We start from the raw sequence: 61,661 nt of genomic DNA, 5'->3' as shown, positions 1-61,661 counted from the left end.
TTTTGGCCCACTCCTCCATATAGGTCTTCTCCAGATCTTTCAGGTTTTGGGGCTGTCGCTGGGCAACACAGAGTTTCAGCTCCCTCCATAGATTTTCTATTGGGTTCAGGTCTGGAGACTGGCTAGGCCACTCCAGGACCTTGAAATGCTTCTTACAGAGCCACTCCTTAGTTGCCCTTGCTGTGTGTTTGGAGTCATTGTCATGGTGGAAGACCCAGCCACGACCCATCTTCAATGCTCTTACTGAGGGAAGGAGGTTGTTGCCCAAAATCTCGCGATACATGGCCCCATCCATCCTCCCCTCAATACGGTGCAGTCATCCTGTCCCCTTTGCAGAAAAGCACCCCAAAAGCATGATGTTTCCACCCTCATGCTTCATGGTTGGGATGGTGTTCTTGGGATTGTACTCATCCTTCTTCCTCCAAACACAGCGAGTGGAGTTTATACCAAAAAGTTCTATTTAGTCTCATCTGACCACATGACCTTCTCTCATACCTCCTCTGGATCATCCAGATGGTCTTTGGCAAACTTCAGACGGGCCTGGACATGTGCTGGCTTGAGCAGGGGGACCTTGCGCGCACTGCAGGATTTTAATCCATGACGGTGTAGTGTCCCTCACCTTTCTCAGGATCATTGATGCTCCACGAGGCAGGATCTTGCATGGAGCCCCAGTCCGAGGGAGATTGACAGTCATCTTGAATTTCTTCCATTTTCTAATAATTGCACCAACAGTTGTTGCCTTCTCACCAAGCTGTTTGCCTATTGTCCTGTAGCCCATCCCAGCCTTGTGCAGGTCTACAGTTTTGTCCCTAGTGTCCTTAGACAGCTCTTTGGTCTTGCCCATAGTGAAGAGGTTGGAGTCTGAACAGGTTTGATTGAGTGTGTGAACAGGTGTCTTTTATACAGGTAACGAGTTCAAACAGGTGCAATTAATACAGGTAATGAGTGGAGGATAGGAGGGCTTCTTAAAGACAAACTAACAGGTCTGTGAGAGCCAGAACTCTTGCTGGTTGGTAGGTGATCAAATACTTATCTCATGCAATAAAACGGAAGTTAATTATTTAAAAATCATACAATGTGATTTTCTGGATTTTTTTTTTTTAGATTCTTTCTCTCACAGTTGAGGTGTACCTACAATGAAAATTACAGATCTCTCCCTTCTTTGCAAGTGGGAAAACTTGAAAAATCGTCAGTGTATCAAATACTTATTTGCCCCACTGTAGGTGTTATTTAATCTGGACATAATGCATTCATCTTTATGTCACTGTTATGTTACCTACAAACGCTGATCCATTTCATGTCTTCCACTAGAAATCCGCTGCAGTGCTGATATATAAATACACCAATTCACCCTATTCAGAGCAAATCATCCTGCAGTCAAACTAAAATCATTGAAACTTTTTACACTTTTACAAAAAATTCAACAAAGTCTGTGACAAGAAGAATATTTGTTTATTAAACCCATTGCTTGTTTTTCCTCATAAAAAGTGCATGCATAATCCCTCCAGATCAAACAAATGGTGCCATCTACTGGGGAAAAAAAATGGCATCGCAAAATTCCCAAAACCCCTGTAAATTCAAAACAATTGGGGAAATTCAAAATTTAACTGAATAAAATGTTAAAATGATGCACTTTTATTTCTATTCTTTTACCAGGACAACCATAGTGTACATCCAGAATAGAAAAATAATATGCACTTGGCTGCCTTGGGCTTTTTTATCAGGTTTGGCTCTTTTCCACTCAGCAGAATGTAATCATTCTCATCTTTAGTGGGCCAACAACAGGAAAAACATAAAAAACAAAAGAATTCACTGCCTTCCAAACAAACTACTGAAACACACACTATCCACAACTCACACATTACAATCACTCTGATATGAAGTACCCAGGACTCTGAATGGACACGACCTCAGTCAGGTCAAGCCTGTGCATCTTTAACAGGGTAACTGCCTTGGTTTTGTTTGAAATGACAAAGAACACGGCCCCATTCACACAAAGCTACCCTGGTAGGATTACACAAAACAACACATCAAGATTAAATCAAATAAAAAAATTAAGTCTGCAAGAATATTATTCAGGAATCAAGCTGATATGCATGCGCTAATTTAGTTACATGCTCAGATGTGACCAAAACAAACAAAAGACATCAAAACGTGTTTTTTGATCACTGTTTGTCATGGAACAATGAAAGATATCAGAAAGCAGCTTCACATAGGTCCTAATAAAATCCTAATTGCGGTTTCTAACATTTGATTTAAACATAAATAACACTTTTATTGCTAAATAAACTCTGCTAATAAGTCACGTACTGGCACAAGTCATGTATTATTTCAACAATGAAGTATGCTGATATAGCAACACATGTTAAAATTACTAGCAACTTCTGAAAATAAAAAAACAACAAAAAAGCTTAAATGGATTAACAACCAAAAACTTTTACACAAATCTAACAATTTATTTAAACTTGAACTTGTTAAGTGTAATAATTTGATTCTGAAGAATTATTTTTCTAAATCAAATAATTATTTTCAAATATAGAATTATGAGGAAAAGAGAGTTTACTGTCCACTGTCATTAAAACTTTGTACACAGAAACACAAAAAAAGATCAAAATAAAATTAGCTTTAGAATTGTGTTAGCTTTAAGCTTATTTACACATTTGAAGGGAGATTAGATGTGAATGAGCTTGGAGAGGGACGTTCACTCATCTGAGCCATTAGCTTGAGTTTTTTGGTCACCGTCATCTGAAGGGTCACCCTGCATTAAAAACAAAACGCTTGTTATACACTATTTATTTAAACCATACTCTACAGTCCTGGTCACACAGCGATGAAACAAATAAAGGTTCATACGTGTGATAAAACGCCCTGTAGCTCCTTCATGATGGTGTCGAGGCTGGACACGGTGCTGTGGAGCTGTTGTTCATAGCTGCCTTTCTGCTGGTCTGAGGCTCTCAGGTTGTTCTCGGTCTCTCTGAGATCATTCTTCACCTCCTCCAGCTCCTTCTGAAGGCTGCGTTTTGCTGCTTCTAGCTCGGCTATATGCTTTGAGTCCTCCTCTACAAAACAGAAAGGTTTGATTAGCAATTTAATTGTATTGAGGGTAGAAAAATGTATGCTGATGAATTGTAAAAGTTAATTTTTGATACTGAGCTGAATCAACAAAATCACTGAAATTCAAATATATAATGAAAACGAGACAAATGAGGTTGTTACCCATTTTAATGTCCTGCTGCATGAGCTTCTGCTCAATTTCCTCTCTTGTTTTCTCACTCTTCTCCAGCTTCTGCATCATGCTTCCTACATCCACCATGGCTCCCTTGTAGACGATTAGGCTGGACGACTCGCCGCTGTCCTCCGATTCCCGCTTGATCTTCAGACTGGGCAGCAAGCTTTGGTTACCTGTGGGGCACACAGAGTGATTCAGTCCACTGTAACGTCATGGACTGTACTCTAGTGTTACGAATAAGCCTCTCAATTCCAGCCATCACTCTCTTTGCGCACCTAAAAGGTTGTCTATCAGAGCATCAGAGGTCAACGTGGGGCTGGGCTCGTCCTTAGGTCTGTCCGTTAGCTTTCGATAATGGCAGGACTCTCTAACCAATGGTTTGTTTAACAATTTCTTCACCTGAAAAAAAAAACAAAAAAGATATGCTAGTCTGTTAGAATAGCTTGCAAATTACAGTTAACACATTGTGTCCTGCTCAAGCAAGATGCAGCTAAAAGGTCAAGCAACAAACATAAATGCTTATATTTTCTCATCTTATCAATTAATATGAATTATTATTATTGACCAATTATATATATTTTTAATTTAATAAAGAAAATAATATAATAACAGTAATATATATTTCATATAAACATATTCTTATTGTAATAACAATAATAGTTATAATATATAATAACATTAATACATATATTTACAGATTTTAGTTTTAAAACAATAGCAAATTAATAATAATAAAAATATATATATCATCACAAAAATATATATTCATATTATATTTATTTCATTTTTAATTCAAATAAATTATTAAGTGGTATAATTGTATATTGTATATATAAAATATTATTTTACATCCAAAATAATAATAATAATAATTGGTAGTAGTAGTTGTTGTCTAGTAATTTTATTATTAATTCATATAATTGTTATTTTATATAATTTTATATCATTTAAATGTATTATTATTATTAACTAATAACATATATACTGTATATATTATTACAACTTTAAATGTATTATTAACTAATATAACATTAAATCAGATAGTAAATTATTATTAAAATATATAATTATTATAATACATTTATATTATAATTTATCATTATTATTATAATATATAATAGTTCAATTGAATTTTTTAAAACAAGGAGAAAAAAGAAAAGAAAAAAAAAGAGGAAATTTTTTCCTAATATATTAGCATCATGAGTAAATTCATGGTACTTAAAGCCTCCTTAAACCTTCCCAAGTAACAACTAAACACACAACACTGCACAGAAGCAGCACCTGAGCTCTGGAGAGATGCAAGCCCAGCGTGTACATGATCTCCTCCAAGTCCTTCTCCAGCAGGTAGCCACAGTGACTCTGGTCGAAGTACACAAAGGCCATCAGCAGATCCTTGTTAAATGTCACCATCTGCTTTTTCTTCTCATCCTACAGACAGATCGAAATAATAAAGCATTCCACCCCTCTCACTATTAGAAACGTTTTGTGTTGCAAAAGAAGATCTGTTGTTGACTCACTTTATCTTTAGATGACCTCTCTTTGGACTTCCGTTCATCTCGCCGGTCGTCTCTTCTGTCCCTGCCATTTGAGTCTTCATCATCTTTATCTGAGGAGCACAAAGGATCAGTTTCTGGATCAAAGAACCAAAACTGATCAAAAGTGTGCTTGAGGATCCAGGTGCAAACAGTATGAGCCCTACCATCGTCATCATAGTCGTCTGCGTCTTCTGCCTCCAGCGGGTCATATTCATCAGCGTTATTGTTGCTGCTGCCATCTTCATTTTCATCATCATCTTTGGATTCTTCTCTCTTAATACCTCTCTCTTTCTCCTCGTCCTTTACCCAGGAGATATTAAAATAGCCATATTAATAAAAAGCTTAAAAAAATGCATTAATTTGAACAAATCACAGACATGAATTTAACAGACATAAATCAAAGAATCAATCCAAACACGGACCCCACACTTTCTGACCAATCAGTGTGATTCTTCAATGACTTTTCCAGTTGTTCATGATGCCAAATAAACATTTTCATGAAAAAAAACAAGTTTTAAACCAGGTGTAACTACAATCACTGATCAATATTTGCTATGGAAATGTCCAGGACTTTTTAAGCTTTTAATCATTTCCGTGACTCTTCCAGGACACAGGTTTTAAAATGTCCTGATTAGTGCTGTCAAAATTAGTGCGTTAATGCAGGCGATTCATTTTTTTCAGTTTAACGCGTTAAAAATATTTAACGCAGGGGCAGGGCTAGGGTTGGCCACCCCACTCACAACTGCTGATCTGGTCTGTTTTCTTGACAAAAATATGTGTGTAAGTCAGTTAAGAACATGTCTTTGAAATGCAGTAGTTTTCCAAACTATCCTGGAGCCCAGCACTGTCTTCATCTAACACACCCGATTCAACTTGTCAGCTCATTATTGAGATTTTCAGACCTGAAGTAGGTCAGAAAATGTAAAGAGTTAACGAGAAAATAAGATCAGTGTCAGATCCACGTCACATTCAGCAGCTCTTAAAGTAATAGCAGCCAAAAACTAAATAACCCAGCTGCTGTGATGTCTGTTAATCAAAGAACAAATGAAAAAAAGAGGAAATCAATAACTTTTGTAGATTTAAGGATTCATCTACAGTATATTTAATTTATAATTTTGTATTTGATAACTTTATTCAATTTATGTATATTTAAGTAGTCTAATAAATGTTAAAATTGATATCTCTCAATTATACTGTAATTTTGAATAGTCAATGGGTAAATATTAGGGGGAAAAAAACAATTTCCTAGAGACATCAGCTGTATTGTTATCAGTGATACTGACCTTCAGTCATAAAAATGATTATACAAATATACTATCTTTATATTGTTTGAATGTGAAATTATTGCAATGAAAAAAATTATAAAAATTTTAATGTTAGATGGAATTAATCACGATTAATTTCAGAAAAAAATGTGCGATTAATTCGTTAATTTTTTTTAATCGATTGACAGCGCTAATCCTGATATTTCCAGGTTTTTCATGGTCATAGAAACTCTTTTGAAGTATTTCCCCCACCTTCCTCTTCTCATCCTCCTCTCTCATTCTCTTTGTAGCCGGCTCTCCATTTTCTTCTTCCTTCTCCTTCTTTACGTCCCTCCTTTCTGCCTCTTTTTTAGCTTTCTCTCTTTTATCTTTCCTCTCATCCTTGCTTGGAAGAGAAGCCAGTGCTTTGTAGATCCTGTAGCCGAAGTCTCGTTGAAGCATCTCATTGAATAATTCAGCAAACAAAGACACCTGAAACAGACACCAAAAACCAGTGTTATTTAGCATCACTGGAAAAATGCTATAAGTTTTATTAATATTTATAAATTTTTGATTTAGTATTGATTTTTGTTTTTGTATTTAAAGCTACAGTCTGTAACTTTTTGTGTGTTCAAAATTTACAAAATGAATATAATAAGCGAGTACATCATGAATCCATTTTCCAAACCGTGTTTTTGGCTTATCCTGAATTCACTACGGTACACCTATAAGAAGTTTTATTTTAGACTGGTTCGGGTAGGTCCCGCTGCAGAGTGGCCCAGTACCTGCGTGATTCGTCACAGACATAAACAGAGAGAAGTAGCTCCGGCTGCAATGTTCTTCCGCAAGACGCACGCAGTTCTGTTTATTAACCGCTAGAGTGCCAAAAGTTACAGACTGCAGCTTAAATATTTTTAATCTTCAAGTTAAAGGTTTAGAAATTTTGTGGGTTTGTTTTTTACTCATTTTTATTTCAGTTTTATTTTTTAGTTATTTTAGTATAGTTAAACTAAATGAAAATGAGAAATACTGACATAGCAACTGTTTTTCTTTAATATTTTAAATTAATAAAAATATTTTGTGAATGAATATTATTTGAACGTCAAGTATCTGACATGAGGAATATTGTAATTGTATCAGGTGAAGTCAAGCAAAGTATCCCAAAACTTTGTAGTTTATAGGTGAATTATTTTAATATGCAAAAACATCCTCACCTCAAAGGAGTGCTCTTTATTATCCTCCAGTCTGTAGTCCAGCAGCACACTCAAGGACATGATGCTGCAGTCAAATTTGCCGTTCTTGGCAGCCCAGTTGGGATGGACAATAATAGTGGGCTCATCTGGGAGAACATAACGTCTCTCCCTGCGCTGGCGTTCCTGCTCCTCCTGCCGCTTTCGCTCCTCTTCCTGAGGGAATATTTTTTCCACGTTTGTATGCGATTGATCAGACAGACTCTCTAAAGAAGCAGGGTTTTCTCACCTCTCGGTCATCCTCCAGTCTGCAGGACTCATCCTCCTCCACACAAGGAGGTTCAGGCTTCTCTGGCTCCTTGGACTCCTCCACCTGCTCCTCCACCTTCAGCTGTTTGGTGAGGCGAGCGATCAGCTGTGACTTCAGCCCTTTAGAGCTCAGTGAACGGCTCTCCAACTCCTTACGCAAGTCATTGACCTGTGTGCAAATTCGTTTCATCAGCCCTTTGAGCGCTCCATGATACCACATGTATGTCTGCTAGCTTGTTGTGTTGTTTTCCTACACATTTCTATGGCTTTTCCAGTTGATTAAAAGTGTTTTTATTAAACTATTTTATACAGATCACTGGAGCAGTTTTCTATTTCTAAGCCAGGTTCAACTCTTTAAAACTATGATTATACTTAACAGTGCACAAATGTCCTAAATAACTATTAATGGACAGATTGATGATATAAACGGTCTGCGAGCAAGGTTTCCTCTAGACAAGCACAAAAATTATTTAAATAAAAGAAAAACGTTAAAAAAAAAATTGCATTGTTTAATGATTTTTACAGTCCTGGAGAGGAGTATTTTAAAATTCTTGTTAACATGTACCAAAAATATCAAATCCAATATCAAATGGTTGCTTTCAATCAAATACATTACCGCTCATTTAAAAAAAAAAAAAGTTTTTGATTTAAATTGCTTTCTTTTATGCTCATGCTTAAGGCTGCATTTATTTAAACAAATTACAGTAAAAACTGTGATATTGTGAAATATTATCACAATTTAAAAATTTGATGATTTAATGTAAGAAACATTGCTTATCATCAATGTCAAAAAGTTGTTCTTCTTAATATTTTTTTGTGTAAACTGTGATTCTTTTTTTTTTTTTCAGGATTGTTTGCTGAGTTCAAATGAGCAATATTTAGTTTAATTAGTTGTAATAATGTAAAAGTCACATTTGATTTGCTTGGTAATAAATTATAATTTAATTCCAAAAACGACTACTAAATGGTGGTCTATATTGTTCAAAGGGTATATATTTTTGTCCAAAAAATTGCTCAACCATCAAGTGTCTATAAAAAAAAATGTCCAAAATAAAGTTCTGAGGGACTGTGACTAAACTAAAAACTATTGGTTATTTTAAAAGGACAAGCTTTTCTATACCTTAGCATTTAATAGGTCTATAAAGAATATAGACCCCATCAAATGGAATATAGGCCTAGAGAATATTGATGTAAAATAAAATAACAGTTCAGCCTGTAGCAGATAAGCTGGTTGTGGGAATCTCACCTTCATGGATTTCGGATCAAGCTTAGTCCAGTGAGTCGGCGTAGTGACTTCCTTTGAATCACCTTCGTCCTTATCCTCCTCCTCCTATGCACGTTATTTAAAAGAGAGAGGAAGAGAAAAAAGAAAACAGCATGTTAACACACCACTCTCAGACTGAAAGAAGTTTTCTGAAACAAAAGTTGATCCGTGCAAGAAGCAAGGTCACAACTGTCTCTCATTGTCTCCTCCTACTGAGCTCTCGACTGGGTAAAAAAAAAAATCCAACGCTAGGATACACAGAAGCTCTCTAGCTTTCAGAAACAGATCCATATCCCACTCATCAGCCAATCAACCAGTTCTGTGGAATACAAAAAGATAATCAATGACAGTGGGTTCAAGAGATGGACATGGGACAGATGCACTCAGAGGTGGTCTCCAAACCCTACGTCTACATTTACTGCTGCCTTTTTTTTGGCCCACGTATACTCTTTTTAGCTTGTTTTCTTTAACGCCTAGCCAGAACTGTCCTCCCTGGAAAAATCACATCCACAAAGGGTCTAGGCACAGTCCAATCAGAGAACAGCGTAAATAAAACAAAAATCAAAAAAAGAGACAGACAAGAGACAGAACTCAGAGAGAGTTCGGCAGATATTGAACAGGAAAACAAAACGATCTAAAAAAAACACACACACAAACATCATAAACAACTGGCTCTCCAGATTCCAGCATTCATTTCCCAAATTGGTCTCATTGGTCTATTCGTCAATTTTAAATTTGGATTTTTTTGGAATTAAACGGGAAATTTAGAGTTATCTCAATCACGGCCGTCAATGGTGCAATCGGCAGAGCTGGAAGCTGTTTTACCAGTTGACAGGTGTCATAAAGTAGGACCTAAGCTCTTCCGCTGTGTGTGAGACTGCGTGACAGAGGGAGAGCAGGAGGAAATGGGGTGGAGGGTCAGGGATGAGACAGGGATGAGAGGAAGGGATGGTAAAAGTGGGTTCTGTATGATGCCTGTGATACTTGTCTGTTTCTTTCTGTGTTTTCTGAGTGTTTTGTTTGTCTATTCCTGTGCCTGTGAGAAGCGGAAATGAGAAGAGAGGGATTAGCGTTCAGTGCCTGTTCTCCATCAGCCTCCTTCCGTTCAGCCAAGAGTTTCTCTGCCAGCTGCTCCTTGAGTCCACGGGACAGGCCCTCCCACTCTGAGCGGGTAGGAAGACAATGCCAAACATCCGGGAGAAATAAAACCACTGTCTCCACATGTGCGGGGACTGTCCGCCCTTTGTGAGTCTCCTCAGGGCGGTGATAGCGTATCTCTGCAAAACGATACCTGTCGCAAAGGAAGAAGCGCGTTGGAAAGAAACATTCTGTGAGACATCACCCATTTCCCCCAACACACACACACACACAAAGCTCAGATCCCCTCGACCCCCCAAATGTATGTATGAGAAAATACAGTCTGCGGAACTCCACAGGGGTTTCTCAGGATGAACGGCAGCCACGCATCAGGGAGGTCGACAGACAGTATCAAAAACGACGAAGACCCCGCCCCCCTGCGCCCGTCAATCTGAACCGGTTGCTCGTGAAAGATAGCTTACGAACCCCCGGGGGTGTGAGAGAAGGACAGATTCAGACACAGTGAAAGCAAGTTAAATATGTAAGATATTTAACACAAGGCAAAGGTCAGAGAGAACAGAAAGTAACGATGGCGGTGGCGGCGACTCCTCTGGCTCTGCTCTCGGAGCAAAAGAATCAATGCATTCACCACATAGATATAGAGGCAGGACTGCCACACACATCAGCGTAAACATTGCAAAACAAAATTTGAGAAATCAAAAGTATGAACACAAAAGCATCGAACATGTCAGGAGATACTCTGCTGTGTCAATACCATGCAGCGGGTCACAGACTTTTAGATGTTGTCTGCCTGTCGGCCTTTTTTATTTATTTATTTTTTTAAATCGTAAAAGATGCACACATGGAGATGCATCGGCACAGACCGAGAAAGGAGCTGTACTTACCACTGGGTACATAAACTCAGATCAATGCCTGTCAGAGCCTTACAACAACGTATGGCTGTCTTTATAAGGACCGAGGCATCGTTTTCCGGGTCGGCCCCATCCAAAGCGGGAGACCAGTGACCCCCGATGGCCATGGCCTCGTCCTTGCCCCGCATCCCCACCAGGAACTGGAAACAGAGGAGTTCAAATGGGTTACGAGATGCTGGGAAGCCGCTGAGCACTCTGAAGGAGGCGTATGCGGCGGACACAGGGAGAGACAACATCAGATGAGCGTATTCCACACAGCAAAGCATTCAGCAATGGAATAGGACAGAGACACATCACAGTCAACTCCCCAACACCGACAGAAACTCCCAACATCAAACACAGGAGTGGACAAACATCTTTCAGTGTGCAGGGGAACAAGGAAACATTATTTTTGAGGGTCCTTAAAGTTAAATCCCATTCAACGTTTGAACTTCAAATAGTTGGTAAATGATGGTAAACACTACCCGTTTAAAAATATGGGGTCAGTCAGATTTTTTTTTTTATTAATACATTTATACAGCAAGAATGACAGTAAAGATATTTATGAAGTTACAAAAGATTTATTTTAAATAAATACTGTTCTTATTTTGATTCAAAGAATCCTAAAAAAAATCCACAAAAATATTAATACAACTGCTTTCATTGATAATACATTTACAATACATTGATAATAATCCGAAATGTTTCTTGAGCATAAAAATCAGCATATCAGAATGAAGGAACGTGACACTGAAGACTGGAGTAATGATGCTGAAAATTCAGCTTTGCCATCGTGGGAATAAAATGTTTAAACATATTACAACAGAAAACAGTTATTTTAAATTGTAATAATAATATTTCACAGTATTACAGCTTTTACTGTATTTTTAACGTAAAAAAACAACAACAAAAAAAACACTTTCAAAAAAAATCTTCAAGGACGTATAATTATTTTAATATTGCATTACATTGTTTTATTCTATTATTTATAATTATTAGCCTTATTAATAATATAATGATTATATATATGAACTTTAATTCTAACTAATAAATTCAAATAATTAAAAGGAGTGTTAAAAAGCAAGTTAGCTTTTGCTGTATTATTAAAATAAGCACTGAAACTACAAATGTTTTGGTATCAAGACAATTTTGTATTTATATCTTTTTCAGTTCCCACCAAGACTGGAAGCTTTACTGCTAGCAAAAAGTGAAGACATGTCTTACCTTGTGTACCAGCAGGCCTATCTGCATACATAGTTTCCCTTCTCTTTTGTTCAGCACTTTGAGATGCTTTATTTGCAAAGCAATATCCTACATTGAAATTATTATATTATGTATTTCATCATTCTCGTGCTGCTCCAAATGATAGGAAATGGTTAAATGATTAGTATCTTCGGGCAAACTTAGTCACTATTCTTCATCATCAGTGCAAAAAAGGTCAAATGAATAAATTGTACAGTATTCATAACTTGAAGTTTTACCATAATTTTTATAAGCTGTCAGAAGCTAGATGACATTTTCTGGTACAGATACAAACACAACCCCCCTCCCCCTAAATCAAAATCAAGTGTATCAAATACTTAATTAGCATTATGTAAAGCAAAATGTGTTTTATTTCGAATAAAATGTTATAATGATATGATTCATCTCAGAGCTGTTTGGTTCAGCTCAGTTCAAGGCACAGAACTATTTATTTTTGAATGACCTATGGAGAAAATGAATGGGACAAACTTCAAGAACCAGACCCACCAAAAGGATCAGCTGTCACTGTTGTTCTATAAGCTCGCTGATTAATAGTTTGCTGGATTACAAAGGACCCTTTTCACTTTTCTGGCATTCTCAGTAGAAGTCATCATAGTTCTTTTTTGAAATCCATTTGATCAGATATCAGATATCACAAAATGTGTCAAATTTGCCATCACGTCATTGTGTTAAAAACACTCACACAGTGGCGTTAACTTGTTTTCTGAAATGTAATACCTAGATAAGTATAGTCTTATAAATGAATATTAAATAAAATATGTATGACGTTATTAACTGTGGAAATTTATCATCACAGCTTTTGAAAAGGATTCATAGTAGTAACAGCTACGGTCCCCGACACAGTAATGTTGTCCATCCCTGTGAAATACTACAGCATAAGTGCAAAACAATTTTCGTAAAATAGCACACAAGTTAGTGATTACATAACAAGCTTATTACACAAACCCAGTGTAATTCAGTGTAATTCAGAGAGCTGTACCTTGATGAGGCGGGCAGGGTGCTGGAAGGAGTCTCTCAGCTCTTGTGGATCATCTGCCAGAGCACAGGACTTATGATACAGCTCATCTAGACTAGGGTTGGCCAGCAGCATCACCTATAACAACCATCAACATTAATCATGACTGTCAAAAACCACTCAATGAAATCTGGTAAGAAGCATTATTCTGAAGAAAAAATTAAAAAAAAATTATGACCATATCTGGGGGCGTTACCTTTGCGCTGTAGGTGTGATTAGCATCAGGTGGGTCCAGCACAGCCGTGTTCTTCACCAGAGAGTCCACCTCTCTATGCATGATGTGGAAGTTACAGTAGTTTCCAAAGGTGAAAGGTCGTGTTAAGGGAAAGGCGTCTACCCAGGTAAACACAGCGTCAAAAAAGTCACTGGGGATGTAGAGGCTTTGATACCTCCGCCGCAACTCCATCATATCACAGTTGCAACTGATGAGAATAGAGAAAGTAATATACCAAACATACATCTAAACCAGTGGTTTTCAAACCGGTCCCGTGAGCACCCGCAACACTGCATATTTTCTGTCTCCCTCATCTATCTCACCTGATTCAACTCATCAGCTCATTAGTAGAGACAGCAAGACCTGAAATGGGTGTCTCAGATATGAGAGACCTTCAAAATGTGCAGTGTTGGGGGTGCTCGCAGGACTGGTTTGAAAACCACTGATCTAAACAACACTAAAAAGTGCATCATAATAAAGTAGCTAACTTGTACATGCATATTCCAATATCTCTGTGTCTTTTGATTCTGTGGTGCTCTTAATGCAAGTTTAGTGTCCGTGAAGGTCAGATTTAATTACTTTTCAGATGAATGTATATATCCAATTAATAAATCCAATCCAGTGATGCCTAATTTTTTTCATGAAACGGAAGTTGTGATTGTCTATTCCTTCCTATTGACATATATCCAGCTTCTCAAAGAAGAAAAAAGTGAAGGGAGGCATTTAAATTGGTTCACTGTTAATTGACTGGATCATTAACATTTGCTATGGTTGCAATCTCATGGTAATAACAGGCTGCTGGAGGGGAGTGGATACCATCCCACCCTCGCGCCTGTGAACATGTCACAGAAGAGATGTGCACATGAGTTTAAATAATTAAAATAATTCCATAATTTTTTATAATTTAATTTCATTATAAAATAAGAACTGTCAAGTTTGATTTAATGGCAACTTTGATATAAATGACTGAACGCAACAATAACAACAGTTTCAATAGGCAGATAAGTGAATAAATTGAAAAGTTATAAATTGATTTGCATTTTAATGAGTGAAATAAGTATTTGACCCCTTCGCAAAACATGACTTAGTACTTGGTGGCAAAACCCTTGTTGGCAATCACAGAGGTCTGCCATTTCTTGTAGTTGGTCACCAGGTTTGCACACATCTCAGGAGGGATTTTGTCCCACTCCTCTTTGCTGATCCTCTCTCTAAGTCATTAAGGTTTCGAGGCTGACGTTTGGAAACTCGAACCTTCAGCTTCCTCCACAGATTTTCTATGGGATTGAGGTCTGGAGACTGGCTAGGCCACTCCAGGACCTTAATGTGCTTCTTCTTGAGCCACTCCTTTGTTGCCTTGGCCATGTGTTTTGGGTCATTGTCATGCTGGAAGACCCATCCACGACCAATTTTCAATGCCCTGGCCCTGACGGTACATGGCCCCGTCCATCGTCCCCATGATGTGGTGCAGTTGTCCTGTCCCCTTATCAGAAAAACCCCCACAGAGCATAATGTTTCCACCTCCATGTTTGACGGTGAGGATGGTGTTCTTGGGGTCATAGGCAGCATTCCTCCTCCTCCAAACACGGCAAGTTGAGTTGATGACAAAGAGCTGGATTTGTGTCTCATCTGACCACAACACTTTCACCCAGTTCTCCTCTGAATCATTGGCAAACTTCAGACGGGCTGTACATGTGCTTTCTTGAGCAGGGGGACCTTGAGGGTGCTGCAGGATTTCAGTCCTTCTCGGCGTAGTGTTACCAATTGTTTTCTTGGTGACTATGGTCCCAGCTGCCTTGAGATCATTGACAAGATCCTCCCGTGTAGTTCTGGGCTGATTCCTCACCATTCTCATGATCATTGAAACATTGCATGGAGCCCCAGTCCGAGGGAGATTGACAGTTATTTTGTGTTTCTTCCATTTGCGAATAATCGCACCAACTGTTGTCACCTTCTCACCAAGCTGCTTGGCGATGGTCTTGTAGTCCATTCCAGCCTTGTGTAGGTCTACAATCTTGTCCCTGACATCCTTGGACAGCTCTTTGGTCTTGGCCATGGTGGAGAGTTTGGAATCTGACTGATTGATTGCTTCTGTGGACAGGTGTCTTTTATACAGTTAACAAGCTGAGATTACTCCCTTTAAGAGAGTGCTCCTAATCTCAGCTCCTTACCTGTATAAAAGACACCTTGGAGCCAGAAATCTTGCTGATTGATAGGGGATCAAATACTTATTTCACTCATTAAAATGCAAATCAATTTATAACTTTTTTGAAATGCATTTTTCTAGATTGTTTTGTTGTTATTCTGTCTCTCAATGTTCAAATAAACCTACCATTAAAATTATAGACCGATCATTTCTTTGTCAGTGGGCAAACGTACAAAATCAGCAGGGGATCAAATAATTTTTTTCCCCACTGTATGTCTAGGATGAATGACAATAAACTTATACAATAAACCCCAAAAAAAGTCTGTCAAATTTGCAACAAGACATCAAGATTCTTCCTTTACAACAATTAACTTACCCATCGAGAGAGAATTTGGAGAACTGCACAGTATATCTTGGGACGACTCTGCGTGGCCGTCTTGGAGAACGTTCTCTGCGTGGAGACCGGTCTCTAGAACGCTTCCGTGTGGGTGAACGTTCTCTTGATCTCCTTCGCTCTCTATCTCTTTCCCGACTACACAAACACAGGCAAAATAGAGCATGAGCAAGTACAGCAGATAAAGATTCACAATATCCAATATTTTCAGACCAAACTACTGAAGCAATTCTGCTTGATTGTATGCATGACCTGCGGTCATCCTTCCTCAGGATGAGTTCTGGTCGGTCACTGCGGCTGGGGAAGCGGGGTGAGGGGTCCACACGCCTCACTTGTTGCGGCTGAGGCATCATCCGCACCGGGGGCTGCAGCAAACCCCCTGAGAACACAGAGTCTACACATGGCATAGAGAGAGAGATGGGAGATCAGATCTGATTCTGTAAAAGCGCGACTCTGTGAAAGGTGGAGGGGTTTGATGAACCTTTAGGGGAGGCTGGGGTAGCAGGGGCTGCGGGGGATTCTGCAGCAGTGGGGCCAGAGAAGCAGCTGAGAGCTGGGCCTGCAGAAGAGATGGAGGAGGTCCCTGGGCCGGGACGCTGAACGTGGTGGGCGGGGGTAGAGACTGCAGCATGGTGGGACCTGGTTTCATCATGTTTGGGCCTGGCGGCTGACTCTGAAAAGGCAAAGGAGATGGAACAAAAGAGTTGGGTTTGCTAGTATTTACAAACGCCATTTTTATTGTGCAAAATCACAACATAATTTTGATTATGTAGTGCTTAAAGCTAGAGCTGGGCTATATATTTAAAACTATACAGATGTTCTAACATAGATGATCAGATGTCTGTTAAAGATCTCAAAATTCATGTGTTCAGCCTAAAATATCTCAAAAGACAAAGGTAAATAAAGGTAGTACATTTCAACCAATCTAACACTGTTGTTGTCGTTTTATTTATTTTTATTTTTTAACTAATTGAATTGACTATACTACTATTTTTAAATAAATTAATTCTTATTTTTTGCAAGCAGGCATTAAATTGATAAAAAATTACATTTATAATGTTTCAAAAAAATTCTGTTCTTTTAACAGAATTTATTTGAACTTTCTATTCATCAAAGAATCCTGACAATTCAACTTTTCCATCACAGGAATAAATTACATTTTAAAATATATTAAAATAGAAAACTTTATTACTGCCTTTACTGTAATTTTATTCAAATAAATGCAGCTTTGGTGAGCATAAGAGACATTTTTTAAAACCATTTAAAAAATTGTACCGACCACAAACCTTTGAACAGTACTGTATATATATATATTATATATATTTAAATACGAAAATATACCAAATACAAGATAAAAATGACATATTCAGTTAACATCGTCTAGCTCTGCAGACACCAAGCCAACATCTATTGTCTAAACACAAACACATTACTGCACATTGATTCAATTCATCAAAAAGATTACGACAGCTTTCAGCTAGGGGCTATAAAAAAACAAGACTTTAAATAAATAACATTAATCCAGTACAATGTTTAGACAACCTGTTTTATAGGATGGGTGTGAAATGTGCCTAAATGAGTAATCAAGGAGCACTAAACCCAGTGAAAAGAAAATAAATGGTTAGAAATAGCTGGAGACAGAGGAAGCAGAAGCACTGCTATTACCATTTGCTGGTTTTGGCCCCTGTTAAGAGACAAAATAGATTTTTCAAGTCTTGCTTTGGGAAAAAAAGCACAAAAGGCACTTTCTCTCAAGAAAAAATTAAAAAGCAAAAAGGCAAACATTCTGGGCATTTCAAAAGGAGACAATGTCTCACAAATATTGTTAGTTACATATAACAAAACAGACAGCAGTCTGCATTTTCTTTATCATCATGCACCTGCTCAGTGTGACATTTGTGTCCAGGTGTACAGATGTCAAAAGTACAGGTAATTTTATGAGGTTTAAAAAAAATAAAAATAAATACAAAAACAGCAGTAGGAACAATACCAGTCTTTCATTGTTCTTTACTTTATAAAAACTTGATTCAAATATTTGCACCCTTATGCCATTATTTTAATTATTCACATTAATATTTAACCTTAAATTCTCTAATTAGGTTAATTTAGTTGTAATTAGTATTAAAAATCATTATAAAAGGTAAAATTTCTGGTATTTGGACTACTGACATTTTTGTATGAAACTCTTTAAAAAAAATTAAAAATGTAATTAAATAATTAGTTTTGGTAATTACAAAAATGTAACTAAAATAAACAACTAAACAAATATGACTACAGCATCCCCCCCAAGATAAACTGCATTAATAACACAGCAGGTGCTGGTTAGCTAAAGATGGAATCTTATGGATTGCGAGAATTTTTTTTAATTACAAATCCAACACGCAAGCTGTGAGCTGTAATACAGGGAAGGGTGAAAAAGCATCAACAGATACTCGTCTTGGGCAGAAGGAAAGAAACCCAAGGACATGTGACTAAAGCCTGTTTGTGAAACAGGAGAGTGGAGGAACAGAACAAGCAGAAGACAAAGGGGAGGAGGAGAGAATAGGGATTTGTGGGCGCAGGGGTCAAGTGGCGTGGGTTACATTTTGTCTTGAATCCACCGCAGAGTGTATGTCAGAGTAGCGCTGCATTCCTTCAGAGTAAAAGCTGGACAGCTGTGGGGAAACCTGAGGTAAGGGCTGAGGCGGCTGGTGCTACATGGAGATTAAGAACACAGGAATCAACAGCAGCATCATGACACACTGTGGAGGCAGAACCATATCAGACTGTACTGCCAGGAATCCATTCAGACCACGTGGGTTTGCTTACCGTTTGGTTGGGCAGCTGAGGTAAGGTCTGGATGCGCTGGGCATTCCACTTAAAAGGCATGTTGGGATTGTAGACAGCTTCCACCAGAACACGATCACCGACTTGGGGTGTTTTCCCCTTAACCGCACTACACAAAACACACAGAAATTACACACCTGACATTAAAGCTCTCAGCCACAACTGCACATTTACAATATAATGTACCTGAGCTGGAAGAAGACATCCTCATCAACAAAACCGAAAGTATCATGTAGCTTGCTGACGACCCCGGTGAAAACACGCTGCTTTTGGGGTTGGGTCTGCTGCTGGTGGCTGGAGCGCGGAGTCGGGTAGGATACGGTTATCTGTGCTGTCTGCTGCGGGTTGGACAGGCTCAGGCTGGTGGGCAAAGCAACAGGGGGCTGCAAAATACACACAGCACAAGGGTAAAATATAAACTTCCCATATCTGGCAATGTTAAGTGATCTCTTGCTTTGTTTTAGACATTTGAAAATGGTAAGAATGGTGCTTTGCAAAGAAAAATACGTGAAATATGTGATGCATATACAGATTTTGGAAACGCAGTGTACCTGTGATAGCAGGGCTTGTTGGGGTTGTGGAAGCTGTGAGAAATAAAGAAAACACAAAAAATTATACATTAACAAGAAGGCACAGTGTTAACATATAAATATATTTCATTTATTTAAAATCCAAAATCTAGATATTTTCTACATATAAATACAAATAAATACTACACCATACCATTCAAAAATTTCGGGTCAGTATAGATTTTTAAAAATATCTTTGAAAGTCTCACCAAGGCTGCATTTATATCAAAAATAATTAATAAATTAAATAATATATTGTTTTCTATTTCAATGTATTTTATAGTTTTTAAAAATTATATTAATATATTTTGAAATTGTAATTAATTCCTCTGAAGCCATGATCCTTCAGAAATCATTCTAATATGCTGATGTTCGATCAATGTTGATAAACTGTTGTTCTGTCTAATATCTTTGTGGAAACATGATAGTTTTTATTTTTTCTTAATTCTTTGATTAATAGAAAGTTCAAAAGGACAGCTTTTATTTAAAATAGAAATCTTTAGTAACATTATCAATGTCTTTACTGTTAATTTTGAATACATTTTCAGAATTCAATTTCAGAACCAACCACATCTACGAAGGCTGGAAGAGAGTCCTGCTAGTTAAATAATGCAGAAAGGCACTCATGCACTGCAGCACTAGCCCTCTTTAGCGTAACCACTGTGCTGACTGCAGCCCTTTTAGTTCATCTGTCATGATGTATACATTTATGAACCTGACAGGCTCTTTTATCCAAAGAGACTTGCAGTGCAATCTGCTAGCACATACATTCTCATGGAATCAAACCCATGACCTTGTGGTATGCACAACAAATCACAATGAACACGGCAGACAACTTTCATGATAAAAAACTAGAGCTTTGGAAAAGCTAAGAGGCGAAGTAAAAGAGGAGGTGTGGATGAGAGTGAGTGTATGTACCTGATGTGGGACGTTGTAAAGAGTTTGCTGAGGTGGAGGTTGTGGTGGGGGAGCTTGAGGTGGCTGCTGTTGTTGTTGCTGCTGCTGCTGCTGCTGCTGCTGATACTGCTGCAGGGCTGAATTGATCTGCGACTAAAATAAAACACACCAGTGACTCAAGACTGCTCACTGCAGGCTGGGGGAAGGGCTCAGGTTACAACACTCCAACACTGAGCATGCTAGAGATGCAGATGAGTACAATTCAGAATGATGGAGGGAGCACTTTATGCATTGGAGTGAACAGAATGAGACTGGGTTAGGTGCAGAGTATACACTGTATAACTACTATTTTTGGAAGAGAACAGGTACTATATACTAGGGCTGCATGATTAACTGAAACAAAACCAAAATTACGTCATGGCTTAGTGAGATTACCAAATATCAAGGGCTGAGATTTAATTACATAAATATTTGTGATGAGAAGTCCTTAACAGTCTAAGAGAAGCATTAAGATCTTTTTCCACCAAAATAGAAATTTGATGGTTTACCATTTGAAAATGAAGAAATTAAGACTTACTTTTAAGGTTTTAATATAAGATACCTGTAATATGACTGTATTATTTTCCTAAATACTCTTTTTTGTTTAACAGTGAAATATTACAATAATAATGCATTTTGTTGTTATTTAGTCATGTTTATATTTTTATTTAATAATAATAATAATACTTATTATTGTTGTTGTTGTTTTTATTAATATTATTATTATTATCATAGTCTTACTGATATATAAATCACAAAAGTTTTTTTTTTTATCACATTTTAAATTGCAAATAATAAAGAAATTAGTTTTTTCCCCCCAAATCATGCAGCCCTTTACTAAACTACCGAGCATTCCACAATAAATGCTTTAAACAGTAGTATGCTCCTCTGCTGTCACATTTTGCAGAATAATTCTTGGCAATCCAATCAAAAAATAGGTAAAAAAAAAAAAAAAAAAAAGTTTAAAGCCACTGTAATTGCTTTCAATTCATTCATCACACTGGAAATTAAAATGATTGTTATTCATTGTGAATCTGGGATAACTGCATACTATTCACAGTATACATACTATATACTAAGCTAGCATGTTAGTATGCCATTCCAAACATAGCCAAAGGCTTTACTGTGTATTTACTCCAGCTGCATTACGGACGGATCACAGCCAGGGCCTCACCTGCTGTAACGCAGCGGCAGCGGCTGCAGCGGCCTGCTGCTGGAGCGCTGCGGTCTGCTGCGAAAGCTGGTAGTTGGCAGCTGACTGTGTGTTGAGGGAGGCTGCTGCTAAAGCCGACTGCTGAGTGTACATAGGAGACGCTCCCAAGAGGGACGGCTGCTGTACTCCTAAAGCTATGGGAGACATGTGTGAGATTGTAAGGACATTGCAACTGCTGTCAACAACATTCAAACAAGCATAAGCAAACTTTGACCAGTCAATGAAACCCAAACAAAAACATCTTGAGCTTTGACCTTCAAAATAAGATAAAGCTAGAAATTATGAATGCATGTTTAAACTAACATTCAGTTAAATTAATGCAGTGACAATAATTCAAGTACATTACTGAATTATGATGACTTACAGTGTAAACTGTTCAGGTCCAGTGACTGTCCTGAGTGGCCGGGCTGTGAAACCGCTGTTGCGGCAAACTGGGCCGCCCACGGAGGGTTCTTCTGACCCCCGAACTGGGCCATGGAGACCTGTTCACGTTTTCTGCTGGACCAGGCGGCAGATTATTTCCTGTGGGGTCGGTAATTAAACTTACTATAAGTACAAGCATAAAACTGGACGAACAGGAACTGAAATATAGTGGCTGTTTCAGTGGCTGCTCACCAAGACAACACTACTGATAATCACAAGACATAGAAAGTCAGTGGTTTTGATCTTTGTAACTTTAATGCTCCTATCGCCCTAGACAACAATAAAAAAGGCCCCCATATATAAACTACACAATATATTATTACTACAACTGAAACATAAAGTGGAGCTGTTAATAGATTAAAATAATCAAGCTTACAATTATTCTAATGTTTTTTAATCGTTTTAACACATTTAGGTTATTATTAAAGACTAAAACTATTTAAAAAATCTGTAAAAGCAGTTAACTGATAACTGAGAGCTGTGTTTACAAGATTGTTAATTTAATTTCAATAATTCCACATTATCTCAAAAGACTGACTCGGAAGGACATGTTGCCAAGTTAGGGATCTCTCTAGACTTTTAAACACAGCTAATTGCCCTCAGTAACCTCACTAAATTGTCTGTAACAAAATTATTATACTTATTTTTTAACTCCTTCATACAAAGAAAGGAGACAATACGACTTTTGTTAAATGTATATATTTCATTTAAAAATACAGTAGCTTTAAAAGAAGATCTATATCATTTACTGATAATTAAGAGCAAGATTGTTAACTTAATGTTAAAAAAAAAAAAAAAAAACTCGGACATTCTGTCTATTTAGGGAGCTTACTATTTTTGAAACACAGCCAATGCCATCTGTCAGCTCCAAAACACCAGCAGACTGTTTACAACCTCTCCCTGCTTTAAATCTCAGTTTAAGTCCAGATAAACAGCGAATAAGAAGCATTAACTTCTTTATCACCTTTGTTTGAAGACCCAAATAATCAATTTTACCACACAATCTTTTTTTTTAAATTATTTGCACTAGTCTAGCTTAGCACACCAACGTATTCTCAATGCAGCAAGCTAACGTTAAGCAGCTAACGCTGCAACACAACACTGTCCAAACCATTAAAAACCTTGTTATTATGTCTCTCAACCACTACTAAGCGTATTAACTTAAACTAAACAGCAGTTTCAGTGGTAGTACGTAAAGCACAGTTGTGCTGACTGCAGTGTTTTATTTTTCAGCAGTGCTGTCTGATCCGGGCCCTCGCATGAGCACACTGTCTAGTGTTCCGTCCACGCACTTACTAGTCTCCTTTACACCTCAGAAGTGTATACAGTGTGCGCAGAATAACACACAGTCGAGTGCATGAAGAAGCATTACTAAAAGAACAAAACTTCAGTCAGTATGTAAGCATGCAAGCTAGCTGTTATTGTCGCTGCTTACCTTCCGTCGTCTCTCATTCACCGGTAGAGATACACTGAAGTCTGGATGAAGCGCATGCGCAGTTCGCTTGATGCACTTCCGTGCAACGCTGATCCAGGATCGGGAAAAACTTGAGCGTGCCGCATACTGAAGCAAATCCAAACAATCCTACATGTATAACTAAATCGTTGTTTTTTGTTATTTTTAGTCATATTACTTAATCATTTTACTTTAAATCATGTTTTTAGACAAGCTGGAACTGTAGACTGTTTAGGCACATTGCTTTCAGAAATTAACACTCTTTTTATTATTTATTTCTTATGCTGTGTTGCTTGCAAAGTTTTTTCCAATGGCATAGTAGTAAACAGGCAAATCTGTTTAAATGTCCCCTGAAAGTTTGATTTTTAGGTTTTTTAAGTTTCTAAAATAATTTCTGATCAAACAGGACAATAGTCCAATTGTTTTTGTAAAGTAAAACACACTCACTAACTGAATGAATGAATAAAAATTGCTGTTCATAAAATTAAAAAAAAAAAAAAAACCTTTCATTTTAAGAATTAGTTCCAAAATTCCACCATATACATGTGTAATGCTCATATCCCAAAAAGATTTAATGCTGTTAAGTGCTTCAAAGAACCGTTTCTGCACATTTTTATATTACATATTCAAATTTACCATTCTGGAGCAATTCGTGAAACATGTTAGTTCATAAATATGTTGACCTTTTTACACCAAAATGAAAAATTGAGAAAAAAGAAAAAGACAACAATGCAGAAAAATGCACATTCAACTATTTGTTTCAAAAGTATTTTAACCCAAGGGGGAGAAAAGTGGTAAACAGTAGGACCAATATCTACACCAAGACGATCACTAATTTATACACAACTGTTTTATTTTATTATAGGTCCGCCAGAACTGCTGGATGGATGAATGATCACGAATACAGACTTTCACAACTGATCTCATTCTCAAAGTCTCTTAGAGCTGTGGAAGATCTGCATTACTTCAAATGCTCATTTCAGGTTTGAGAATGTATCAGGCACACAGCATTGTATTTCTGCTATAAAAGAACTCCCACTTAATTTCTGCACTCACCAGACATCTAGGTGAAATTGCAATGTTCAATAAACATAGTAATTAAAAGCATAACCATCTTCAATTTAACCTTTTCTCTCAGACAAGTAACAAACCTGTTAAGAATCCTCGTAACTCAGTGAGTGCCAGTCAAAACACGTAAAGGTGTGGAAATGTGCAGAGCTCAGTTGTCTTGTAATTGCAATCACAATATTGCACTATATTATATTACAAACAGAATAACTTACATCTTTGAGCTTGGTTAAATATAACATTATATTCTAGATTCTGCACCTTACATATACAGCTTCCTTATGGAGTGTCTGGATACCAATAGCAATAGCAAATTGAAATATGTAGACATCAGAGCTGGGTCTTATGCTACTAGTCTTGCAATTTCTTCTCCACTTCTGCAAACACCTTCATGTTGATCTCATCCACTTCGTCCTCGACCTTATTAAATGAAAAAATATGCAATAATGAATAATGAAACTCATGATCTCTGTAGGTAAATATGCAAAAGATGTTCTCATGAATACGGATTTATATCTCCCACCTGTTCTACCTTGTCCACCTCGGGTATATAAAACTGCAGCATGTTCTGGATGCCATTTTTTAGGGTAACTGTGGAGCTGGGACAGCCTGTACAGGAGCCAACCAGCTTCAGCTTCACTGTGCTATTCTCAAAGCCTTTGAATATGACATCGCCACCATCCTCCTGAACCGTGGGTCTTAAAGAAAGAAGACAAAGCACTAAACTCTGCTGTTCTTTCAATACATAACTAGCTACTGATTTAAATGTCCTGTCCATATATACAGTAATTTTACTGTGTTGTGCTAAAAGCTTTTCATGCTTATGGCTAGTATTGACATTCTAAAAAATTATAAATTAATCATTATAAAAAGTGGCAACATGAAATAATAAAGATGAAACATGCTTTCAATATTTTTTTGGAATGAAAATTGAATTTGTTATGAGGAACCTTGTCAAGAAAAGAAAAAGATTATTGAAATTTATCAGGTATACATCAGATATAATACTGTGAAATATTACAATTTAAAATAACTACATTCTATTTTAACAAATATATATATATTTTACAATGTAATTTATTCCTGTGATGGCAAAGCTGAATTTTCAGCATCATTACTCCAGTCTTCAGTGTCACATGACCTTTCAGAAATTAATATGCTCAAAAACATTTCTTCTTATTATCAATGTTGAAACCAGTTGTGCTGCTTAATATTTTTGTGGAAACAAATAAATTTTTTAGGATTCTTTGATGAAAGTGTTAACAGCATTTATTTTAAATAAAAGTATTTTGTAACAATATAAATGTCTTTAATATCACTTTGGATCAGTTTAATGAATCCTTGCTCGAAAAATTACTCGTGTGTATGTATATATATATATATGTGTATATATATATATATATATACACACACACACAGGTGCATCTCAATAAATTAGAATGTCGTGGAAAAGTTCATTTCTTTCAGTAATTCAACTCAAATTGTGAAACTCGTGTATTAAATAAATTCAAGACTGAAGTAGTTTAAGTCTTTGGTTCTTTTAATTGTGATGATTTTGGCTCACATTTAACAAAAACCCACCAATTCACTATCTCAACAAATTAGAATACTTCATAAGACCAATAAAAAAAACATTTTTAGTGAATTGTTGGCCTTCTGGAAAGTATTTTCATTGACTGTATATGTACTCAATGCTTGGTAGAGGCTCCTTTTACTTTAATTACTGCCTCAATTCGGCGTGGCATGGAGGTGATCAGTTTGTGGCACTGCTGAGGTGGTATGGAAGCCCAGGTTTCTTTGACAGTGGCCTTCAGCTCATCTGCATTTTTTGGTCTCTTGTTTCTCATTTTCCTCTTGACAATAACCCATAGATTCTCTATGGGGTTCAGGTCTGGTGAGTTTGCTGGCCAGTCAAGCACACCAACACCATGGTCATTTAACCAACTTTTGGTGCTTTTGGCAGTGTGGGCAGGTGCCAAATCCTGCTGGAAAATGAAATCAGCATCTTTAAAAAGCTGATCAGCAGAAGGAAGCATGAAGTGCTCCAAAATTTCTTGGTAAACGGGTGCAGTGACTTGTGGACCAACACCAGCAGATGACATTGCACCCCAAATCATCACAGACTGTGGAAACTTAACACTGGACTTCAAGCAACTATGAGCTTCTCCACTCTTCCTCCAGACTCTAGGACCTTGGTTTCCAAATGAAATACAAAACTTGCTCTCATCTGTAAAGAGGACTTTGGACCACTGGGCAACTGTCCAGTTCTTCTTCTCCTTAGCCCAGGTAAGACGCCTCTGACGTTGTCTGTGGTTCAGGAGTGGCTTAACAAGAGGAATACGACAACTGTAGCCAAATTCATTGACACATCTGTGTGTGGTGGCTCTTGATGCCTTGACCCCAGCCTCAGTCCATTCCTTGTGAAGTTCACCCAAATTCTTGAATCGATTTTGCTTGACAATCCTCATAAGGCTGCGGTTCTCTCAGTTGGTTGTGCATCTTTTTCTTCCACACTTTTTCCTTCCACTCAACTTTCTGTTAACATGCTTGGATACAGCACTCTGTGAACAGCCAGCTTCTTTGGCAATGAATGTTTGTGGCTTACCCTCCTTGTGAAGGGTGTCAATGATTGTCTTCTGGACAACTGTCAGATCAGCAGTCTTCCCCATGATTGTGTAGCCTAGTGAACCAAACTGAGAGACCATTTTGAAGGCTCAGGAAACCTTTGCAGGTGTTTTGAGTTGATTAGCTGATTGGCATGTCACCATATTCTAATTTGTTGAGATATTGTATTGGTGGGTTTTTGTTAAATGTGAGCCAAAATCATCACAATTAAAAGAACCAAAGACTTAAACTACTTCAGTCTGTGTGCATTGAATTTATTTAATACACGAGTTTCACAATTTGAGTTGAATTACTGAAATAAATGAACTTTTCCACGACATTTTGATTTATTGAGATACACCTGTATATGTATATATATATATATATATATAATTTATACAGACCCCAAACCTTTAAACTATAGTGCATTTTGAATCAAAACAATATAAACATACCTGATCCGTGTGTCTAAAAGCTCCTTAATCATTAAGACAATTTCATCATCATCTTCTGTAATACCTTAAGAATAAAGATACAAATTTTAAATATAATGTATCAAAATGTATTTAGTCAATTTGCACATGTATTTAGTCAATGTGTATGTTTCACTCACTGCTCTCAGCATGTGCTGCTCCCATTGTGATGGCCTCGCCACTCTCAAAGAACTTAGTAATGACCTCAATAGCATGCCGCTTAATGTCTGTCCATTCAACATCATCGTCTGTCTTTAATAAGTAACAACAAATTTACAAATTGAGTTAAATGCAACATTCAAAAAGGCTAGCAACCAAACAGACTGTCTTATTGCTGAACACTACCTTGGTCAATGTGATAAAATCCGGGCCATAAAAGACACTTTTTATGCCTTCAATTTGGAAAAGATCCCTGTTGGATGATTATAACAAATGTATTTAATACACAGCAAGACTTTACCCTTAATGTGCAAAAGGACACTATATTTTGAAGCTTACCTGGCTAAAGGGGAACTCTCTGCCGAGTTTGTTGTTGGGAAATCTCGAGTCCCCGTCCCCAGCACAGGCTTACCGGGAAGAAACTTTAGACTTCTGGGGTTTGGTGTGTCTTGAGTTAAAATTGAAATCATTCGCACTGCAATAAATAAAAAATAAAAAAAGTCCTCAATAAGATCACAAGACTTTTCAATATTAAATTCAACAGCATTACAAGCTTTTATTCATCAAAACTAAGTGATCTGTCATGGAATAAAGAGGATATCAGGTAAAAAAAAAAATAATATGCCTCACCTGAGAATGGTTTGCATTCATACTGTTTTCTATGGGCAGCCCACAATGAATAGCACGGATTTCTGTCATTTACAGGCAATCTAAGAGAGAATATACGAGATTACAGTCTCTACACTCATTATAAAGGCATTTAAAGTATATATATATATATATATATATATATATATATATATATATATATATATATATATATATATATATATATATATATATGTGTGTGTGTGTGTGAAGAGTTCAGATGCAAAAGCCTCTATGTGCCATCTGAAATTTTCATCTAAAATGAGCATTTTATCAGGCTCCTGTGTTCTGGAAATGTATCCTAATGGAAATGTATAGGTCCTTTTCTATGCAATTAAAGTGAAATAACTAAACATAAATATAGGAGCCTGATAAAAATGCTAATTTTAGAAGAAAATTTCAGATGGCACATAGAGGCTTTTGCATCTGAACTCTTCATATATATATATATATATATATATATATATATATATATATATTCTTTTATGACAGATAAAGTTAATACCAAGGTAATCGTGTAACTGTAGTATTTTGGTGGAAACTACGGTTACTGTGGTAAACCAGCACAATCATCATTTGACATTATATTATGCAACAATACACATCTTCGATTTCAATACTGTTAAAGATGCAATATGTATTTCCAACCTCAAATGATGTGACCGTATGAAGCGCAGTAGACTCCATCTTACAGACGCCGCCATTTCGATTGTTTTGAAATTTAGGACCCCAAAGCGGACAACAACTCTCCTGCTGAAAAATACGACTGTGTGTATGGTAAATGAATATTGTGTGTTGTTAAAAAATATATATAGTGCTTATAAAAATATGTGGCGAAATGCATATGAAATCAGAGTGAATCACGACAAAACAACTGCATTGCACCTGACATGCCGACACAAAAAGAGGCGCATGTGGACGTTTTCTAGCGCTTCCTTTCTTAAAGGGATAGTTTCAGAAATGTTACCTCAAAATGAAAATGACAAAATGACAATTAGCCCAAAATGAAAATGTACTCACATCCATGACTAATTAAACTACGTTTACTTTCTCTTTTGCATAACACGTTAGATATTAGACAGAATGCAGCATTCACCTTTGTGTAAAGGAGGTGTAAGTTGGGGGGGGGGCAATGTAATGAATGGTCAGTCTGTCAGTCTCTCACATGCTGCCTTACATTTCCTGTTGTCTTCTTAAAAAGTTTTGTGACTAATAATGTATGCAGGATGTGGGTTGTTGATGTCTTATGTCTTTATGTGGACTGAGATGCAATCAAATTAAGATTCTAAAAGTCGGTATTAAAGCATTGAACGGAAAGACTGCATTTATATGATGTAGGCCCTAATTATATAATTCATTATGCATAGTGACCTTTTGAATTCTATTTCAAGCCTTTCTAAATGTTATTTTAAAGTAGGCATGATGTTACTCTTGGGTCCTTCCACACAAAGGACTGAAAAGGCTTTTACAGCAGTTAGGCCTATGATTTATTTATTGATATCAATCAAAATATTCTAATATGTGTCTGTTTTTACACAGTCCTACTGCATTCAAAGAGAGTAAATTTGCCTAATGCTTAAAAATTTCCGTGTTGTGACTAGGTAACACTTAGATTTGGATTGAAGGTGGAACTTGACCTGAAAAGTTTGGGAACCACTGCTCTTAACTAACATGCTCTCAGGACAACTATGAGTAAGACCATAAGTAAACACTGGGACAAGGCTGAGTTGACTCAACTACAGTTGCCTTGTGGCTGTTATATTCTCTTCTCTTAAAGAAGGTGATTACCATAGAGGAGTGGCTGGATGTGGTGCCATGTCTCAAAGCTTCCTTTGCGTGTCTAAGTAAGAATGTAGCTCATCTGGTAGAAGAGACAGTAAACCGGTAAGGCCAGCAAAAAGTGAAAGATGCTAAAGGACGCGTTTATGTGTTTTTGAGGGGCTAATATGTCAGTCAGCTTTTCAAGACCTCCGTGGAAGAATCACTTTTGAGATTATCAGCACTTTATTTTATTCTTGAACCAACTCTCTTCAAGAAACATGGGTGTTTGGGTTATCTTACCAATTGTTCTGTGTGCCGTCTCATTCATCGGGTGTTGGACAGTGTGAGTTCACAAGATTTTTTGCCATTTCTCTCAATTTAAATGACATATTGCAAATGTATGGTCAATTAAAACTCAGATATAGTTTTTTGTTACAGTTTTTTATTACTGATCAAAATTTTTAATTACTATTATTATTTCTTATATCTCTTCACTGTTGCTGAGAATAGGCTACTAGATAGATAGATAGACAGATAGATAGATAGATAGATTGACAGGCATAGTTTTAATCGTAATTTACAATGTTTCAATCATAATTTATTAATATCTACATTATCTCATTGGTGCTGACGTGTAAATGATTGTTGCATAACCAGCTTAACAACAAAGCAACAACAAGAAGCAAGTAATTTCAGTGCTTATGTCATAAGCATCAAGGCACATTATACTTTAAACTCAGTCAGGATCAGAAAAACTCAAAGACAAGTCAAGGCTGGTCTTTTCCGCTCTCTGCTCTCTGGAAGGGGAGTCCAATCTTAGACAAATGATCACATACATTGTTAAACGCTCGTCAATTTCTGAGTCATGCTCTATAAACAGGTTCCGGGTTACTTATTAAACAATCCTTATGCATCTCTACTAGAGCAAGTACACTGAACAGAATTAGTAAAGCACAGTATTTTGGGTCTAATTTTGGTAGTATTTTTCTTTTCTTGTTTTTTCATGGTGTTTGTGAGAAAAATATATATAACAGAGCCCTGCATCTTGAAAAAAAAAAATTGCAAATTTAAAAAAGGACTATAATTTGATTGTGCCAAAATCAAAATACTTACAAATGGTTGTCAAAGGCAAAAATTATCTGAATCAAACTTCATATTTTGTGAGAAAGTGTCAATTCAGCGCTAAAGCAAAACAGTCATTTGGAATTAGAACAACAAAATTAGTAAGAAACAAGTATTGGACTTCATTCAGCAGATATTAGACCGAACAGTGTAATATATGCCACTGTAAACAAATCAAAGTGACTCAAAATGACTTTGTTGTAATGAGTTCTCTTGTCTTTACAGATATGGACTTGCATTAAGTTTCAACCATATCTGCTCACTTAATAACTGGTAAAGTGATGAGTTCAAACAGCATTATTTAATGTTATCATTCTGTTATGCAGGTTTCATTATAACATTTTTTTTTTATGTAACAGGGAATATAGAAATTCATGTCACCCAAATGAAACAGGGAATTGCTGCACCCTGCATAACGTTCCCACCATAAGGTCTGTAAAATACATTAACCTCTAAAACACCTGTTATTTTCCATTTCATAATCCAAAAGAATGACAGACATTTTCTGCTTCTTTTGCAGCACAAGTGGAACAAACTTGCCAGAAAACTCTCTTTTCACAGCAACAATCAATGCTGGTTCATTTTTGTGTGGGTTTTCAGATTATGTTTCACATCTGTCTTGACAAATGCATTCAATTAAATTACATTTTTATCACTCATGGTAGTGAATTGTATTGTGGTTTAAACAGAGAAAATCTGTGTAATCCATCTTCTCTTTGTCCGCACAGTTCTGATTTTTTGCGTTTTCCATCATGCACACATCCTGGAGAGGAACAGTGTTCATTCTCTTCTCAGTAAGATTGCAGTGATGTTAGGCTGTGTGGTGTCTGTGGGCGCTTTCATGGCAGGGAACTGCAATGTAAGTACAGAAGAATACCATTCAGTAATTTTACTTCTTGTATAAGCGCTGACAAATCACTACAAAAATTCTTAATGGAATAGTTCTGCCAAAACTATTTGCTGAAAATTTACTCAGCCATAGGCAATTCAAGATGTGATGAATTTGTTTCTTCATCAGAACAGATTTGGAGATATTTACCAATTTTTACCAAATTTCACCAATGAACCCTCTGCAGTGGATGGGTGCCGTCAGAATGAAAGTCCAAACAGCTGATAAAAACATCACAGTAATCCACACGACTCCAGTCCATCAATTAACATCTTGTGAAGCAAAAAGCTGCATGTTTGTTAAAACAAACCATTGTTTCTAAAATACTAGAATCCTTTATCCATAATATTGCTTTCTCCAGTTAAAAAGTCGTATCATGTGAATCTGGAGAGAAATATGCACAGATCAAGCACCATTTACAAAGTGAAAACAGTCCAAAACAGTTGTAAACAATTATGTTGGTGGATTTTGATGTAAGAGGACAACAGGGAATGTACTTTTACACCAGAGGAAGCATTATTATGGACACTTATTTGGCCAGAAGTCACAGTTTAAAGTTAAAACACCTTTATAATGGGTTTGTTTATTACAAACACACACTTCACAGAATGTTAATTGACTGGATTATTGATTATTATGAGGTTTTTATCAGCTGTTTGGAGTCTCATTCTGACGGCACCCATTCACTGCAGAGGATCCATTGCTGAACAAGTGGTGCTAAATTTCTTGAAATCTGTTCTGATGAAGAAACAAACTGATCTATATCTTAAGTGGCCTAAAGGTGAGTAATTTTGAAGCACATTTTCATATTTGGGTGAACCATTCATTTAATAAAGAGCTTCTACAGGTGACATGGCTTTAACAAATGAGTCTAAGACTTTCCTTACTTTCAGTGGTCTCACTCTGAAAAAATAGACAAAAATAAAGGTCCTTAACCATGTGTATAAGATAACAGGTTGTATGACAACATTCATGTGAAGTCAATCATAGGTGGAGTCACAAAACAAACTCTTTGCATGGTTTGTAGCCAGACACTGTAAATATGACAAACATGCATGATCTTATGAACATTTCACTTTAATATCAACTTTAACCTGTTATTTACATTATATTTAATTACATTTTTTACTATACAACCACATCACAAACTTGTAATTCCGTATCCTTGTTGTTTACTTTCTGTATCGACATCTATAGTTCCATGAAGTATCTTTAACATTCTTGGAAACTTTCCATAAGATAAAAGGTTCTTTACAGTTTGTTACATTTTTAAAATGTTTTCCACATTAATTAAAAAAAAAAAGGTTCTTTTAAGAACTGTTCACTTAAAGGTTCTTTGAGAAACCCACAATGGTCCTTAAATAGCATCAATGTGAAACACAGAGTGTGTAGTGAAATGATCTAATTGATGTAAATAGACATTGTTTCCTGTGTTTTCTTGCAGCCAGCAGAGCTGGTGTTGCTCCATTACCTGGGTGCTGCTGTGAGCTTTGTGTTTGTGTGTCTGTACATGACCATCCTGACCTCCCTCACTAGTAAATGTATGCTGACTGGATGTGAACGGGTTCTCTACCCTCTACGCATCGTCTCCTCATTTATCCAGATTACTGCCACCATCTTCTGTATCCTTTTATGCTCAAAATATTTTGCATCATTTTTTAAATTAATTATGGTTCAGTATGTCTATGCTTACAAAAATCCTAAGGTCAACAAGAATGACATAAAGGTAAAAAGTTGTAGTTACACTGTAAAAAGTGATGTTGACTTAACTTAAAAAAATTGAGGAAACCCGTTGCCTTAAAATGATTAAGTACATAATAAAAAAAAAAAAAAGTTAAGTGAACTTGACAATTCAATGAACTTATTTTTTTAATTATTATTTACTTAAAAATGTAAAAGTCAACATCACTTTTTACAGTGAGGTGTCTTTTTAGATTTTAACAATTTTATAGAAATAAAGTAATATTATTTTATAGAAATAAAGCACTCATTATGTAAAACAGGTTTAAAAGGCTCAAAAAAGTGCACTACCATTCAGTTATGTGGGTCTGATGTTTTAAGAAGTCTTAAAAATACAGTAAAAACTATTACCGGTAGTTAAAAATCATTCAAATTTACAGTTTTAATATATTTTATACATTAATATAATTAATTATATATTGTATATTATATATATAGACTGTATATTGTTTAAAGCTTGTCATTTTTAAAAATGTGATTTATATGACTCATATTACTCAGTTCTGTTAATTGTATTACTCATCCTTCATGTCTATCCAAACCTGCATTTCTTTCTTCAGTGAAATGCAGAATGAGATATTTTGGAGAACATTGATAACCAGTTTCGGCTGCCATTGATTTTCTGTCCCTACCTGTTATTGTTACCAACATTCTTCGAAATATCTTCTTTTGTGTTCCACACAAGAAAGTCAGTCAGGTGTGAAACTACATGAGGGTGAGTCAATGAAGAATTATCCCTTATAGCTAGTTAAATCACATTTGTTTTTCCTCCATAACTCTTCTTTCATCAGATGGCATCTTCTTCATCCAGGAGGATTACTTCTTCAAGCACATCTCTGCTGTCTTTGAATGGTTTCTGTGTGTCAATCTGGAGCTCTATGAACTCAGCTACTCTATGGAATTCTACTTTTTCTCCACATCAATGCTTTCAGTGCTTTTAGCCAAGAAAGAAGAAGAGAAACCTCTCATTTTGTCTTAATGTTAAAAATCCTTCAGAACACGTTAGTTTTCTTAGGTTTTTTTCGTTATGGACCTTAAATCATTTTAAATACAACTTGATTCAAGCAGCAGATCTACTCTGGGGTCTTTTGAAGACTTGTAAAGGGTTTGCACATACTTTTGAAGTTGTAATATAATGTACATACTCCTTAAGATAGCAAGCACTGGATTTACATTAGAGCAGGACGCTCTGATTTTTTTTCTCAGAGTGGAGCAACAGGCACTTTGAACTTCTCGGTTTCTTTCTAACCATCTTTACTTTAAAAATGCTATAGGAAAATACCTTATAAATGCAATATTTGACCTCATATCTAGATTTCCTGTGAGCAACAGTAACTTGGTCGGTGCATGCTGTTTAAATGGTTTACCTCACACTTTTAATCTAATCACTCACTCCCTTGATAATGTGGAAATCAACTGCTTGCAGGAAGTGTGTAATTGTCAGAAATGAAAGTGTCATAAGGTCTATGTAGAAAAAGATAAGAATAATCCATTCATAGTCACAGGTTTATCTCAAATTAAATTATTTTCCACTATCCCTTATTGTGTCTGAACTTCAAGACTCTAGGGTGAATTTAGGTGAATGGCTACAGATAAGTGGTCCAATTTACCTGAAATGACCTTCTATATGTTAGAAAGGGTCACGTTTACTCAAGTTTAACTCCTGATATTTGTTACTAACACAGAGAATTACAATGCAAAAACTATTTGCTGTGTCAGAGCAAGCAACAAAGGGCTCATTTTCTGCCTCTGTATGATATTGTTGACGTTTTAAAGTTGTACAGGTACAACTCAGATCTACTTAACTGTTGGCATTACTATGACAGACGTTACAGCATTAGTTTGCATGTATCAACATGCATGAATCAATTTGACTTCTGGAATTCAGTCTTGTTTTTTTAAATGCTACTTAAAATAATCTAGACATGTACCTCCTGTTGCCAAATGCCTAATAGAAAAGTTCCCTGGAATGTGAATGGTTTCACAACGTAATGGGAAGCAGGATGTTACCACACACACAGGCAAAAAGTCCAGAGCGCTGTACAATAATTCAAAAGCACAAACACTTGAAACACCTGTTCTGTGTAATTCTGACACACCCATTGTGTTTAACCAAGAAAATCATTCTTACATACAGTAATTTGTTTGAGCAGGTGAAGCTGCAACTATCATTTTTTTTATTTTTTTGATGACGACACTTTTTAGGTATAATGGGGTAATCATCTTAAATTCTTATTGCCATTTTTATTATTAAATAATGTAGTCATCTATGTATTGGCCATGAAGACTCGAAACTGCTTTCACAAATAGTCTACTGTGTGCTAACTATACAAACTCAAATACTGCATGCTTTAGAAACATCCAGAACAGGGAGGGGAGATACAAGACAGCTTGGTCAAACTTTTGAACTTTCAAAGTCAGAGTGGAGGAGTGACTTTGTTTGGAAAGATTATGTACTTCTACTGCTATAAGACAAAGACACTGATGCAGCTGAGGAGAATAGTGTTGAATTGAGTTCTGCAGAAATGAGTCCTAAAACCTGGAAACCAGTTAGCATGTGTGCACTTAAGGTTCTGATGCCCCAAAATCTAAGGTGTGTGGCAAACACAAGCTCAAGATATATTTACACTTTTTAGTCTATGACCAGCAATACTCAACTTGTGATTTTTAAGCTTTCAAGCATCTTGAAGGCAGTTTTTTTAGGGACATTAAACATCTTCACACCAAACAGGAAAACTCATCTACTCACTAGTCCGCTTTTACAGTATTGTTGTGTTTATAATCGTGCTCTTGCAAACTAGACTGGAAGAGTTATCTAAAGCTTAGTGATGGTGACGTTGATGCTCTGCAAAACATGATGTAGTTTCTTTATGGCATAACTTTAGCTGTTCACTCCTGGCGACTGTATTTAATTTATAAAAGCTGTGCTCATCTGTGAAGATTATCTTGATAATGGAAATGATTTATTGGTCTCAGAGTTTATTTTCTGCAACAATCCAAAAGCCAATGGAAAAACGGGATGATGCAACACTCTTAAAAATAAAAGTGCATAAAAGGTTCTTCACCGCGATGCAATAGAAGAACCATTTTTGGTTCCACAAAGAACCATTCGGTCAAAGGTTCTTAAAAAGTTCCATCTCTTGCTCATCTGAAGAACCTTCTTTTGCCACAAAGAACCTTCTGTGAAATAGATGTTAAAGGTTCTTTATGGAACCATTTAGACAAAAAAGGTTCTTCTATGGCATCGTGAAGCCCCTTTATTTTTAAGAGTGTAACTTCTAGTTTGGCCAACAAAAACCACATGATACCTGCAGAACTCTATTAGTTGATCTTAAGTGGTGCCGCTTGTAATGCCCATTCAAAAGGACATTGATGACAACACATAACACAATTGTTTAACTTTCAGGTAGGTTTGAACTCAAGAGAATAAAGAAACAGGAAAAAAAAAATTCAAATGTTAATGCAAAGCACATAACCTTTACTTTGAAAGAAGGTAATATACATCCTGGAATTACAGATAATAAAGATACATTATGAGCAAAATAAATTCACAATGAATATCCTCTCTTCTTTCACTGATCCAAAGATGGGGGCAAACTAGAAAATGTCTACAGTATCAATGAGGGGAAAAGTGGTAGCAAACCTAAAAAGCATGTATGTCCAGGCATTCACTGAATACACTGTAAAAAAAAAAAAAAACAACAAGTTGAAACAAACAAAAAAGAAAAAAAGAGAAAACAGCAAGCAGTAGTCCACGTTGCTAAGAACCTCAAAAAGTAACCGAAAGAAAACAGGAGCTTGATTTTCATGGTGTTCCTCTCACTACATAGTTCAACTGCAATGCATATATCATAAATAGATGAAGGGGAGAAACACAACTGTTTGATAGGTCTACAAGCAAGATGCCACAATTCCAGCATAGCTGAAACAATAAATGCCACTCCTCCAAATTTCAAACTTGGAGCGCGAGCAAAAGTAATCCTTTACAAACCTTAAAGATAGTCAGTCTGCAGGCGCCTCTGCAATCACTTCTCATGCCAAACACCTCCAACCAAAGCATGTTAAAACAGTTTGGGCCCTTAAAACGTCCATGTGGATTTAGTTGTGGGTTTATTTGTTCGTCTGACGGTGAGAAACACTTCATGGCGTGATGCGTGAGAGAAAGAAAGGTTAAAGCAAAGAACGGTATGTCTCTTATCTAAGCCTTCGAACCTCTTCAGCTAGGCAAGTCTCGATTAGTCCTTTAAATGACTAAAATGATATCAGTAACATCTAGCTTAACTCATATAGCTTTAGCTGATGCGGTCCTCTCTCAGGTCTAAACAAGCAGACGTCCCCTGATCCACACGGTAACGGTGCTGATCATTTCAGGCTGGAGAGTACTACATTTACATATTTGACTTTTTTTTCTTTTCTTAAAAAGGAAGGACACTACAGTAGTTGACAACTCAAAAGTATTAATGTGATGCGAATTTGAAATTTTATAAACCTACAATGAGTTGAAATTAGTTTTCTTCAAACTGAATACATGTTCTTTGTTGTAGAGCCACTTTTGCTAGAGGTGTCGTCATGTGACTGGTATCCGATGAGGGTTTTGATTGGGAGACTCAAACGCTCTTTGTATTGTTGCCTAAAGGGGAAGAACAACAGATTTCACTGTCACAATGAAGGCGTCGGTACAGAAACAGCTAGATATTTACACAAAAACATCAGCAGAAAACACATTTCAGGTTGGAATTAATAACTTTGTAGTCAGTACCATTTTTCTAAAGAAATTAATACTCAGAAAGGACGTATTAAATTGATTAAACGTGACAGTACAGACAATATTATAAAAGATTTATATTCTAACTTTCTATTCATCAAAGAATGACAAAACTTTCATAAGAAATGTTTCTTGAGGAGCAAATCAGCATATTAGAGAACAGAATGATTTCTGAAGGATCATGTGACACTGAAGACTGGAGTAATGATGCTGAAAATTCAGCTTTGCGTCACAGGAATAAATTACATTTACAAAATATATTAAAGTAGAAAACAGTTATTTCAAATTGTAATATTTCACAATATTACTGTTTTTACTGTATTTTTTATCAAATAAATTTAGCCTTGGTGAGCATGCTCTTTCAAAAGTGGAAACCTTTAATCTGTTCTTATTTGTACTTTAAATTCCTTAATGTGTTGTGTCTTTGTGTGGACTGTACACAAAGTAAGCAACATACCCTATCGTCATGATAGCGTCCCTGTTTTGGCAGTTGCCTGTCCAGATGGATATTTTATCCCCCTTTGGCCTGACATTGACCACAGCACCACACACGTCTTCACTGGCCTCATCAAAGGACTCTCCGATTAAACACAACAGCTGCAAACATCACAGACAGTCAGCATGAAGTTGACCGCACACCGAGCTGTCCGCGAATCCATGTGAAAACGTGAGCAAAAAAAAAAAAAAAAAAAGTCTTACTGTCTCCATCCAGTAGCGGTCAAGGTCATTGTGTCGTTGCTGTTTGTTGAGGGTCATTAACCACCTTCCACCGAGTTTATTCCTGTCATCCTCCCACATGGGTTTAATACCATCCTGACATACAAAATAATCTGAATATCAGCAGTGTCATTTTTGCTCATTTCTAACATTTCTCTTCATCAGCTTGCAGATAATTAAATCAGCAGTCACATGGTCAGAGTGATGCTCACAGAAATTCAGAAACAATAAAATGTTTTGTTAATAAATCAACCAAAGATTTCAGTTTGGCCATATACACACACTTCCTGATCTTACCTTAAATAAACAGTAGTCGCAGCCAAATCCAAGTTTACTGGGCTGCTGTATGTGATTGTATAATCTGAGGAGTCAAAGGAAATGGTGTCAAGTCAAAACCATCGTAATTTGCCATTCAAATTTTCAAGATTTGTTTTAAGAAAAAAAAGGATGATAATGTGACTTCAATATATGACAAGGGAAAAACACTTACGCCCAGAAATCTTCCACTGTGTCAAACTTGGAGATGAGACGCAGATTTTCTGTCCAACTTTTGCTCTTGTCATTTTTGAAATACCAGAGAGCCCATCTGCAAGGACGCAAATAAGCACAGTGAGCACAGGTCTCTTTGGGTCTCATATAATATTCATGCAGAAGCTCTCAAAGAGATGACTCATACTGTCCTGTTAACCAATGGAAAACCATGGCTGCTCTACAAAAATTAGAAATATGACAGGTTACAGTATTATTATATAGTATAGTATACACTGATCATGTGATTGCCTGAACAGCTGATAAGCGGCTGAGTTGATGATGCCGAAACAAGTTCTTCGAGAACATGATCATTAGTTTTCACAAGTCACTCAAATTCATGTTTATTTTTCAATTAAACTTCTCAAATCTAATTGTTCTAGTGATAACTACTGATAAAACAATTTGTAACAGGGAAAAAAAAAAAGGATAAAAAAAATGCAAACAATGATTCATTTTATTTAGCAAAGACACGTTAAATTTATCAAAAGTGACAGTAAAGACATTTATAATGTTACAAAAGATTCCTATTTCAATAAATGCTGTTCTTTTGAGCTTTCCATTCACTAAAGAATCCTGAAAAAAGTGTCAGTTTCCAAAAAAATACAAAATTTAAGCAGCACAACTGTTTTCAACATTGATGATAATAATAAATGTTTTTTGAGCAGCAAATCAGCATATTAGAATGAATTCTGAAGGATCACGTTACACTGAAGACTGGAGCAATGATACTGAAAATTCAGCTTTGCATCACAGGAATACATTACATTTAAAAATACATTAAAATAAAAACAATTATTTCACAATATTACCGTTTTAACTTAATTTTGATCAACTAAATGCAGCCTCGATGAGCATAAGAAACTTCTTTCAAAAACATCTAGTGCATAAAGGAACAAAAGTGAATTTTCACCTTCAACAATGGTTTCATTCTATCCAGACGTATAAAAGAAAAAGGGCAGAGAAACAATGCAGCTCTACTAAACAAAACCTGCTATTGTTATCAGTCATAATAAGAGGTTGATGAAACCAGCAGAGAGAGCTGGGGATCTGACAGATGCACCCGGTCACTGATACTGGAGGGTTATCTCATCTGTACTGTAGACTTGACCTGTGGTGAACTTTGAACTTTTGGTTATCTATCTACAAACTACAAGAAAAAAAAATGAAATGAAGCAGAATAAAAATGTATACTCAGAAAAGCAGAATGCTACTCTGTACTCTATCTTCTGGTAGACTGAGAGCCAGCTTTCATAATGAATGAAGGTCCTCACAGATCTAAATATCACAGGAATAAGCCACGGGCAGTGAAAAGGCAGAAAGGGCTGGAATGAGACAGCTCAACATGTGAGCTCAGCACTTCCTGCAGCATGCTGGCGGACTGCCACCGCATCGCTCATATGACTTTTGAGCTCAGAATGACACTAAACACGACTGCCACCTAAAATATAACTCTCTACCCACCATGTCACGCAAGACTAGATCACATCTTCTTAATGTGTCCCAAATAAAAATTTAAGCCAAATCAATCTACTTTATAATCACAATTGACTTGCAAGTGTAAGTACAGATAAACCTGATGGAAACATACACGCGGTTTAAAAGTTCGGCGTCCTCAATATATTTTTCTTATTCTGACCAAGGATGCATTTATTTAATCAAAATACAATATAAATAATAATACTGTCAATTATTATTAATTTTTTTAATTAACTTATCTTTTGAATTGTCAGCAGCCATTCCTTCAGTGTCACATGATCCTTCAGAAATCATTCTAATAAGCTAATTTGGTGCTCATGAAACATTTCTTATTAATAATGCTGAAAACAGTCATGCTGCTTAAATATTTTGTGTAAACTGATACTATTTTTCCTCAGGATTTTTCAGACAAAGTTCAAAAGAACAGCATTTTTTTTTTTAAATAGAAAATGTGTCTTTACCATAATTTTTATAAATGATATGCATCCTGGCTGAATAAACATTCATTTCTTTCCAATCAATCTATACATAATAGTAATAAATCTTACTGACCCCATAACTAGTTTTAGACTGTCAGCATAAATGAATTAAGGACTGAATTAAGTTATCTGTGCTCAGTACAGCATGTTACAGATGTGTTGCATTGGGAACATCAAATAAAACTACACAAAGAAGAGAAATGAATTCACCTGTTTTGCAAAGGGTGTTTGATGTACTGTTCAGGACTTGTCACAGCAGCCGTAGGACTCTCAGCACGGCTTTCTTCATTTTCAGTTCCTCGCTACATAAAGGCAAAACAAAGAACAATTTAATTTCCAGTAACTTCAGCAAGTTTTACTTTACAAAACGCGACAGAGCAGAGACATTTCCACAACTATTTTACAATTGCTAGATAACCCCAGACTTTTCCATGACGTTGGGAAAACTGATTACAGAAAGTTCAGGGTCGTTCCACACAAATACCCCAACAATCACCTCAATGCAAAAGTCGTGATCCTCCAAGACACCTTAAATTTCCCAGACCTTAAACTGACCTACAGCACATTCTGTGCACCTGCCAGCCTGGCTTCACTGCAAAAGGTGCTCAAGGATAATCTGAAATCTCTGGATAAGTAGCAAAAGACACTAAATGGAAACAGCTGTTGCAATAACAAACTATTGGCTACTAAAGCCCTGGACATCTGATCAGACTGACTGGACCTTCAGGCCTGTTACCAAGACAACTAGCTCGATTACAGCATGTTCTTCATTCAGTGTAGCGCTGATCACACACACTATAGAGTTAGTAAATCTAATTTCCAGTTCAATTTGGAGTCATACACCCTCTACTGTCGACTACGGTATACGCTTCTCTAAACACATGTTCACTTATTTCAGCAATCAATGACTTTCATGCTATTTACGGAGTCAAACTACACGGCAATGCAGTCAGGCAACCTGAAACGCCACGTTTCATTGAAATAATTCATTATGAAGCGTATTAAGCAGCCACGACTGAGCGCGCTAGCCGATCACTGTTAGCCATGAACACACGTGTCCAGATGTCTGGAGATCCGATCTCATCACGTCGAGCCGGGAGAAAACCCGTCACCATCCACCCTAAGAGCGTTAGGGTATCATCCCACCGATCCGAAACGACCCGTTAACGGGTGTGAGGACTGATGAATTGCCGTTGTCCGGACCCTCCCTGTCTCTAAAGTCACCAGCAGCAGTGCCGCCCCGAAACCCCACTGAACGCATGAAGGACACCTCCAGCTTTTAACAGTGCTACTTAAACTGCTTAAACATGTCCCGCAGACAACACAACAGACGCCGCTTTACCATTTCTGGTCGCTGGGCAGCCCTAAATGAAAGAAGCCCGCTCCCTCTTACCGGCTCCGAAGTCGCCATCTTGCCTGTGAAAATTCTTCTGACCGTTGGACGCTGCTGCGTCACGCACGCGCTCAGAATCTACGGAAGCTGGCTGGGCTCACGCGCGTTGGACTCGGGAGACAAAAACGCTATTTGAAACATGCATATAAAATCAAGAGAAACTTAAAATCTTATTGTGTAATTGTAAGGAAACAAGTGTAATGATGGTTAATGTAACAATAATAATAATAATAAAGTATTTATTACTAATACAATTAAACTAAATACAAAAAATAAGGTTCAAAATAATCGTATTGTAACGCAAACAAATGCTAATATTTTAATGGTAAAGTATACTTCCTCTAATTTCTATTAAAGCACCACTAATTCCAAGTAAATAATTTCACAATGCAATTAATCGTAGGCTTCATTTTCTTTATGCAAAATAAAACTTATATATATATTTTTTAATATTATTTTGGGTGAAATGACCTGGATATGTTTTTGTATTACTCACTCATACTGTAGCATTTATGCTGTATTTGAATGTGCTTACAGCTGGTAACAACATGGAACATTTTGGTAGGCTACTGTTTGTTATAGGCCTAAGTATAGCTAACAAAATCTCCAAATAACTAACTAAACTCCTAATATAACAGCCTATAACTTTCATATAATGTCTCATTAAAGTAATTCGACATAAATACTGTTGAAAAATCAGTGGCATGGGGTCCTCACATTTCTGAGTGCTTTTGTTCTGTAGGCTATCAGGTCTGCCTCAGAATGTGTATTCCAGTCCAGACTGCAAAAAGAGGCTTGGATTTGTGACTTCAGCCTAAAACACTCCAAACTCCTACATAAAAGGATCCACTTCCATTCAGCAGGAGCTGTGCACACCCTAACCTCCCCCGCTTGTGTCTGCCTGACTCTCCCGCTGACCTCCAGAGATCACACAGCTGCTCTTTAGAAAGGCTACTTTCCTTTATATTCTCTGTTATCTTTGTTTCCATGATCATTTGTACATATCTGTTTATATATGGCAGCTGTCACATATTCACGTATGACATTTCCATCCATGTTTACTGGAATTGGAGAAACAAAGTCCACAATATGTTTAGGTAGTAAAGAGAGAAAAATACCTTGGGAGGAACCAGAGAAGCTGGTTTATTTAGATTTTATTCTTCCACTTTATATTTTGGCCCTAAAATGTCTGGTGTCAGAAATTGTAAAAGAGACGTCCACTACTTCAATTCTGCTTGACAGTAGTTGTCACTTTAATTAGTGGATTTACTGATGACTCAAGAATGAAAAGAGATCAGAAATGTGTAGGCTACGTCAGTATACTTCAAGTTCATATATTAAGTAAACTTAAAGCTTAAGTATATTTTATGTAGTAACTAAGTATACCAATATCAGTTTATTAGTAGTGTACTTGTATGTGTACTATGTTGTACAATGAACTATGTCCCATTTTTGATTTCATAAAAGTATATTTTTAAGTGTACTTTACGTGTTCGCAGTAGAACATTCTGAATCTACTGAAAATGTTTTTTTTTTTTAGTATTGAAACTATACTAGTTATATACTTCCATTTTTTTCAGTGCATACTTGGTGCAAATATAACTATGATGTTAAGTTCCCTTAAAAGTATATAAGTTCAAGAAAACTTGTAGTATACAAACTATTAAACTAGTAATTTGCAGAGAGTATTCTTCAAAATGCACTTTCATAAACTAAAAAAAAATGTATTGAAGTATAAATTGTTAACTAACAATATACCTAAGTTGACTTATAGTGTAGCTGCTATACTAACAACAAAGTTAAACTATAGTTTTGTATTTAAAGTTTGTTATTGTTATACTTGAAAGTATACTTTTATAAACTAATTAGGACACCTTTCTCCTAAGAAGTATTGAAATAGTATATATATATATATATATATGTATGTATGTATACACACACACACACACACTACACTGTAAAAAAAAAAGTTGAGCCACCTTAAAATTTTAAGGCAACCAGCTTCAGCAGATTTTTGAGTTTTCTCAACTTGTCGTTTTAAGTTTATACAACAAAAATGTGAGAATCTCCGACAAAAATAAGTTGAGCAAACTCAATAATCTGCTGAAGCTGGTTGCCTTAACATTTTAAGTTGGCTCAACTTTTTTTTTTTTTTTTATAGTGTACTTGTATGTATATGTATATATACACACAAAAGTAGTGCATTAAAATAAGTAGGCTATACTTACCACATATTTGTAAATAATACTGCATACTAGCATAATTCAGACTTTTCTGTTTATGTGTCAGTATAAGCCAAGAATACTTAAGTATAAATTTAAGTAAATCTCTAATTAATGCATAAAAGTTTGATTGAAAGTGTGTATACTACGTTTAGTTTAAAAGAAGTAGGACTATACTAATAGCACTGGAATAAGCTATTTTTTTTTCTTTTTCTTTTTTTTGCAAGGTAATCATACAATATTCATTATATTTGGTGAAAATTACGTGGAGACAATCCTGACAAGTTATCCAGGGAAATTCGATTTTTGAGTTTTGCAGACAGATGCAATGGAAATTTTGGACATTGACCTGTGTAATATAAACTTAACAAAACATTGGTTTTAGGGTCATCTGAGGTTGCACACCACAGTTCGTCAAATTCTACCGATAGAGGGCACTAGAAACTGTTTGTTGATTTTGAAATGCACTATTTTTAGTTATGGTGTACTCTTGGAGAACATACTCCTGACAAACTGTAAGAGCCGGAGCTCTAAATCTGGTGTCAAGTCATAATTAACTGTCCTATAGATATAAGGCAATCAGGCCATAATTCATCATTCAATCAATTTAATAGGCTATATGTGCAACTGTATGGGTTGATATAAAATCTTTTATAACTGAGAGTGAATTCTCCAAAATTCCAGGTCATTTGATTTCTCTGCCAGGAAAATCACTCTTTACGACAGCATAGTTAGGGAATTGATATTCCTGAACACATTTGGCAGATATGAGCCAAATACATATTTGAGCATGGTCCAAACTGACTAACGTTCAAGATATTTTCAAACATCTATTCAAAATATCTGATGTTCTTGAAAATACACAATATAAAATATAGGTGGGATGGAAATAATAATGCTCATATGCTTGATGAATTGCTACTACATGACTACTTTGTTACTATGTTCTGTGTAGAATGTATTAGATAGACAGCAATGTGTTTGGGCTGTGATAAATTGAAAAATCATCCAGAAAAATGTGCAAATGGAAAAGCCTCACACTTCACATGTACTGTACAACTACTGTGCATTTTATTTTCTAAAAGAAAAATCTCAAAAGCTGGTGTTTTCTTTCCTTGACAGATCATTTCAAGTCACAAAATGAACAAGTCTTCAAGTCATCACATGTTCTTGTTTGTTTTGTAGGTAAGAGGAGGTTTAAAATTCCACATTATAACAGTGCCCATAATGGCTTACATTCATACTTAAAGCTGAAGTGTGTAATTTTTTTCAATGTTAAAATAACTCTGGTTCAATATTCAGATAAAAATAAGTACATAAGCCAATGGTAGGTTGAATTCCTCAAAAATGTAACATCTGCATCTCTGAGCTGCAATCAAATCATTGCTCGAGACCGGCCCAACACAACAGCATTGGATTAATCAATCGATTTACCTGACTATCTGAGAAAACTATATATATATATATATATATATATATATATTTAATGCAGTTATGCTAGTGGAGCAGAAATTACATACTTCAGCTTTCATTCAACATATACAGAAGAGAATTGTCAAACTGATAATATACATAAAGATGTTGTAAGGGAAACATTTCCATTTTACAAAACATAGCCAAAAGTAAATAAAAATTTTGGAGAATTTAATTGGAAGACAAATGCAAAAATCGTAGAAGCTTGTGTCCAAAGTTACATGGGCAGAGAGACCTGAGAAAAGAGGGAAAATATACAACAAAAAAAAAGAGGAAAAACATGCAAGAGACACCTAATGCGAATATATTAACTTAAAAAGGAATGTAACAAATTGTTTGTGTTTTTTACAATTGTTTGTTTGCAATGAGAGCCATATTTAATCTTCCGAACTCAAATAAGATCACATGAGCCAAATCTAACAAAATGAGTTTATGGTATTATAAACCAATCATAAATCTACACAGAAATGCAGTTTTTGAACCAGCGACACAAAAACCAACCCATAATTCACATAAAACAAGAGCTTGGAAAACAATAGCTTAGAAAAATGCATAAAATCAGTGAGCATTGAATCGAATTGCATTGGTAATTCCCTTAGGCTATCTGATGTTCATAGTACTGGCATTTCAATGTCAGTCAATTACCATCAGGGGACTGTGAGGTCATAGTATTATTTGTGCCACATAAAGTCAAGAGGAAAAACACTCAATAACATAGCATGATCTAATGATATTCAAGCGGAGTAAAACATTCAGCACCGGCCAAAAAGAAAGATCCAGAACTAGTGCAGCACCTACATGTGATTTGTCAATGCCAGGGGGACTCTGGTACTATGAATAAGCACCACTGATGAGCACTTTCCCTGAGCTATATACAAACTCAGCTCAGGGTTACAATGTCGTCGTCTTTTTGTTACACATGATGGTTGTACACAAAAACAACAGTATCATTGTTCAGCAAAAATAGATTTAATTGAAGAGACAGTAGCGTGAACGTACCCATGCCACTCTGTGACTTCAAGTTCCCCAAAACATAGGTTCGCATTGGGTTTATGTTGAGCTTTTCTATCTTTGTCGCAGCTAGAGTACTCGTTAAAACAGAGACGATGTGTAAAATGTCTCACAACCTACATGACAAGATGTTGTTTCAAGTGCTGAAGTACAGCATTTTGGGTGTACAATGGTTTTGAACACTGACATATACTCTTTAGCACCATAAAGATGAAATTAACAAGCCATTTCTTAGCCGTATGTTCACTTTAAACCTCATGTAAGAGTAATGTAAACCTTTCGTTTGAGCCAAAATCTTGACTAGGCCTCTGGATACATATGCAATTATGAAGTCATAAAATTGATCTTTTCATTCAACGCACCTAAATAAAACCAAACATACTTGCGTATAAAAATGCGCAGACACTGATCCAACCCAGCCCTCGCACCAAATGTGATTGATTTAAAATAAAATTCAATATGTAGCAATAAAAATAGATGAAATGACATCTCAGGAGGTGTCATGGGATCTCTTTAGAAGCACCAGTGAAAAACATACAGTAAATTCGTTCAAACATAACTTAACACGCTTGAATTGTATAAAATGATTAAGCTATTTCAAGTCATGTTTCAACCTCTTTGGGAGTTAAAAAAAAAAAAAAAAAAACAGAAAACAGAAAAGAAAAGAAACTCAAAAATTGGGACCAAATAATATAAAATTTTACATAAGTGCCAGAAATGAACCAGTTTGGACACGTTGTCAAAATGCAGCATAAAACCTTCCATGATTATTGCTTAAATATGCAAAGTTTTATAATCATGACACCAAAAACGTGACTATAGATAATTTGTTATGAATAAACCAAACGTGCATATTGGAAACTTCAAAGGTCAAGTTGGTCTGAAGATACAAAGTGCTTTTTTTAAGGGATGCCACATACTATATCTCACAACAGTGTTGGGGAAGGTTACTTTTAAAAGTAATGCATTACAATACTGCGTTACTCCATAATTACGTTAGTTACTTTTTATGGAAAGTAATGCATTATGATACTTTTGCGTTACTCTTTGTCACCTGGGCTAGGCTTGCTTATTTGTTTTTTAATAACAAAAACCTCAAAAGTTATATTTTTGGCAAATGTAAAGGCCATTTCACATAAAAGTGAAATTAATATGCCTCTGGAACTCCCAGTTTATCTCAACGCGTGGACAGGAGAAGTGTCAGTGAATAAATGGGAAAGCAAGGTAACTTGCGTTACTTACTTTTAAAAAGTAACTGACATATTTTGTTACTTTACAAGTTGCTTGAAAAAAGTAATCCGATTATGTAACTTGTGTTACTTGCAATGCATTACCCCCAACAATGTCTTACAATACCGAAACAATGTACCTTCATACCAATACGAATACCCAGAGAACTGATGTACAGTTCCTGTAATGACCCATATGTGGTTTATATTGGTCATTTAATCTTACTGCTACAATGGCACCATAAAATAGCAACTACCAAGTGTCGGACAAGACAGCACTCAAGGCTGAGACGAGAATATAGAATTCACATTTGACAATGTCAATTCGGAGTGTTTACTACACACGTCATTTAAAGGATGACATACTCCTATTGCAGTAAACAGGCTTGGACCAGAAATTAAATTACAAAATAGTCTTGAAAATGATCAGAATAAATAATCACATCTTCTATGCACTAATTTCATCTATATGTATAAAACCAGTTTTATAACATCTGTTCTGAGCACCATCTCTTTACATAAAAAAAAAAAACACAGACATACACACCAAAACTCACAGTTAAAAACCCACAAACGGTAGTCTATTTCTTCGTAAAAGCTGAGATGAAGAGCACAACTGAAGAAGGGCACATGTAAAAACGGGCATGAAAGGATGAGAACTAGCTGAGGTAAGGCATTAGCTAGACAAGCACGGAGAACTTCACGTCCAGCGGTTGTAAGGCCCAGTGACGTGCGTGAGGGAGTAGGGCGCTGACATGACGACGCCGTCACGCGGAACTGTTAGCGATTGACGGGTAGGAACCTGAAGCTTGCGTCTCTCTTCTGGATAAGTCTCGTTTTCGCTCTCCGTATCCGAATCCATCTCCTTTGACCTGTTGTTGAGCCCCAGACGCTCGGCTTCCTCTTTCTCCCTGGCCTTCTCGGCCATTTTAGCCTCCCACTGTTGCAGGCCGTGGCCCGAAGCGTTCAGGCTCTTGTGCTGGTAGAAGACCAGGGAGATGCGGGTGGGATGTGTGCGGTTGGGCCGCAGGATGGGAGTGGTGGCGTGCAGTTCCCGTCGAGCGCATTCGATCAGGATGGAGCCGTGGGAAGGAGCCACTGCGACCCCGCCGATGTTCCCGTCGAGGAAATTGTGCTCGCTGTCCGACCACACTTCCTCTGCTCTATCCACCTCTGGGGTCAGTGGTTGCGCCATAACTGGAGGGTTGCGGTGGTCCTCCAGGTTCAAGCGACTGTGGAGACCCTCAGCAGTGGGCGGGGAGAGCGGGGTGGGAGCTGCGCCGCCCTGGAAGCACCGCATCTCCTCAGGCTCGGATTTGAACGAGGGAGAGTATTTCGAATTTGTTCTCAGAGGGTCGTTCGGATAGGAGTTTCTGAACGGTTCAGACATCTGCCTGATGGTCTCGAGTCCATCTCTAGGAGAAGGAGAACCATTGCTGTGGCCCGTTGCTCTTGAGGGATCATGCGGTTGAGGGAACTCCGGGTGTGTGGACATGCCAAAGCTGGAGGCCACAGGAGGAGTGCGGCATGTGTTACTCTGGTTGTACGGGACAGTAGAGCAGAAGTCTGAGAATTGGTCTCCAATGCCTGGAACACCAGATAATTGCATGCTGGAACTTAAATTACGAGTATCCTTTTCCAAACATGGTGAATGTTCAACAGAGGTGTGTTTGAAACCTGTGGACAAAATAATAATAATAATGTAGATTAGAGAAGTCCCCAAAAGTTTAGTGGAATAAATCAGTGACACAACATCCACAACCCTATTCTATGATCTATTCTCAAGAAAAATGTATATTTAGTTTACAATATGTATTCAAATCATTCCCATTACATATCCATATTTTATAATCTCAGTAGTTATCCGGCTATTTTTTGGCTACTAAAAGAAACCTATTCTTGAAATTTACTTTTGGTATATACAAAGTCCCTTTCAAGGAAAATTCGTTTGTATTTGCAATGCCTCCGGGCAGTTCAAACAAGACCAAGAATGGGGGAATCCTGAAATCTCAAAAACTGCTTGTTGAACTCGCCATTAAATTACATATTTCAAATCAGCAACAAAATCCAAAATGAACTGCCCCATGATTGTTGTCCAAGCTCCAACGCGCTTATGACTGCATGTGCAGCTGCTGGTCCAGCCTCAGGTTTCTAAGACCGGAACTGGAGCTTCTAACGGCCGCTGCAGTGACGCAATGACTTTAACAATCAACGACTGGCTCTGCCAAATTGCAGTTTCTCCCATTCATAAGTATAGGAGTGAACCGTCTTTGTATTTCTATAGTCTTTGGTATATATCTGGTTTCTGGAAATAGTAAAAAGTGAAAATTCTATCCAATACCAATAAACTAATAAATATTTTCATGCTATGATTGAATAGTGTGAAAAACAAACTATCTAAACGGTAAAATTAGTTTAAAATGCAGCAAGCGAATTTAGGCATCACAGCATTATAATGTACAGCATGAAAAATGGATATGCATTTTCAAATTTGCTAAAGATTACATTTAACTGTGCTATTAAATTCTTTATAAAATAATTATTAAATATATATCATTTTAAAAACAATTGCACCTTGAAACCAATTTTCTAAAGTTTGCATTTTCAGACCCCCAAAAGACTTAGTGTAAATAAATGGCCAAAATGCATAGTACATTTTCTGTTTTAGTTGAAAATGGTGTAGTGTAAATGCCCCCTAAACCAGGGGGTTTTAAACAGTTTTTTTAAGAGCCTCCTCAGCACTACACATTTTAAATGTTCCTCCACCTTACACCAAAAACCTTGCCTGAAACCAACATTTACACATCAAGAAGATGGCATGCCTCTTAAGAAGGAAGGCTGAACTGAATATACCTTTAAGAGGCTCGTTCTTCACTTTCACAGGTGTGCCCTGCTTACTGTCCAGGCCGCTTAGTTTCTCAGCATGGGCTCTTTTAGCCTCCATCCTCCTCTTGCGTGCTGATTTGACGGGCTCGGCCAACATCCTCACTTCTCTTGGGAAAGCAGAGAGGACTTGCAGTGCCCCAGATTTTATTTTGGCCCACTGGCCCTCAACATGGCCAAACTCATCAGTGTCAGAGATTTTGTAGAGCGGCAGGACGTGCAGCTGCTCGTCCTCTGGAATGTTCCGCACTGCACGGTTATCCTCCTTGGTTAAAGTGCATACCTGCAGTTCACATGAGGCAAATGCATATTTCATTTAGCTCAATGGTGTCAGAAAATGAAAAAGAACATATTAGAAGGACACTGACATTGACAGTGGAAGTGAGACTCACCACAGTGCTTCCATTGGTCATGTTATGTGTGTCTCTGTGGGCATGAGCGCAGAAGTCCACACATGCAGTCACACCAGAGAATGGTCGACCTTCGGTCCTGCCCAGCCGACAGTCCTGCCCCTGCTGCTCCTGCTCCACCTGACGGTTTACAGATCATTACGATACTTTCTTTACAAATGTACACAGGGCTTAGTTTGCTTATCTCGGCTGCTATAGAAATATCAACATAATCACAAAATCAACTACCTTAGCAAACATTTTTACTGTTGAGTTCTGCTTAAGAGCAGTTTTAACATTGTGACATTTTGATTATGTAATTCCTACCTGGTTCTGAAAGGCCTCAGGAGCAAGTTTCTTGTACACGGGGCCCAAATCTGATGCCAGATTCTGCAAGTTTTTCTCCAACTTCTCCTCCTAAGCACAAAATCAAACATTATTGTAGTTTGAAAGATTAAATAAAATGACCATAAAGCATAAATACTCTACCTTTCAAAAAATTTGAAAATTACAGCTTGTATTTAGAAGATCCAGCAGAGCACTACAATCTGCCATGCTTTACACAGTATTGTTCCACCACTGTAAATCAGACACTTGAATCGGCTGAAAGTGTATAACAGGGGTGTCAAACTCAGTTCCTGGTGGGGCGGAGCCCTGCAGAGTTTAGATACAACCCTAATTAAACACACCTGATCCAGTTAGTCATGTCATTTAGGCTTATTTGAAAACTACATGGTATGTGTGTTGGAGCAGGGTTGGAATACAACAACTCATATTTTGAACCTGGTCAAACTTTGTTTGGGGAGGTTTTGCAATAATAATAATAATAATAATAATAATAATAATAATAAAACTCAGTCATGCAACCCTTTTATGGATTCATGTGAGCTATTTCCTGTTAACTGTTTTACTTAGTGCCACTAGAGGGCAACGGGTTAAACTGGTTTAGGTAAACAAGGTAATTCAGGTACGCTCACACAGGATACTCTCATCAGTGTTGCACATCTCATTTAAAGCCACTATGGCTTGTTGGCAGGATTTTGAAAACCAGCATGTAATTTTTTCATAACAGAGCATTTCTTCACACATTTCTAGTGGACTGAGAATGTATCTCCTATGAGTCCATCTAGTGCTCACCTCCTCAGGATAGTCTCCCTGCAGTCTGAACTTCCGGGGCGTTTTGCTGCGTGCAAACTTGCATCCATTGAAGTACATACTCCAGGAGCAACCAAACGAGAAAGAGGCACCGCAGGTCTCTGGATCCAGACCCTGACACGCACATGTGCGACTAACAGGAGAGAGGAAGAAGGTAAGGTAAGTTACAGCGCAATAATATAATATAATAAATATAATATAATATAATATAGAACTTGCTGGTGGTGCTTTTACATGCGTGGAAAATGTTGAATATATATGCATTTAACAAACCACGAAAGGGGCCGACACCTGTATTGCATCTTATATTGCATTGCATGACGAACATGATGCAGGGCAATGACTCATTGTGTGATCTAGCCTATAAGAATACAGTTATATGCCCCTAAAATTCAAGGATATGAGGGCAAAAAATGCCCATATGGGGTTTTGTCTAATATTAAATATCATATAATATAAATATAAGTTTAGCAATATCACATGAGCAAGTTTTTTTTCTTGCTGATTATCTTTACAACTGAAAATGTGAAACTGATTTTAGACAATAGTTCAATAAACAATAAGTTAAAACTCTTTAAATTTTAGATACAATATTGTCTATTTTGCTCAATTTCGCCAATGAAAATAGTTCAAACTAAGCCGCAGCAGAACTTTTGTGTGTCTCCAAGCAACACACAGTGGTGTTTTTTACTTAATGAATCCGCATGAATCCATAATTATTTCTTTCTAAAGCTATTTTTTGTAATGTTTATTTAGTGCTTTTATCATCTAATGCAATAATGAGTTTTTGTGTCCTCATATCTTGATATTTTTTCATTTTTTTTTTTTCATTTTGGTGGCATTTTTGCCCCAAGATAATTTCCGAGCCTCCTTTTTCCTACCCTAGCCCGGTCTTTTCAGTGGTGAATGTACACTTACAAAATAATGGTGTGAAGGAGTATAAAGAAAAGTACTCGTGCTTCACAAACACTTCATCAAGAACAACCTCCAAATGTTCTTTTGTATTTGTGTGAGGGAGTGTGTACGTGAATCATTCCCACACACTCTGTCCGTATGTCACTTGTGACTCACTCCTCATTGAGGGCACAGCGGCGGCTAGTGGGCGAGCCATATTTGCAGAGAGTCTGTGTGAGCTCCTGGTACAGCCTGTCAGCCACACTGCGTGGGATCCCCTCCCAGGCCAGGATGAGAATGACTACCACTGCGTTCTGACAGCAGTGACCAGCACGCTGCCGCACAAGACACAGCAACTTCTCTTCCTCACTTCCTCGACGTATGATCTGCAGAATGTAACACATGTGCACACAGTATATGAATGAACAGACATTCTGCAAGCTCTTCGCAGACTGCTACTTATTTCATAAGGGTCACTCACCCACTTGGCGATTGGGCAACCCTGTGAGCTTCGCCCCTCTTTGCCTGTAAACACAACAACCTCCAAACGGACTGCGTTGCCTTTCTCGCCATATCTGTGATGAAAACAGAGCAGTGAGTTGTGTGTGTGTCAAGCACTATAACGCAGAGGTTTTCAAAAGTTTTCAAAAAGGACCCCCAAATATGACGATCCCTTTGCAACAGACCTCCCTTCATAAAATATAAAAGTAAATTTTTTTTGGTAAAATGACTCATTTATACTGTGTAAGAAAAAAATTAAATGTGATATTACAAAGACATGTTGTTTCTAAAATTAAATAACTGGCTTTTAAACTGTCACTGTATTGAATTATTCCTACCCACTATTACACAAATTTTAACTGAAGAGAAACATTTTCAAATTCAGATTTTTTTCCCCCATGAAACTATATTAAGATTTGTGTTTCTTACTGTTAAATATATATATTCAATGAAGAACAGATCCATCACATTTCAATATGCAGATAAATGCAAAAAAAATTAAATAAAAAATAACACCAATTAGAATTGAGTATTAAAATATTATGACATCATCATTATCAGGTGCATTTTGAATGGTGGGCAATTCAACAATATAACCCAAACAGGATTTGCAGACTTTAATCTTACATTTAAAAAAACAGACTGAAATTATCTACAAAACAAAGAAATGTTTAAATGGAGTCTGTATATTAAGTGTTTTGAACTGAATTAATTGCAGAAGTGTAACATTTAGGGTTAGGGGCCTGAAACAAACTCTTAACCAGAAGGTTTGAGAAATATCAATATAATGCTTCCTTGGAAACATGGTACGTGTCATACTTTTGATTGTGCAACTTAAGGGAAATAGTATCATCACAACATATTTCTGCCATAGCTCAGTAGTAACCTCTCAACCTCTGTGGTGAGAGTCACTCTATGGGCCCCCCTTGAACCCAGTTATAGGCTTCCTGTTTCAGCTTCTAGAGAGAATGAAAGTGTGTTTCTGCTGAAACGCATCTGTGGTTGCTACTCTGAATGCAGATAAGTCTATAGCTACATGCATACTTCCCTGTCAATGTAAAAAAATATTGCACAGCAGGGCTCCACTGCAAGTATTTAATTGCCAAGCCCAGTATTTAATTATGCAATATTAGCTACATTTACATGCAACCTGTTAATCAGTTACTAATTTGACTGATAGATCAACAGGAAAAGGCTGATCATTGCAAAGTTCAAATAATTATTTTGGCATATATTGAGACAGGATAGTACAGATGTTATATAGATGTTTGATTGCTTATAAATATGAACCATCATTAATATTATTAAATAATATATTTTTTAAATAAGTGTGTGTGTATGTATGTATGTATATGTATATGTATATATATATATATATATATTAGTAAATAAATGTAGAATTTTCATGAATGTATTTATTTTTTTGAATTTTATTTTATTTTACAAAAAATTATATTAAAATAAATATGAAAAAAATAATTGTAAAAATTCTACATAAAATTAGGAAATTAAATGTTTACATGTAAATTTAAAACTACACATTAAAATGAATAGAAATGTGTATATTTTTGTGTTGCCAGTGAAAACATTACTGCTTGTAAACATAGCAACTGGGATCCACTTTACCTGTTCTCCATCATCTCTCTCACGGCTGCTACATTCGGGCCAGATCCAAGGTGGGTGTAATACGGACCCTCCTCTTTCTCAATTATGTGTTCTGTAGAGGGAAATTGTGTTTGGAGATGAACTGAAAGAAGTTCTAGCCAACTTTTATTTCAAGTTATGATATGGCTAATATGACTTACCCCAACTTTTTTCAAGTTATGATATGGCTAATATGACTTACCCACACAGTCACAGGAGGGCAGCTCTGTGGTTTGTTTAGAGGGGGTGTTGAGAAGATTCTTGGTCCGTGTGTCCAAAAAAGACTCCAAAAAGCTGTTGATCGTGTGCTTGGTAGGAGTCTGTTCTCCAGTGTTCCCCATGTCCCCGTTCTCCAAATGTACACTGGATGTGGACACTGTAACACCTCCAGACTTCTCCATTTTGTAAAATCCATTTTGATTTGTGTGTAAGTGTTGATGATCATTAAAGCCGTTGGCTTTATAGTACATCCCTTGGCTTTGCGGCAAGTCCTTGCAGGGTTCACTGGCCATGGTTTGCTGAGGTTGTTGTTTAGCACCATGATTTAGCACATCGTAGGTTTTCGATACCTGAGAAATCATTTGTTGTTCACATTCATGCCTCGGCCACTGGCTAGCACCTAGTTGGTCATTTGTATGATTGTGAAAGAGTCCGTTTGGTGGCGGTAAAGAATGACTTTGAGCTCCATGCTCGTGTTTAAAGTGAAAGCCGTTCTGCTTACCAGAACCTAAGATCGTTTCAAAGTGCTCTTTCTTCAGAGAGTTGCTGTAGTATAAGAGCTGCCTGTTCTCGTGATGAGCCTCCGCTATGTACTTTTTCAGGTCTATCTGCGCTTGGGGAAGAAACGGACTCCTCTTGTGCTGGAACCTCATCTTTTTTTGTTGCGAAATGGCTTTCTGAATGGTGGCCTTGAGTGGGGTTTTCCTGTTGGGAGTTCTCTTGGCCAACGGAATCCTACAATGGTTGCCTTCGATCTCAGCAGCTTTCTTCTTAGACATCCTGGGTTTTGAAGGCGTTTTAGGTTTCCTTTGCTTCTTTAAGTGCTGCCCCAAATAATTATGATTGTGTTTCATGGTCTGAGTCGGCATACCTTTTGGCGGACTGTTTTCCGAGACTTGCATCTGCCGGGATTCGATCATGAACGCGAGCTGCACCAATTGAGCCGCAACTTCCTCCTCGTCCCTCTTTCTTGATATCTGAGTTGCTTCTCCATGCTTATACTTCTTGAAAGTGCCTTCTAACCTGTCGGCTTTACAAAGTGCTTGGCCGTTTCTGCGATTCTCCGCGGCATACGATAGCTTTTCACATTCTGAGCTGGCCGCCAGAAGATCCTTCAAGGAAAGTTTTCTGGAGGTAGACGCACAATGCTGATTTTGACTTTGGGTGAAGTTGGCTGGCCTGTTCAGAGGGTTGCGGATGACAGAAGTCTGTTGCAATGATGAACTAATTACAGAGACCTTGTTAGAGAAAACATCTGAAACTGGTTTAGCCTCTTGAAGAGGTATGTGGTTGCTTGAAGCAGAGTATGTAGACGTTTCTCGCTGAGCGTCCCGACTCTGGTTTTCTGTTTCAAAGGGCACTGTTTGTGGGGTAGCTGCCAGTTGGGTCAATGCCTCAATAGCTATAGCCTGATCAGCGCTAATATTCCTATACTGGACCAGAGACTGGACACTGGGTAAAGATAGTGCAATGTTATCATTCTGAGGAGGTTCCTCTGGACTTTCTCCTTGATTTAACTGACACTGATATGGTTCTTCTTTCGGTTCAGTTTTTAAACAGGCTTGAGGCCCGTAAAGCCTCTCCTCTAGACGTTTCCTGTCTGTACTGGAGAAGCAGACCACAGCTGCTAGGGTAGATAAAGCATCTTCATAGCACCCGTTAGTCTCTAAGTGCTTTGAGTGTGGGTCATCAATCTCAACCCATTGCTCCTCCAGTTTGATCTTCTTCAGAGGAACCGTCTGTTCTTGAATGGACTCGGATTCATGACTTTTCTTAAACATGGATCTATGGAACGTGGCATGTGGCTCAGTGGGATCCACATGTCTCTCAGTGTTTGGTTTCATGTGTCCAGCACCATTATGAGAGGTTAGAGCACTGTTGTGAGGGAGAAGTACATCAGTGGTCCCGGGCTCCTTTCCAGGAGGGGCTGGTAACAAGCCATGCTGGAGAGTTGTGGGAACATCAGGTGGAACATTGTGTGTTAAGGATATGTAATGCGCCTCTTCCTCTGGTGTCGCACAGGTCTCCTCCATCTGCTCTGAGCTTGTGCCATTTACCGAGTTTGTCTCTGACTCAACCTGCAGTGGAAAAATATAGAGATGCTTCACCAAGTTTTGGCTGTGGTGTGAAGCAGGACATACTGCATTGGTCACCGTAACTTATGACAGCTGGTGCCACAGTGGATCATGGCACAGAACTTGGGGTGAATAAGTAATACATAAAAACACTTTTTCTGTGTTATGTGAGTTACTCACTAGTCTATAGCTTGTATTAGCAAATGAACAACTGATCAACACTGTCCCATCATTTCTTATATGCATTTCTTTAATATTCATAATATGGCAATTAATTAATTCACAGTAATAACAACATTTGCAGAGGAATGTATGTACAGGTCAGTGAACATGATTAATTGTGTTACTAGATTAATGACTGTAGAAACTGAGCGACGCAGACACCAATGATTGGATCAACACCGATGACTGAATCAGACACTGATGATAACAACTACTTTGATCAAAAGATCTGAATTCCAAATCAACAAGTCAGGGCTATAAGGAGCCTATTACATGTGCGTGTCGCCAAACATAACTTCCTAACAGGTGACTTCAAGACAAATGGTTGACAATATCTTTCACAAAGGAATCCCTCGGTTAACACCTGAAGAGGGGGAAAGGGTTGATTCTCCCCTGCCCAAGACAGAGAGATAACACATCCTGTATTAAACATAAGACCAAAACCTCTCTAGAACCCAGAAACTCTCACTAAACATTAAAATGCATTACACCATCCTCAAAACGACGATAAAGGACTTCTAATCAAATATCATTTCATTGCATAACTCTGTATCATGTCTGCAACCCATGTTGAACATTATGCTTTGATCATGCATAGCGCATTAAATTAGGGTGACCATATTTTAGTTTTCCAAAAACAGGAAACCGTATACAGTCATGGCCAAAAATATCGGCACCCTTGCAATTCTGTCAGAAAATGCAACACTTCTCTCAGAAAATTGTTCCAATTGCAAATGTTTCGGTATTCACATGCTTATTGTTTTTGTTTGCACTGCAACAACACAAAAAAAACAGAGAAGAAAAGTCAAACTTGATAAAATTTCACACAGAACTGAAAAATGGACTGGACAAAATTATTGGCACCTATTGGTTCAAAGATGTTTTGGGGTTGCTTTGCTGCTTCTGGCACTGGATGCCTTGACTGTGTGAATGGTATCATGAAATCTGATGATTACCAAAGAATTTTGGGGCGCAACGTAGTGGCCAATGTCAGAAAGCTGAGTCTCCACCAGAGGTCATGGGTCTTCAAGCAGGACAATGACCCGAAACACACTTCAAAAAGCACTCAGAAATGATTACAAACAAAGCGCTGGAGAGTTCTGAAGTGGCCAGCAATGAGTCCAGATCTGAATCCCATAAAACACCTGTGGAGAGATCTCAAAACAGCAGTTGGGAGAAGGCATCCTTCAAATCTGAATGACCTTTGCAAAAGAAGAGTGGTCCAAAATTCCAGTAGAGAGATGTAAGAAACCCATTCATGGTTACAGGAAGCGACTGATTTCAGTTATTTTTTTCCAAAGAGGGTGCTAACAAATATTAAGTTGAGGGTGCCAATAATTTTGTCCAGTGCATTTTTTGGGTTCTGTGTGGAATTGTATCAGATTTGACTTTTCTTCTGTTTTTTGTGTTGTTCCAATGCAAATAAAAAAACATAAACATGTGAGTACCAAAACATTTGCAACTGCAACAGTTTTCTGAGAGAAGGGTTGCATTTTGACAGAATTGCAAGGATGCCGATATTTTTGGCCATGACTGTACGTAGCAAGGTTTTTGTTTTGTTTTGCTTTTTGTTTTTAGAATAAATAAAAAGAAAACCACTCAACAGAACAGAAAAAGAACAGGGAATGCTAGTGTTAGAAGGTCATTATTTATTATAATTAAAAAGAAAATGAGTAGAAAGAATAGAGAATGCTAGTGTTAGAGGCTCTTTTTTCTTTATAAATAAAACAAGTAGTTAAAATAGAATAGAGAGTGCAAATGTTAGAGGGTCAAATGAAGATGAAAGAGATGTGTTTTCAGCCATTTCTTGAAAATATTAAGGACTCTTAATATTAGCTGCTTGGATTGAGTTGGGCAGGTCATTCCACCAGGAGGGAACAGTTCATGTAAAAGTCCATGAAAGTTTTATCATATGTAGAATGCAAAATGTTTAAATACAAGCATTTCAGTCAAATGTAATTTATGCAATATTTCAAACCTTTAACCCACTTGGGAAAATCAACCCATGGCAACAGTTTAAAAGAAAGAAATTCAGCGGGAGCGGGATTAAGAAAACAACCGAATCCAGGACATTTTGGGTGATTTAAGAAATCCTGGCTGGACACATTTTTGTAGGTCCAAAAAGAGGACATGTCTGGGGAAAAGAGGACATATGGTCACCACTAACTTTTGAATAGTTTGTCGCAAGTGTATCTTGTTTGGTATGAGTGAGTGAATCTCTTTCTCTTCCTTCCATTTCTTTAATTATGATGCTTATCAAACCTGTGTAAAATGCATATTACATAATCAGCGTTGTTCACGTTCAGCATGCGTGCGCTTTCTACTGAACATAAAACAACGCTGATTACATTCTGGGGTAGGCCTACTCTAAAAAATGGCGGAAGACAGCAACTCAGGGAGAAGAACTGCTGAATAAATTTATTATTGCTTTCTTTGCGCACAAAAAGTATTCTTGTAGCTTTGTAAAATTACGGTTGAACCCCTGATGTCACATGGATGATTTTACCGATGTGCTTACTACGTTTCTGTGCGTTGATCATGGTAATATCGTTGCTGTCTATGGTGGGTCAGAGAGCTCTCAGATTCCACATTCCATCTGGCCACAAAAGTGAGTACACCCCTAAGTGAAAATGTCCAAATTGGGCCCAATTAGCCATTTTCTCTCCCCGGTGTCATGTGACTCGTTAGTGTTACAAAATCTCAGGTGTGAA

At 37.0% G+C, this 61,661-nt stretch overlaps 6 protein-coding genes across 9 annotated transcripts in view; 2 read left to right on the top strand and 4 right to left on the bottom strand.

Annotated features, from left to right (window-relative positions):
- Positions 1–1,433: 1,433 nt before the first annotated feature.
- ccar1 (cell division cycle and apoptosis regulator 1) lies at positions 1,434–23,317 on the bottom strand. Its single transcript, XM_058796044.1, has 26 exons — positions 23,191–23,317; positions 21,697–21,854; positions 21,294–21,466; positions 20,102–20,233; positions 19,166–19,198; positions 18,801–18,997; positions 18,597–18,723; positions 18,371–18,481; positions 16,271–16,461; positions 16,041–16,184; positions 15,771–15,926; positions 13,234–13,459; positions 13,002–13,115; positions 10,754–10,920; positions 9,852–10,062; positions 8,754–8,837; positions 7,488–7,676; positions 7,223–7,414; positions 6,282–6,500; positions 4,929–5,064; positions 4,747–4,835; positions 4,511–4,657; positions 3,505–3,628; positions 3,217–3,402; positions 2,854–3,059; positions 1,434–2,758 (listed from the first exon to the last, which is right to left on the bottom strand). Exons 2-26 carry the CDS (start codon positions 21,806–21,808, stop codon positions 2,702–2,704), a joined length of 3,723 nt encoding a protein of 1,240 aa, XP_058652027.1. The 5' UTR covers positions 21,809–21,854; positions 23,191–23,317; the 3' UTR covers positions 1,434–2,701.
- Positions 23,318–24,040: 723 nt separating this feature from the next.
- Positions 24,041–28,935, bottom strand: zgc:110319 (uncharacterized protein LOC796111 homolog). The gene is made up of 8 exons (XM_058795973.1): positions 28,809–28,935; positions 28,143–28,222; positions 27,852–27,987; positions 27,699–27,765; positions 27,494–27,605; positions 27,336–27,399; positions 24,800–24,974; positions 24,041–24,696 (listed from the first exon to the last, which is right to left on the bottom strand). The coding sequence occupies exons 1-8, from the start codon at positions 28,862–28,864 to the stop codon at positions 24,628–24,630; spliced, it is 759 nt and encodes a 252-aa protein (XP_058651956.1). The 5' UTR covers positions 28,865–28,935; the 3' UTR covers positions 24,041–24,627.
- A 742-nt stretch (positions 28,936–29,677) lies between these two features.
- On the top strand, positions 29,678–35,207 carry si:dkey-228d14.5 (uncharacterized protein LOC796266 homolog). The gene is made up of 7 exons (XM_058795974.1): positions 29,678–30,264; positions 31,269–31,316; positions 31,403–31,474; positions 31,564–31,631; positions 31,772–31,902; positions 33,377–33,554; positions 34,464–35,207. Exons 1-7 carry the CDS (start codon positions 30,200–30,202, stop codon positions 34,649–34,651), a joined length of 750 nt encoding a protein of 249 aa, XP_058651957.1. The 5' UTR covers positions 29,678–30,199; the 3' UTR covers positions 34,652–35,207.
- A 619-nt stretch (positions 35,208–35,826) lies between these two features.
- On the bottom strand, positions 35,827–43,166 carry eif4e1c (eukaryotic translation initiation factor 4E family member 1c). 2 transcript variants are annotated; one of them, XM_058795976.1, is made up of 7 exons: positions 43,034–43,166; positions 41,851–41,942; positions 39,645–39,740; positions 39,452–39,515; positions 39,137–39,250; positions 38,895–39,034; positions 35,827–38,302 (listed from the first exon to the last, which is right to left on the bottom strand). In XM_058795976.1, the coding sequence occupies exons 1-7, from the start codon at positions 43,049–43,051 to the stop codon at positions 38,188–38,190; spliced, it is 639 nt and encodes a 212-aa protein (XP_058651959.1). In that variant the 5' UTR covers positions 43,052–43,166; the 3' UTR covers positions 35,827–38,187. The 2 variants fall into 2 exon arrangements, with proteins under 2 accessions (XP_058651959.1, XP_058651958.1); XM_058795975.1 differs by having other exon boundaries at positions 42,983–43,051.
- Positions 43,167–46,304: 3,138 nt separating this feature from the next.
- tet1 (tet methylcytosine dioxygenase 1) overlaps positions 46,305–61,661 on the bottom strand; it is a 54,873-nt gene continuing 39,516 nt past the window's right edge. For all 3 annotated transcript variants that reach the window (XM_058794941.1, XM_058794942.1, XM_058794944.1), the window contains 9 exons: positions 56,637–58,731; positions 56,417–56,507; positions 54,771–54,864; positions 54,467–54,675; positions 53,378–53,528; positions 52,568–52,657; positions 52,244–52,381; positions 51,822–52,134; positions 46,305–50,645 (listed from right to left, as the gene is read on the bottom strand). In XM_058794941.1, the coding sequence (XP_058650924.1) occupies positions 49,669–50,645; positions 51,822–52,134; positions 52,244–52,381; positions 52,568–52,657; positions 53,378–53,528; positions 54,467–54,675; positions 54,771–54,864; positions 56,417–56,507; positions 56,637–58,731 (4,158 nt within the window). In that variant the 3' untranslated portion in view covers positions 46,305–49,668. The remainder of the gene's footprint in view (positions 50,646–51,821; positions 52,135–52,243; positions 52,382–52,567; positions 52,658–53,377; positions 53,529–54,466; positions 54,676–54,770; positions 54,865–56,416; positions 56,508–56,636; positions 58,732–61,661) is intronic.
- The window catches only part of slc25a16 (solute carrier family 25 member 16), a 55,880-nt gene continuing 47,634 nt past the window's right edge, over positions 53,416–61,661 (top strand). Inside the window, exon 1 of the mRNA XM_058794947.1 lies at positions 53,416–53,554. The gene's annotated coding sequence lies outside the window, so the exon portion shown is untranslated. The remainder of the gene's footprint in view (positions 53,555–61,661) is intronic.

This window comes from Onychostoma macrolepis, chromosome 13 (assembly GCF_012432095.1).
Source record: "Onychostoma macrolepis isolate SWU-2019 chromosome 13, ASM1243209v1, whole genome shotgun sequence".
Classification (NCBI taxonomy): Eukaryota; Metazoa; Chordata; class Actinopteri; order Cypriniformes; family Cyprinidae; genus Onychostoma; species Onychostoma macrolepis.
The sequence above is the reverse complement of the archived record's forward strand: the minus strand, read 5'-3'. Positions and strand labels throughout refer to the sequence as shown.

Bases quoted from the DNA above. Each gene is read 5' to 3' on its own strand.
- ccar1 (XM_058796044.1), bottom strand. From the start codon at position 21,808: ATGGCCCAGTTCGGGGGTCAGAAGAACCCTCCGTGGGCGGCCCAGTTT. The intron at 8,838-9,851 runs GCACTGAACGCT...TAACGTGCATAG, and splicing joins AGGAGGCTGATGGAGAACAG to GAGGAGGAGGATAAGGACGA. The intron at 7,677-8,753 runs GTGAGATTCCCA...ATTTGCACACAG, and splicing joins TTGATCCGAAATCCATGAAG to GTCAATGACTTGCGTAAGGA.
- si:dkey-228d14.5 (XM_058795974.1), top strand. From the start codon at position 30,200: ATGGGTGTTTGGGTTATCTTACCAATTGTTCTGTGTGCCGTCTCATTC. The intron at 31,317-31,402 runs GTAAAGTGATGA...TTTATGTAACAG, and splicing joins ATCTGCTCACTTAATAACTG to GGAATATAGAAATTCATGTC. The intron at 31,475-31,563 runs GTCTGTAAAATA...CTTCTTTTGCAG, and splicing joins CATAACGTTCCCACCATAAG to CACAAGTGGAACAAACTTGC.
- eif4e1c (XM_058795975.1), bottom strand. From the start codon at position 43,051: ATGGCGACTTCGGAGCCGGTAAGAGGGAGCGGGCTTCTTTCATTTAGG. The intron at 39,035-39,136 runs GTAAGACTTTTT...TGATGTTTGCAG, and splicing joins ACCGCTACTGGATGGAGACA to CTGTTGTGTTTAATCGGAGA. The intron at 38,303-38,894 runs GTATGTTGCTTA...CTTCCCCTTTAG, and splicing joins GACGCTATCATGACGATAGG to GCAACAATACAAAGAGCGTT.
- zgc:110319 (XM_058795973.1), bottom strand. From the start codon at position 28,864: ATGGCGGCGTCTGTAAGATGGAGTCTACTGCGCTTCATACGGTCACAT. The intron at 28,223-28,808 runs GTTGGAAATACA...ATTCTCTCTTAG, and splicing joins ATACGGTCACATCATTTGAG to ATTGCCTGTAAATGACAGAA. The intron at 27,400-27,493 runs GTGAGTGAAACA...TTTATTCTTAAG, and splicing joins AGCAGCACATGCTGAGAGCA to GTATTACAGAAGATGATGAT.